This window comes from Panthera onca, chromosome A1, assembly GCF_046562875.1.
Source record: "Panthera onca isolate mPanOnc1 chromosome A1, mPanOnc1 haplotype 2, whole genome shotgun sequence".
In the NCBI taxonomy this organism is placed as follows: domain Eukaryota; kingdom Metazoa; phylum Chordata; class Mammalia; order Carnivora; family Felidae; genus Panthera; species Panthera onca.
In genome coordinates, this window is record NC_138339.1 from 147,689,965 (window position 1) to 147,750,971 (window position 61,007).

Below are 61,007 nucleotides of genomic sequence, written 5' to 3' on the forward strand. Positions count from 1 at the left end.
TTACCTGTACCAGTTGTAAAATGATCTTGGTCTCATTGACAATATTCCTTCTCTGGTTATGTGATTTATTCAGTGTTTATTGGACACCTGCTATATGACAGGGACTGTTCCAGGCTCTACAGAAGAGAGAAGTGGAAAAGGTGTAGGCCTGTGTTCACTCTGCTTTCCCTCTAGTTGGGGAGAGGGCACAGCTTCCCACACATAAATGATTGGAATACAACATAAAATCAACCCTGGCCTCATGTCATGTCTCTGCCTACAATTTTAGGAAACTGCTCTTTGTACCAAATTCTTTTTTTTTTTTTAAGTTTTTATTTATTTAGTTTGAAAGATGGAGAGAGAACAAATGGGAAGGGCAGAGAGAGAGAGGGGGACAGAGGATCTGAAGCAGGCTCTGTGCTGATAGCAGAAAGCCCAATGTGGGGCTTGAATTCACGAACCGAACTGTGAGATCATGACCTGAGGCAAAGTAGGGCGATAAACTGACTGAGCCACCCCGGCGCCCCTCTACCAAATTCTGAAAGGTATGAAATGGCAGGTCGTATATGAGCATCAGTTATGGGAAGTCTGTATTGTGCTCACATAACTTGGCTCAAAAGTGATTTGTCTATATGCAAAGACCTAGGAAAGAACAAAAATGGTCTGACATCTTACTTGGCAAATATAACAAGAAACAAAGTCAGGGATGTGCCTATATATCACTCATATCTCGCATTTAAGAATTATAAGGGCCCAAACCAGTAGTTTCTGACTGTCAACATGGTATGTCTGAAGTTTCTAGCAAATAAAAGATGGCCTGATTTGAAAATGGGTCTGGCAAGACCCTGGTTGCCTCTGCATGGCTCACACGTGAAAAGTTCTAGATAACCAGACTTATTAGGAGTTAGAGTTCATCAACTCGACAAAAACCATCTCTCCTCTGACAAAAGGTAAATATGACAAAAGGTCAGTGTCTGGAACAAGCTCGTCTGCTAAAGGCTGATTGACATTGTGAAAGACAAAGTCCATGTGAAGCTTAGCTTCTGGCCTCAAGCACAGGGCAACGAGATGCTACAGGCAGGACAGTGACAATCTTTATGAGGTTGCAATACCCAGGGAAAGGCTTCAGCTCATAAGAGACAGTACCAGGCTCTCGTGGAAGGCTCCCTAGGCTGGCATAGCCTTGGAGTAGACACTTTGAAGCACAAAGTTGGAGGGAGATGACTCCATGACGCTGGAAAACATCTCATTGCAATGGCTGTGGAATCAATGCCCTGGGGAGAGCAGTGTCTGGGGAAATGCGCTGAAAAGAGGGATGTGCCTCTCTTTCAACATTCACAGAGCTGAAGGCCAACTTTTCTCTGCAAGTTGTTTCAATTGCTTGCAAAGAGCTGGCCCCTAGCGGCTAATTAGTACTGGATGGAAGTTGCCTGTGAGGAATGGGTGGTGTCTGTTGGGAGTCCCAGCTGCAGAGAGGAGGCCCTGGAGGGTGAATTCCCAGACATAGTCCTGATTTCCTGACTGCACCCGGGGAGGCCTCTGCCAGCCTGGTCCTGCTCTGTTCTTGTGGGATTGGGCACTAGAGACCCCCAGGATGCTGAGCATTAATTTATGATCAGTTCCTGTCCTGTGAGTGCTTCATGTGCAGGAAACCACAACCAGAAATGACTCACCAATTCTCACCACAGAGCCTGCAGCAAATCTCAACACACATGTTTGTTTCTTCAGTTCGGCTCATTATAAGTTATAATTACAAGTAGGAGCCCAAAACCTTCTTTGTATCCACTCATGTGCCCAATTCAGGATACCTTGATTTTTTAATTTTTTAATTTTTTTCCTCTGATTTTTTCTATTGCGGTAAAATACACATAACCTAAAATTTACCATGTTAACCATTTTTAAGTATACAGTTCAGTGGAATTAAATACATTCATTATGCTGTGCAGTCATCACCACTGTCCATCTCCGTAATGCTTTTAACTTTGTTAAACTGAAACTCTGTACCCATTAAACACTAACTCCCCATTTCCCCTAGCCCTGGTAGTCACCATTCTACTTTCTGTCTCTATGATTTTGATTTCTCTAAGTCTTTCATAAAAGTGAGATCATATAGTACTTGTCTTTTTGTGACTGGCTTCCTAGCCTAATGTCCTCAAGGTTCATCCATGTTGTAGCATGTGTCAGAATGTTCTTCCTTTTTAAGTCTGAATGATATTCCATTGCGTACACACACACACACACACACACACACACACACACACAGATATATACATATATATGTAATATTTTGCCTATCCATTCATCTTTTGGTGGACGCTTGCATTGCTTCCACAATTTAGCTGAATAATCCTGCTGTGAACACAAGTGTACAAGTATCTCTCTGAGTCCTTGTTTTCAAATCTTTGGGGTAAATACCCAGAAGTAGAATTCCTGAATGATATGGTAATTCTGTTTTTAATTTTTTGAAGAATCATCACACTGTTTTCTATAGTGGCTGCACCATTTTACCTTTCCATCAACAGTGCACAAATGCTCCATTTTTCTCCATATTCTTTTTTTTAATGTTTATTTTTGAGAGAGAGAGAGCATAAGCAGGGGAGGGGCAGAGAGAAAGACACAGAATCTGAAGCAGACTCCAGGCTCTAAGCTGTCAGCACAGACCCTGATGTGGGGCTCAAACCCACGAATCGTGAGATCATCACCTGAGCTGAAGTCAGATGCTTAACTCACTGAGCCACCCAGGCAGCCCTCTCCATATTCAATGTGTTTAAAAATTTTTTTTTTGCATCATCATAGCCATCCTAATGGGTGTAAAGTGGTATCTTGTAATTTTTGTTTCCTTGATGATTAGTGATGTTGAGAATTTTTTCAGGTGCTTATTAACCATTTGTACATGTTCTTTGTGTTGCAGGACTTTTTTTTTTTTTACCTCAATACCTGGGATCCGGTGTCTCACAGCTTCAAAGAATGAAGAGGTGGACACAAAATGAGCAGCAGGCAAAAGTTTAGAATATAAGATCAGAAAGTAAGAATAGTATGAAACCTCTCTTTACAGAGAGGGGACATTCGAAGATGAATGCCCGAAGACTATAAGCAAGCGTCCTTGTTTTATAAGATTCTGGTCACCCCCCACCTTCTCTTCCCCTTCGTTCCTTCTCAGGTCCTATCCTTCTTGGATAGATAGCTCTAGGTGCTGGATTGTCCATTCCTGATTGGCTCATTTTCATTGTATGAGGAGTGGTCTAGGCCATACCAGTCCTCGTGGGCTATACATTTTATGGTTACTTACTTTTAGTTAAGTTTTTAGTCAGATTCCTGAGGGAAACCTGAGAGGGAGGAGGTGGGGTCTGTTACATTCTTAAGAGGAACCTTACACCTGAGAGGGTTTGCTGTGGTCAGACACTCCCAGCACTGTTCCAGAATAGGTGTTTTTCCCCACCCAGGTATCTGAGGTCTGAACCTTTTCCTCTGTGCCTACTGAATCCTATCTCCTCCTATCATATTTGGAGAAATATCTATTCAAGTCGTCTGCCCATTTTTGAATGGAATTGTGGGGCTGGTTTTCTCCCAGGGCTTGCAGGGGAGCAGCTGGTGTGTGTATGTGGGGGCTGTTTCTCCCCTACCCCATAGTCCTCAGAGCCAGTCCTCAGTCCTTTGCACCTAACATGAATTCAAACTGTCCTCGTCTCATCCTGGCCCTTTCACATAGCAGTTCTGTTTCCTCCTCTAGGACCAGGGGTGGAATAGCTTATGAAGCCAACCTGTAGGTTCTAGGATGGCACTCCCCGGTGCTGAACATCACCTGCCCTGCCCCCCCTGCCATGTCTCTGGGCTTCATGCTGGGGTGCTGGGCAGCAGGAGGGAAGCCAGCTGCTGGTGATCGCTGTTGTGGGCAGCCATATATAAAGTCACATGCAGATGGCCTACCTCACTCTTTCCAGGAGTTGAAAGGATCTGATGATAATGGTGTTTATTGATGTGCATTGAGTAGGCTGGAATTGGTCTGTATTGCTAGCCCAGCTTCTGTTGATAAAGGTGCAGTGTTGTGATTTATAGTAAGAAATATATATTTGGGGGTGCCTGGGTGGATTGCTCAGTCGGTTAATCATCCAATTCTTGGTTTCTGCTGCGGTCATGATCTCACAGTACATGGGATTGAGCCCTATGTCAGGCTGTGTGTAGACAGAGCAGAGCCTGCTTGGGATTCTCTCTAGACCTCTCTCTCTGTCTCTGTCTCTCTCAAAATAAAGAAATAAACTTAAAAATATATATACTGTCTATATTTGGTCTTTATTCCTATTCCTGGCATAGAGCTCTTAAAACCCTTGGAATTTCCTATGAGGAGGGAGCTATTAAGATGCCTTTTGTTAAGCTAACAAGGTGACTTTGGGAAAGCATTTAAGGATGGGGTGGTGGTTACCATTACTATGTAATGAAGCCACCCTAAAAACCCAAAGGGAGGGGCGCCTGGGTGGCTCAGTCGGTTGGGCGTCCGACTTCAGCTCAGGTCATGATCTCACAGTCCGTGAGTTTGAGCCCCGCGTTGTGCTCTGTGCTGACCACTCAGAGCCTGGAGCCTGTTTCAGATTCTGTGTCTCCCTCTCTCTCTGACCCTCCCCCGTTCATGCTCTGTCTCTCTCTGTCTCAAAAATAAATAAACGTAAAAAAACCGGTTAAAGTCTTCTAAAAAAAAAAAACCCAAAGGGATGAGTTTTGGAGAGCTCCCAGGTTGGTGAACACGTGGAGGTATGGGGAGAGTGGCCTACTCAGAGAGTGGCCCCATACCCTGCCCCCTGCATCTGTCAACCCAAATAAAGAGGTGAACTGAGACAAGCTCGAATCACCAGAAATTGAGTTCATTCAGGATAGTGGAGGACTTGGAATTCAGGAAATGCAAGCTGCAGGTAAGTCTGTTGAGGGTTTGGGGTGGACCATATTTATGGGAAAGGCGTACAAAGAAGGGGAATCCAGTCAGAGTCCAACCGGTAAGTTCACCCGCTTGAGGACAGGCAGACATTCTTGGAGACTGATATGCATCAGTCAAGGAGATCAGTTTCAGTCTTCTGTTAATCAGGCGTTTATGGGAAATCAGTCTCTCAGTTAAACGTTGTCATCCTGAGGACACGTGTGTGAGATTCTCCATGTCATAGTGATGAAATTTGAAGTGGGGTTTGTGAGCAAACGGCTAAGAAAAAATTCTTGAGATATCTTTGGTGCAAAAAACAGATTAAAAAGTTTTTTTAAATGTTTATTTATATTTTGAGAGAGAGAAACAGAGTGTGAGGTGGGGGAGGGGCAGAGAGAGAGGGAGACACAGATTCCAAAGCAGGCTCCAGGCACTGAGCTGTCAGCACAGAGCCCGATGTGGGGTTCGAACTCATGAGCCACGAGATCATGACTTGAGCCAAAGTCAGACGCTCAACTGACTGAGCCACCCAGGTGCTCTCCTAAAAGATTTTATTAAAGCACAGGAACAGGCCCTGTGGGCAGGAAGAGCTACACTTGGGATTGTGAGGAGCAACTTATTATATACTTTTAAGTTTGTGGAGGGAGCGGGGATAGAGATAAAGTTAGTTTCCGAGGAATTTCTGGATGCCGAATGCAGGGTCTCACAGGATTTAGCCACTGTCAAGATAAGGTTGCTTTTAGTTTTTAAGGAAGTATAAGTATCAAGATGTTAAGGCAACCACAGACCATCTTGGGGAGTGTTAGGTGCTGCAGGTCTCTGACATCTATCAATGGGCTGCAAGCTGTAAGGGAATTTAATTTAAACTACATTTTTCTTGGCTTTGTTTCCCTCACCAGTGGCCTCCTGTTTCCTTTTAATTTTTTAAGTGTATTTATTTATTTTTGAGAGAGAGAACACAAGTGACAGAGGGACAGAGAGAGAGGGAGGATTCACAGAATCTGAAGCAAGCTTCAGGCTCTGAACTGCCAGCACAGAGCCCCATGTGGGGCTTGAACTCACAAACTGCGAGATCATGACCTGAGCTGAAGTCAGACTGTCAACTGAGTGAGCCACCCAGGTGCCCTGCCTCCTGTTTCCTTTTAGACTGACATGCTTTCACATAGCTCTTCCATATTTGGCAGTTCCTGAGTCCTAACCCATCACAATAAACTGGTAACCTACTAAGTAAAATGTGTCTCTCAGTTCTGTGAGCCACTCTGGCAAATTAACAGAACCTGAGGAGGGCGTCATTGGAACCTCCCATTTAAAGCAGTCAGTTAGAAGGTAACAACCTGGATTCATTGCTGGTGTCTGAAGCAGTCTTGTAGGACTGGGCCCTTAACTGGTGGGATCTGATGCTACCTCCAGGGAGAAAGTGTCAGAATCGAGTTGAATTGTAGAACATCCAGCCGGTGTCGGAGAATTGCTTAGTTTAGGGATAAAACCGCACACTGGAATTGGGTTCAGAGTTTGTAAAGGGGCAGGCCCATTCCACTCTGGCTTGGCTAAGTTGCCCATCACCTCTGTTAAGGTAGGTGGCTTGTCAGTTATTTCCTGAGCAATTTTGACATGTTATGTCGTGAACACTGTGTAAACCCAGTGAAGAGCATAGATTGGCCTCTGATTTGCAGAAGCCGTGAAAGAGGTGGTGGACATGGAAGTGATGGAAAGAGAGAGAACCTTGTATCTGCAGATGGTTCCGTGTCTCCCTCTGGCTCCCTCCAGCTGCATGTTCGTTACCATCTCACTGTGTTGTCCTCCCCATGTCTCCTCGGCCTTCTGTGTTGCCTCAGTTTTCTGTCTTTATAGTTTTAATTAAAAAAGTTTTTTTTAATGTTTATTTATTTTTGAGAGAGAGAGAGAGAGGGACAGAGCATAAGTTGGGAGAGGGGCAGACAGAGAGGGAGACAGAATCTGAAGCAGGCTTCAAGCTTTGAGCTGTTAGCACAGAGCCCGACAGGGGCTCGAACTCACGAGCCATGAGATCATGACCTGAGCTGAAGTCAGACGCTTAACTGACTGAGCCACCCAGGTGCCCCATTTATAGTATTAATTTAATTTGATATGTGTACCTGTTGATTTAATATATATATTAAGTATATACTTAATACATATATTCTTCTAATATTTAACATATTTAATTAAATATTAATTATTTAAATATATCAATTTATTCAATAAAATTAATTGTATTTATTATTTACATAAGTGAATTATTGTATACTATATAATAATTTACTGTTTTTATATTTATAAATATTGTCTTTATTATGACATAAAATATTTGTATTTTATATTTTAATGTAATTATTATACAATATATTATATAACATATAATATATAAATACACAACTTATTTATTATTAAAATATAATAAATACATAAACAATTAATATTAATTATGCATATATAAATTCCCCTAACATTTGTTAGAAGCATAGCTGAATGGTGAAGACCATACATTCTAACCTTATACTCCCAGGGTTCATTCAACTCCCATCTTCTCCAGTTATTGTATATATTATAGTGGGTAGCTCTTTTTTTAATTTTTAAAAAGTGTTTATTTATTTTTGAGAGAGAGACACAGAACATGAGTGGGGAGAGACAGAGAGAGAGGGAGACACAGAATCAGAAGCATGCTCCAGGCTCCAAGCTGTCAGCACAGAGCCCAACGCGGAACTCAAACTCATGAACCGTGATATCATGACCTGAGCTGGAGTCAAATGCTTAACCAACTGAACCACCCAGGTGCCCCACAGTGGGTACCTCTTAATTACTGAATTTCTTTGTGTTTCAGTTTACTCCTCTGTAACATGGAGATGACAATACTTCCCGCTGGTAGTAGTTGTAAGGATTAAGTGTTTTAATGTATATATAGGAACTTAGAACTGTCCCTGGCATGTAAGTTCTCTGTGTTTGTTGTTTTCTTTACATGTACAGTATCCCATCTCCAGGTATAATCTATATTACAATTTTTATTATTTTCACTATTTTCTCTATCTTAATGAAAAGGATGTGCCCTAGGATGACAGTTCAGTTTGCATGTTAACAGAGGGGAGAGGGAAACATGTTACCACAGGCCCCCATTCTCCTAGAGTAGGAAGGTGGAGGAGAAAAAAGGAACAACAAATCTGGTACCCAGCACTTAGAAGAGGCTTCCAAGTCCAACCAACATGGTAAAAATTTTGGAACATAATTAGAGTATGTGATCAGTTCTCTGTAAAAGACAGTTCAAAACTTCTGGTAGATTGATTACTCATTTTCTGGTGCAGGTGCCATTTCTGAGGTATGGGAAAGGCAGAGGGAGGTTTCACAATTGACCTTGAAGGAGTTCAAGAGTGAGTCTACCCAGAATGTACCACACTTTGGCATATAGACTATTGTGAACTGAACATAACTGAGACCCTATGGGCTCAAGAGAAAATTTTGTCCCTCTCTTAACTATTTAGAAGAATCCAAATTGGGGTCTTTGCCCGAATTAGAGTTATTATAGGAGATAAATTTTATCTGAATAAACTGCCTATATGACAGGGAAAAAATCTAATTACCAAACATCTGTTCTTTTTATTGCCCTGTGAATTATTCTTCTCCCCTTTGAAGTCCCGGGCTCCTATTCCGTTCTTAGCTCAGGATGACATATATACCTCATTTTTCCTTTCTGCTTTAGAACCTCTCATGTAAGTGGAATTCTTGTACATGTGAAATTGAATTTTATTTTCTCCTGTTCATCTGTTTCATGCCAATTTAATTCTTATGCCAGCTGCAAGAACCTTTGAAAGTATAGATAAAATATTTTAAAAAGAGCTCATCATCCTTGAAAAGAAGATATGTACAGTGGGCATGGATTTATAATGAAATGGTCAGAACCAATATAAACAGAAGTGCCACAACATGAAAATTAAAGAATAAGTTTAATAATTTTGAAATGCTTTTACTGAAACCCCCACACGCAATATCTTAACCATTAATCCAATGCCACTTTTTTGTTCCCGAAAATTAATATCTGGCATAATATTCAGTCATGAAGTCTCTCCTATTATATGGTCCCAGTATTTGAATACATTCAGGTGTCTTGTATTACATTCCCCAGCCAATTAGTATCAAAGTTCAGAGACGTCTTTGATTCTCAGCTTCCCAGAATACATCCCAGGAGTAATTCCCAAAAGTATGCCAGATTAAATGCTTACATATTTCTACTATTGCCATACTCTGTGCCTCCCTCTGTTATGAGTGTTTAAGCCCCTCATGGACTCTGTCTTATTACTGCACAGACTCCCTTCCCTGAGTGTTCTCCAGGCTGGAAAACTCGTTGGGATGGGAGCCCATCCATCGTTGGGATGGGAGCTCCATGTTCCATGCCCAGTGGGGGAGATTCCCAACATGTCAGGTAGGGGTCTGGAGAAAAACCCACCTATTTTTCTCCAATTTCCACAAAGTCACTATGGCCTAAGAGTTATCCACAGCTGTGGGAGTGACTTTCTTTGAGGACAAAATTCTTTGAGGAAAATATAATACAAAAAAATTATGATTTTCAGGGGGGAAAAGATGTATCAGTATAGAAATATGGTATCTGTGATGTAATGGGGAGAAGGGATTAAAAATAATCTTGAACTATTTCCCCATGGTTTCAAAAGTGATTTTGGCTTTATCTTGTCCTCCTAACACTATCTTCCTAGAAAGTAATTGGGTGATGAAAAATGTGCATTGTCACTTGTATTACCAAGCAGCATAGTTTTTGTTTTGTTTTGTTTTTGTAATAGATACACCCTGAATGGCAAACCACAGCTAGCCTGTGAACTACAACATGAACTACAAACACATGCTATGGAGCAGAGACCTTAGCTTCTCTGTGATGTAGCTTTTCTAACTGAATGCGTCTCTTGGGGAATCCTAGAAACAGCACCCCTGATTGTTTCAAGAAGTGATTCCCTATATGCTATGTTGGGTACACCCATGCATTGGATCTCATCCCTCACAAAGGCATGCACCACTCTGGGTGGGGTGGGGTGGAGTGTGAAAGCTCTCATTCGAGATGCACCCAGTGTGGGCGTACAGTGTTGTACACAGTCTAATGAACCTGGCACCAGGTTATGGTCTCTGAGTGTGATTGTCAGACTAGACTAAAACACTGCTGCACTAGACAGAATTGGTCAAGGCATAGCTGTCAACAGCGTGAAGGGGAAGTCAGTTATTACAAGATTAGAAAAAGTAGGTTACTTAGAAACTACAGTGCCCTAGCTGGCTGGAGGAATTTAGCACTCTTCAGGACTGGCCTAGATATTCATGACGGTCCCAAGTGTAGATGAGAAATGGAACAAGAGATCTCTGAGCTGAACAGGAAGAAAGCATCATGATAGCTGGAAGTCTCCCACAGTCCCGTCCACTACTCAAATAAAGGGCCCTTTCACAGGCTTAGAATAATTTTCCATGTTGTATTTATTTTGATTTGGTGATCAGGGAATCAAAGTCTTAACAGGCTCTTATCCCAATGCTGTCTCCACCCACTTAGCTTTTGGGATTATTCTTAACATATATATCTTAGTCCTAAACCTAGTATTTTACTTACTGGGAAAAAAACTAAATGCATCTAATGTTACTCTATATCAGGAACAAGTAAAGGATTCCTACATTCTCTGATTCTATTTAACATTGTACTGGAGGCACTAGCCAATGCATTAGAGCAGATAAATCAATTGGAGATATAAGAACAAATTTAAAAAGAAGCAAAACTTATCTTTATTTGCACATCATGTGGTAATATACATAGACAGCCTCAGATAATCAATGATAAAACTGACTTTATTAAATATCAGTAAAGTAGGAGAATATTAAAAAAATCAATGGTATTCATATACAGTCTCTAGCTAAAGGAAATAATAGGAGAGAAAAACCCCCATTTATAATAGCAACAAAGAATATTAAATAGGAATAAAGTTAACAAGAAATGTATCATATCTATATGAAAAAAATATTAAAACATTCCTACAAAACACAAAAGTACACTTGGACTAATGGAATAGAATAACTCCATATTATAAATATTTTAGTTAAGTTATATATTTAATGAAATATCAATAAAACATCAAATGGCTTTTTAATGAACTTGGTAAGCTGATGGTGGTGTCTATATGAAAAAACACCAATGCAACAATAACCAAAAGTAAAAAAAAAGCTTCAGGGAGGGGGGGACTAGTCCTACCAGATACTGGAATGTACCACAAAGCCTCTACAAACATACATGGTACTGGTGGAAGAACAGGCCCACAGACCAGTGGAGTGGAGTAGAAAGCCCAGAAAGAGACTCAAGTACATGGAGAAATTTGATATAAGTAGGGCAGAAGATGGATTTTTAAATAAATGGTTTTGGAACAATGGCTAGTCATTTGGGAAAAAATAAAATAAAATCCACACCTGACACCATAAACAAGAACAACTACCAAATTGGTCAAGGATCTAAATGTAAGGGACAAACCATGCAAGAACTATAAGAGAACATGCATGAAATTTTCATTAACTCTTGCCCAGGGAAAGCCTTTTGAACTATGCCTCAAGATCCAGAGGCAATTTAAAAAGACTGATAAATTTGACTACCCCTAAATTTACAAAACATTGCAAGACAAAAATCACCATAAACAACACAGAAGACAAATGGCAAACCAGGAAAAAAATATTTGCAACATATATCCCAGATAAAAGGCTAATATCCCTAATATGTGAAAATTGTAGAATATTGGGCTAAAATTCCAATTATAAAAGTAGGAAACATGTTATAAGCAGACAATTCACTCACACACATACACAGATATAAAATGGCTCTTCTCTATATGCAAAGAGATGTGATTTCACTCATAATTAGAAATGTAGATTAAAGACAGAACTATTTCCAGTGATGACAAAGGGGTGACGTGGCCACATATACCTGTGTGTAGATAACTATTATAAAAACTGGATATAATAAAAACATAATTGTTAAAGGTACTTAAAAGTGTGCAGAGGCAAACACTGTCTCAAAAGCTTCTAAAAACAAAACAAAACAAAACAAAACAATCCTACAATTGGAAGAGGTAATGATGATGAATTTGCTGATTTCTGTTTGGACAGCATTCCCAAGCCCCATGGCCATGGCTAAGGAAGCAGAATGGGAATTGTAGCCCTACCAGCCTAGAGGTTCCAGAGATCAGAGTTCAGGGATGAAAAGTAGCCAGAAATTTAAATGGGGGAAACCTAGAAGTGAGCAAACCACAGAGGAGTGAGAACCAAATTCTAAATATAAACCCTGCCCCAATTCATGGGTAGCTGCTAAACTGAAATAATTATGGGAGACCCCAGGGCACATGACCAAACAAACAAAAAACATTGTGTTGGTGAAAGACGTATATTTTACAGGCTCACCAAGCTCAGAAAACTCCAAGTAGGATAAATATGAAGAAAACCATACACAAGCACATCACAGATGGACTCTTGACAACCAAAGAAAATAAAATCTTGAAAGTAGAAGAAAAATGACATGCATCTCACGCAGGGGCACAACAGTTTGAATTTCTACCGACCTCCGTTGGAAACCATGGAGTCCAAAAGATGGAAAGGAACAGTCTAGACTGCCAATACAATTCTACATCCAGCAAAAATACCTGCCATGGATGAAGGTAGGAAAAATACTATTTCAGGCAAAAGGAAACAAAGAGCGTTAGTTGTGAGTAGATGTGCACTACAAGAAATACCAAAGAAAGTTCTTTACACTGAAGAGAAACGCTACCAGAGGTGACATCCAATCATCAGGAGGGGATGAGGAGCATCAGATATGATAAATGTGTGGGTAAATATAAAAGAATACATTTTCACTTAATTATTTTAAAATATACATGGTTGTGGGTGCCTGGGTGGCTCAGTCAGGTGAGTATTGGACTTGATTTTGGCTCAGGACATGATCTCATGGTACTGGGGATTGAGTTCCGGGTCTGTGGTGGTTTCTGTTCTATGTCATTCATACACTTGTATTTAGGACTGCCATTTTACTTAAATGGCTGCTTGGGATTCTTTCTCTTTCTCTCTGACGCTTCTCTGCTTGCTCTCTCTCAAAAATAAACATTTAAAATATACATGGCTGTTTAAAGTAAAAATTACTTGTTTCATAGGGATTGTAATACACGAATGTATAATTCATATGACCGCTATAGATTAAAGGGTGATGGGAAGAGGTAAGTAAATTTGCCCGGTTCCAGTCTCTACATTGTATGTGAAGTGGTACACTATTAACTTTAAATAGATTGTAAAGGGCTGTGTGAGTGGCTCAGTCAATTGAACATCCAACTCTTGATTTTGGCTCAGGTCATGATCCCAGGGTCATGGGATCAAGTCCTGCATTGGTCAACTCAGCATGGAGCCTGCTTCAGATTCTCTCTCTGTCTGTCTCTCTCTCTCCCTCTGTCTGACCCTCTCCCCTGCTTGGGCTCTCTAAAATAAAAAAAATTAAAAAATTAAAAATAATAAATAGATTGTAAAAATTGAAGGATGTGTATTTTAACCCCAGGGAATGTTAAAAAACAATGCAAAGATCTATATGTGAAAGGCTGAGAATTAAGTTCGAGTGGAATTCTAAAAATTATTCAAGTTATACAAAAGAAAAGAGGAAAGTAGGAGCAGAGGGAAAATAAAGGAAACTGAAGAGCAACCACAGCAGAAAGTACGCCATGGTAAAATGGCAGTCCTAAATGCAAGTGTGTGAATATTGAAGGTTAATGGGCTAATTCAGGGCTAATCCAAGACAAACTTTTTCTTAAAGGGTTTTCTCCTTATTCAAATGACTAGGACAGGGGTGCCTGGGTGGCTCAGTTGGTTAACTTTGTCTCAGTTGTGTCTAACTTTGGCTCAGGTTATAATCTCATGGTTTGTGAGTTTGAGCCCCACGTCAGGCTCTGTGCTGACAGCTCAGAGCCTGGAGCCTGCTTCAGATTCTGTGTGTGTCTCTCTCTCTGCCCCTACCCTGCTTTCACTCTGTCTCTCTCAAAAATAAATGAAACATTTAAAAAATAAAAAAAATAATTAAAAAAATGACTAGGACATCATGTATAGTGTTGAACAGAAGTAAGTTTTTCATAGATGCCCTGCATCAGGTCCAGAAAGTTCTCATCTAATCCTGGATTCCCAAGAGTTTCTATAAGCAGTGAATGTTGATGCATGCTTTTCTTGGATCTTTCGGCCTGAAGGTATAGCTTGAATTCCACTGAACGTTTTATGTTCAGCAATCTTGCTTTCTCATCATAGCCTTCCTTGGTCATGAAAGTATTAGTCTTTTTTTATATACTGGAATTAGTTCATTAATATTTCATAAAGTGTTTTTGCATCTGCTTGCAGAGAACTTATTTTTCTACCATTGTCATCGGGTTTTGGTTTGGGGGTTGTACTATCCTCGTAAAACAAGTTGGGAGCTATTCCCACCTCCTCTGTTTCCTAAAATCATTTGTAAAATTTTACCTCTTCCTCCTGTGTTTGACAGATATCATGTGATGAAATGTCTCTTCAGATATCTGCATATTTTCTAAATTGAAATTTTACTTTTTTTTAAACTGTTGAATATGTTATTATTTTTTTTTTTTTTTGAGAGAGAGAGGGCACAAGTTTTCAAGGGGCACAGAGAGAGAGAGAGAGAGAGAGAGAGGGAGAGAGGGAATCCCACGAGGGGGAGACACATACACACGCACACACACACACACAGGGCTCACCCGAAGTGAGGCTTGTGTTCACCTGAAGCAGGGCTCGAGCTCACCCAGCATGGGACTCGAACTCACAAACCCTGAGATCATGACCTGAGCCAAAGTCAGATGCTTAACGACGGAGCCACCCAGGTGCCCCTACTGTTGAGTCTTTAGATATTCTAGGTAGTGGTCTGTTGTCAGATAGGTATTTTGCAAATATTTTCTCTGAACCTGTAGTTTGTCCTTAGAAATAATAAAGTGGGGGTGAGTCACTCTCCATAAATGGAGGCCCATTGAATAGCCATAGTAATTAAGACAGAGCAGTATGTGCAAAGGGACAGATATATAGGTCAGTGGAACACAAATATACCTACCTGACTTTGCCCAAAGGTACAAAAGCAATTCAACTTAGAAAGGGTAGCCTTTTCAACAAATGGTGTTTGAGTAACTGGACATCCCTAGGGGAAGAAAATGAACCACTGCACTTTACTCAGTAGCGAACTCAAAACAGATAAGACTTAATATAACCACAAGAAAACATAAAATGGTTAGGGAAAAGCACAGGATAAAACCGTTGGTATCTAAGGCTATGCAAAGAGTTCTGGTTTTGGCACGAAAGCACAGATCATAAAACATGGATACACTAGACCTCATCACCATTAACACCGTTCTTCTGCAGAAACCCATGTGAAGAGATGAAAAGCCTTCCCTGCTGAATTCTTACCAACATTCAAAGAGGAATTGAGGCCAATGCTTTTCAAACTAACAAGAAAAAGAAGAGGGGGGAACACTCACCAACTCATTTTATGAGGCCAATGTGACCCCAATACCAAACCCTAAGACATCACAAGAAAGGAAAACGAGAGACCAGCATGTCTAATACATACGGGTGCAAACACCCTCAGCAACACACTGGCAAACCAACCCACCAACACATAAAAAGAATTATACACCACGACCCAGTGGGATTTATCCCAGGAATACAAGAGTGTGTGCCCTTTGTGTGCTAATAAGCAGAAATTGAGAGCCCCTGCAGACTGATTAGGTGTTTAACAGTCTTTAATTAATTGGATGAACTGTTTGAGAGTGTGGGGGAAGCCATAAACAAATATTAGTCTTCTTTCTCCTTTTCCATTAAACACTGGGCCACCGGACTCCAGGAATGGAACGCCTTATATTCCACTGGGTTGGGGGATGAATTGTGACAGCAGCAAAGCAAACAACCACACCAGAGCTTGTGCCTAGAACGACACCTTTTGTGGGGTTCCAAGGTCTCCAAGGTGGATGCCCTATAGGTAGCTCGCAACTCATGAGTGCCTTTCAAGGGAATTCTCCCTCTGCTCAAGAGGACAGGCTGAAATGTGTAGGAAATAGCAACTCAGTTCACCCTCCCACTTATCAGTGCCACCTGGTCAATGTCTCATGATGCCGGGAGGTACATCATACCTACATAGCTAATCAATCCAAAAACAAGAGGTGCCTTCCTGGGAGCATTCTGGATGCTAGATGATTAACACAGCTCTGCCGGGAACTCAGGGAGGACTCAGAGTTTGAATTTCAAAAATTTTTAATGTTTATTTATCTTTGAAAGGGGGGAGGGGCAGATAGAGAGAGAGGGAGACACAGAATCTGAAGCAGGCTCCAGGCTCTGAGCTGTCAGCACAGAGGCCAACGAGGGGCTCGAACTCCCAAAGAGCAAGACCATGTCCTGAGCCAAAGCCTGACGCTTAATTGAGCCACCAAGGTGCCCCTTGAATTTCAAAATTAAGATGGGGGCCCCACGGCAACACGTGGCAGATGTATAAATAGTTGTGCCAAGCCCTAGCACGTGTGAGCAGGTGTAGGTACCTTCCTCAGCTGAACTGGTTAGTAAGCTGGAGCAATCTAGTGGCATGTCATTTCAGTCTGAGACCAAACCACCCTGCTTGCTGTGCTGATTGAAAGTGTAGGTTTTATGATTATTCAGGTATGGTGAGGCAGACAAATCAGAAGATGACAGTCATTGAAAACGTAGATGGTGAGCATGATGTCAGAATAGGAAACCCTCCTTCTGCCACAGATCTAATAGCACAAGGATCAGATGCCTTCGTGAGAATTCCGGAAGCCAGTTGGGAGGTTCCTGCACCCCAGGCCAGCAGGAAACCAGGTAGGAAAATTCATTGCAGTCACTGGGTGTGGCATGATTGGGAGGAAGCTCTCAACTCCTGCCTTCTCCCAGGAGAGGGAAAGGAGTGGAATGTATGTCCAATGTTCTGAATATTTTGGGTGCAGCTAGACTGGCTTCTATCTCGCCTGAATCTAAGTGCGGATTGGATTGGGATTCCAGGTTGGGAGTGAGCAACCATTGGTATGGAGTTAACAGGGTGTGCAGTGCCATAGACAGACACTAGATGGAGCTCCAGTCCCAAGGCTCACCATAGCAACGGGGAGCCCGCAGTATCGCGGACGGACACCAGACGGAGCTCTTGAGTAGAAGCTGGCAAACAAATTCAATTACATGACATACCTAGGAAAGGCTTGAGAGGGCTCTGGAATCTCTAGCTGGGCTGGTTGGAGAAGGCACTCACAGCATGAAACCATACCATAAAGACTGGGAGAGAGATCTGATTTTTCAAATGCTTAGTCTGCCCTCCCACCACCCCCAAAACAGGGAAACCTGGCCTCTCCAATGGAACAAATTAAATCTCCAGAAACCAACCCCAAAGAAATGGAAACACATGAGTTACCAGACAGGGAAGTCAAAATAGTTGTCCTAAGGATGCTCAGTGAATGAAGAGAGAGCACAGATAGACAACTAAACAAAATTAGGAAAATTGTCTGTATAGGTCAAATTGTTCGACAAAATATTTGCAGAGTACTTTGAGTTTTTAGGAAAGAAAGTGAAGGCTAGGGTTGCCTGCAAATGTTAGGATTTGAAGGTTCAAGTCCCTGCCACAGACACATTCATCTATCCACTCTTCAAGACATTTAACAAATGTTTACTGAGTCCCTACTGTGTGCCAGGCATTATGCTAGATGGTGGATATACAGCACAGACTAATTACCATTCCTGACCGCTCTCTGAAGTCCATGTCTCTAATCTAGTTTTATGTTAGAAATCTTGGCTAGCAAGTTTATTAACATTTATAGGAGTAAGGAAAGGAATGTGCTACAAATCCTTTCCCATGATCCACTTCACCTGACACAGTACAAGTCATGGGGAGGTTGCTCAAAAAGCATTTATTGAATGGAAATTATTGTAATATGGAGACCACCTGAATGGGCCACTTATTTTGCTTGGATGATTTGACTGCTTGGTTAGAGTGTAGGTTAGATTTGCTTGCTCCCACAGGATGTATAGTGTCCACATACATAAAAAAATAAAGTGTGACCTAAAATTGCAGATAGTCCCAATGATCCATCCACTGGTGTTCAGTAAGTGGGAACTGGTTGATGGCCTCCCTAACAACTGAAAATGATATTTCTGGTCACAGCTCTCCTCCCATTTTTAAATGGTGAGTTTATTTTAAACATATCTTTCAGTTTTGAGGCACTTGGGTGGCTCAGTTGGTTTAAGTGTCTGACTTTGGCTCAGGTCATGATCTCGTGGTTCGTGGGTTTGAGCCCGTGTCGGGCTCTGTGCTGAGATTTTGGAGCCTGGAGCCTGCTTCAGAGTCTGTGTCTCCCTCTCTCTCTGCCCCTCACCCACTTGCACTCTGTCTCTCTGTCTCTCTCAAAAATAAATAAACATTAAAAAATCTAATCATATCCTTCAGTTTTCCCCCATCCTGACATTTTCCTATTGATTGCACCACAATTGTGCTTTTATTTATTATTTTTAAAATAGTCATTTATTTATTTATTTTGAGAGAGAAAGAGAACAAGCAAGCTGGGGAGGGACAGAGAGAGGGAGACAGAGAATCCCAGGCAGCCTCCATGCTACCAGCACTGAGTCCTGTGTGGGACTTGATCTCACAAACCGTGCGATCATGACTTGAGCTGAAATCAAGAGTCTGACGCTTAACCAACTGGACCACCCAGAAGCCCCACAATAGAGCTTTTATATTATGCATTAGTATTTCTGTGCCCATTATGAGAGGGAACCCTTTAGATTAAAAGTAGCTGAAGGGATATGTGATCCCCACAGGCAAGATGTGAAAATAAAACATATTTATGAGACAGTGGAAAATTTGATCATTGACTTGACAATTGAGGAAATGAAGGAGTTACTGTCCATTTCTTTTAGGTGTGACATGGTATTGTGGCCATGTTTCTTTTTTTTTAATGTTTATTTATTTTTGAGGCATAGAGAGAGCATGAGCAGGGGAGGGGCAGAGACAGAGGGAGACACAGAATCTGAAGCAGGCTCCAGGCTCTGAGCTGCCAGCACAGAGCCCGGCGCGAGGCTCGAACTCGTCAACAACGAGATCATGACCTGAGCTGAAGTCAGACCCTCAACCTACTGAGCCACCCAGGCACCCCTATGTTTCTTTTTAAATAGAATCTTCTTGTTTAAAATAAATATTGAAAGGGGTCCCTGGGTGTCTCGGTTAAGCCTCCAACTTCAGCTCAGGTCATGATCTTGCAGTTCGTGAGTTTGAGCCCCACATTGGGCTCTGTGCTGACAGCTCAGAGCCTGGAATCTGCTTTGGATTCTGTCTCCCTCTCTCTGTGCTCCTCCCTCGCTTGTGCTCTCTTTCTGCCTCTCAAAAATAAATAAACACTAAACAATTTTTAAAAAATAAATATTGAAATACTTTAAGAAGCCAATAAATAAAACACTGATAAACTCAACTGCATAAAAAATAAGATATTTATGTTTAGGAAAAACTACCCATATGTAGAGTTAAAAGACAACAGACTGAGAAAAAATATTTTCAGTTAATTTTTCAAAAAACTGCTGCTCTCTAAATATCAAGAAAATTAAGAAAAAGACTAACCTAAAGAAAAAGGGATGAAGACTTGATCAGAAAGATAGGTATAAATGGCCCTCTAACATACAAAAAGAAGCCGATGATAATATAAATGGAAATTAACACTGCCCAGGGGTATTCTGGGAAGATGGCAGCAGTGGCATAGCTTTTGAATTGTTCCAATTTCCCACCTAAAAACAGAACAGCTAGAAAGTAAAACCAAACAGGGGCACCTGGGTTTTTCAGTCGGTTAAGCGTCTCTTTATCTCAGCACAGATCATGATCTCACAGTTCAAGGGATTGAGCCCCATGAGGGGCTCTGTGCTGATAGTGAGGAGCCTGCTTGGGATTCTCTCTCTCCCTCTCTCTCTGCACCTCCCCCCTCAAAACAAACAAACAAACAAACAAACAAACAAACAAACTTAAAAAAAGGTAAAGCCAAACAGACATGGACACCATTTACAATCAAATTCTGTGACAAGGGAACACACAACCTCATCAACCAATGGGATCCTATAAACATTCACAGAATACTTCAACCAACAACAGCAGAATAGACATTCTTTTCAAATGCCCACAGAACACACAGACCATCTCCTGGGCCATAAAACAAACCTCAACATATTTAAAGAATTGAATCATATTTACAGTGTGTTCTCTAACCTCTGTGGAATCAAACTAGAAATCAGTAACAGACAACATAAAAATCTCCAGCGGGGTGCCTGTGTGGCTCAGTTGGTTAAGCATCCAACATCGGCTCAGGTCATGATCTCACAGTCCGTGAGTTCGTGCCCCGCGTCAGGCTCTGTGCTGACAGCTCAGAGCCTGGAGCCTGCTTCAGATTCTGTGTGTCTCTCTCTCTGCCCCTCTCCTGCTCGCACTCTGACTCTGTCTCAAAAACAAATAAAAATTAAAAAATATATATCCAGCTCTGGGAAATTCAAAAACACATTTGTAAATAAACCACAGGTCAAAGAATAAGTCTCAAGGGAAGTAGAAATTACATGAAATAAAAATAAAATACAACATATCAACATTTGTGAAGCACAGCTACAGCAGTGGTGAAAAGGAAATTTGTGGCACTAAAGCACTCATTAAGAAAAGGAAAATTCTCCAAGTGATCATCTATCACTTCAAGAATCTAGAATAAGAAGAGCAGATGGAACCCAAAGGAAGCAGAAGGAAAAGATAATGATAAGAGCAGAAACAAAATTAAAAACAAACAAAAAAACCCCCAATAAAGTCCATGTAATAAAAAACTGATTCTTTCAAAGATCAATAAAATAGCAAAGCTGATTAAGAAAAAAGGGACAATTATCCATTGCAGGAATAAAACAAGGGTATCAGTACAGATTACAGAGACATCAGAAGGATAATAAGGGAATACTCTGGACAATTCTATCCACATAAAACTTGACAATTTACAAGAAATGGACCAATTCCTTAAACCCCCCCCCCCCAAAAAAAAAACCAAATCTCCAGATTATCATGAATCACCCAATATTATAATTTTAAAATAAAAAAAAATAATTATAAAGACAAAGAAATGACCAGGCTCAGATGGTTTCACTGGAGAATTCTGTGAAGCATTTCAAGAGTTAACAGCAATTCTACACAGTATCTTCTATGAAATAAAAGAGGAGGGAATACTTGCCATTAACAAATTATTGCTGGGGTGCCTGGGCGGCTCAGTCAGTTAAATGTCCAATTCTTGATTTCGGCTCAGGTCATGATCTCATGGTTTGTGGGATCGACAGCACAGAGCCTGCTTGGGATTCTCTCTCCCTCTCTTTCTCTGCCCCTCCCTGCTCGTGCACACTCAACTCTCAAAACAAACAAACAAACAAACAAACAAACAAACCATTGCTATATAAAAATCAGTGATGTGTAAAAAGAATTACATGATGAACAAGTGATGTATTCCAGGGATGCACAGCTGGTTCAGTGTTTGAAAATCAAAGAAGATTAAAGAATTAGTTCACAGGATTTCACAATTCATTATAAATTGGTAGTAATTCAAGACCATGTAGTACAGACCGAGTGATAGGCCTGTAGATCAATGGAACAGTATACAGAGAACATTAATAGACCCATATAAGTATGGCCACTTAATTTTTGACAATACTGTAAGAGAAATGACAAGATCTTCAAAAAATGGTGCTGAAGCAACTGACATCCATAGGTATGCACAAAAATAGGGCCCCTGACCCAAATCTCACACCCAATTAAAATTTAACTCAAATGCATCGTGGACTTAAATGTAGAATGTAAAACTATAAAACTTTCAGAAAAATAAAGGAGAAAATACTCAGCTGAGATCTAGGGCTAGGAAAGGCTGTTTTTATATTTGACACCAAAAGCACCACTCATTAGAAAATTCGTAAATTGGACCTTGTCAAAATTAAAAAAAAAAAACTTTTGCTCTATGAAAGCTGATTTGAAAAGGATGAAGAGACAAGCCACAAAGAGGGAGAAAATATTTGCATAAGGCATATTCCAAAGAAGACTAGTATCTAGCATACATAAAGAACTCTTATTTCCTAAGAGTGAAAGCAAACAATCCAGTTAAAAAATGGGGAATAAGCATGAACTGACATATCATTGAAGAGGATATACACATGGCAAATCAGCACGTGAAAAGATGTCCAATATCATTAGCTGGTTGGGACTGCAAGTTGAAACCACTACTATTTTTTTGAGCCATCACTACTTTGTGATGATGTACAGAAGAAACCTATGGGTAGAGATCAGACCCATCATGCTAGTCTACTCAAGTCACACTATCATGGTCTGGGACAACTGATGCCACTCACTAATGGGCTATCAGAAGCACTAAAACATAAATAGGGACAGCACAAAATGCTGGCAAGGATGCAGAGAAAGGGATTCACTCATACATTGCTGGTGGGAATATAAAATGATACAGCCACCTGGAGAAGAGTTGGGGAGTTTTTCTTTTTTTTAAAGAACCATACACTTAGATGTTGCATTCCTAGGTATTTATCCCCCAAGAAGACTTGTGTCTACATAAAAGCCTGTAACTGAACGTTTATAGCTACATGTTTTATTCATAATGGCCCTAAACTGGAAGCAACTGGATGTCCTTCAATGTGCAGATGGTTGAACTTTGGTACATCCATGCAGTGGAGCACTGCTCAGCAATAAAAAGGAACAAACTATTGATACATGCAAAAATCTCAATGAATCTTGAGATTATGGCTAGTGAAAAAAGCCAATCCTCAAAAGGTTACATGTGTATGATTCCATATATATAATATTCCTGAAATAACAAACATAGAAGTGGAGATGCCAGGAGTTAAGGAAGCAGCGTGTGTGAGAGGCTCACGTGTGTGGCCATAAAAGGGCAACACGAAGCATCCTAATGAAGATCCCGTATCCTGTCTGTGACAAGGTCAACATCCCAGTTAGGATATTGTACTTTGGTTTTCTGAGATGGTACCATTGGGGAAACCTTGATAAAGGGTGGGAGGGATCTCTCTGGGACCTCTCTCTATTATCTGCCACAACTGTAACTACAATGATCTCAAAGCTTCCCTTAAAAAAATGGAACACAAGAAATGCAGGGAAATAAATTTCATGTACACAGTGGTTATGCCATGTGTGTGTTTCTGATATCCTCAAACTGTCTCCTGAAGTAAGAAACATCAGCCTCCATCATAATGGGAGGAGCTTGAGGCTCAGAAACAAACCAAAGTTCTGTGGTCACACGGCTAGGAAATGAAGGCAGAATCGAGCAGTTCTGAGAATCCCAGGTGTCCCTCATGGAAAAGGAGACTCCATGCTGGAAACATGATGGAAAAGAACTTGGAGGGGATCACTGGGATGTCAAGCTCCCTTCCTGCCCCTTGGCTTCTATAATTCCAGGTCCCTTCCAAGCCCCAAGCACAAGGCAGAAAGGGACAAGGTACACAGTCATGCATTTATTTTGACATTTTATTTTCATTACATTGGTCTGGGAAAGGAAGGAGTCATGAATGTATAGTGTTGCACTATTCCATTGTCTTTCAAAGTAAAATTGGAATCTAGTTTCTAACTCTCTTTAATTTGGGGCTCCTCTGACGCTGATTCAGATCCAGTCACTGCTGCCATACGTGCTGGGAGAAAGGCAGGGAGAAAGGCAGGACATAGGCATGGACTTGACTGTAAAGGTTCATGTTCCAGGGCTCCCATGTGGGTACCTGAGGATCCTCCCACAAGACACATGTATGAGGGGCACAGCACCCCTAATAGGGATCAGGGATGGCAAAGGCATTAGGCTGGTACTCAGGGGCTGAAGGTCAGCTACATCTGCACAGTCAGAACCAGAAAGAGAGAAAGACTCATGGAAAAGTAGAGGACATCACACACCCTCTCCCTGAATCTTTGCTTATGACCTGGCCACACCTGGGGGCCATGTCCACTCTGAACAAGTCCAGGAGAAAAGTCCCTTAGCCCACGCTTTAGGCATATTATTGAGGAACAAATAGGAGAGAGAAGCAGGTGGACACTCAGAGCATCAAGTCTTTTGTCCTGTGTGCAGAGGGAACCTGTGGGCAGGGGCCGGTCCCATCATTCTGTCCTCCTCAGGACAGTGTGACAGCTGAGCCAGCTGATGCCATTCACTAAGGGACCTTGAAGATGCATATAGAAGAGACAAACCTGAGAAGACAGTGTTCTCCCTTCTGTGTCCCACAGTACTGTGAAGGGCAGGACAAAGATTGCCTCCGTGGACTCTGGTTGGTCTCACAAATAATCCAGTCTAAACCCTGCATATGTAGGAACATCTGCAGACCTTGTCACCAGCTCTTATCTGTGCATCCATGCTAGAGACATTGGGCTATCACTTTTGATGCAATGTGATTCTTCATCAACTTTTCTTCACTTTTGAGAGACTCCCATTCTTGTAAGAAACTCTGAATCTCATAGTCAACTCTAAGGCCTGGAAAGGAGAGAGGAATGTGGATGTGCTTTGGCACAACTTGCATGCACACTGGAAGGTTCCTCAGAGACTTTCCCTCTACAGTGACAGGCCCATTCAGTTATGGGGGATATAAAACCTTAACTGAGAAGCTCAGGGATTTAGCATCAACCTGTATGCTAATGCCCACACCATGCACTCGAGACAGCTCAGGAAGCTTCTGAGAGTCCGGATGCTGTTCCATTTCCATAAATTATATTTCAGAGAATATTGGCAGGGCTTTGATGGTTCACTTACTGTCTGGGAGGGCTCTGCTCGGGGGGGGGGGCTCACATCCCACCCCTAGTGGGGCCACTCACTGCCTGTGGGGAGGGGCGGGTGGTCCCAGGACATCAAGATGCCCTGTCATCCTTGGAGCTGCCTCCATCTGGTGTCTGGGGTGAGTACGTCAGGCTCAGGAAGATAGAGGAGGTGGCATAGAAAGTTTTCTCTAAACATACATAGGAGTGAGAACATTGTACCTGAGGGATTTCCCACTCTCTGAGTTTTCCCTTCCTTTACTTCCCAAGACAGAGGATCAGAAGGATCTGTAGACAGAGGATCTGTGCTATCAGCACAGAGTCCGATGCAGGTCTTGAACTCACAAACCATGAGATCTTGACCTGAGCTGAAGTCAGATGCTTAGCTGACTGAACCACCCAGGTGCCCCACTTCCCAGGATTTTCTAGTAATGTCAGTCTGAAGTCACTTTCTAATTAAAAATAAAATAAAAGATGAATATTTATATGGGAGATCATTACTTATATGTGATCAATTCAATAATTAGCTGATTACAAAATTAAAAATGAAAATCATTCTCAACTCCTAAGAACTGATCTAGAAAAAATATATTCTACAATAAAGAAGAATATCAGTTGCTAACTATTAACCAAGAAATTATTTCAAAATAGAGCAAAGGGGCACCTGGGTGGCTCAGTCAACTAAACATCTGACTTTAGCTCAGGTCATGATCTCGCGGTTTGTGAGTTCAAGCCCCATGTAGGGCTCTCTGCTGTCAGTGCAGAGCTCATATTGGATCCTCCCTCCTCTCTCTCTCTGTCCTTCCCTTGCATTAAAAAAAAAAAAAAAAAAAAAAAAAAAAAAAAAAAAAGAGTGGTCCTTTTTGTCACCCTTGCATTGAACAAGTAAAAAGCCAGAGGGAGTCCTGAGCTGACAGTTTTTACACAATGGACAACACAAGCATAGGACAGTGGTCTGAAAGCAGAAAACAAGTTCTGTAACAGCCCAGCTCAGAACCTGCAGAGTTTCCAGACCTCAGAGCAAGGAGAGGGAATCCCAACAGAATCTGGACATCCTAAGTTGAGAACTTGGCATGAAGATTGCTGGAAATCACAGTGGCAAGTACAGGACAAGGAAGCTGCATAGGGAGAGGAAGAGACAGACACACACACACACACACACACACACACACACACACACATAGAGAAAGGAAAGAGAGGGAGAGAGAGGGCATGAGCTCTGGAGATCTATAGGGAAGTCCCCCATCCAAGAACAGATGAGCCCATGAGTGGAAGGGAAATGCCTGGGCTCGGTAAGAACCATGAAAGGGAGCAGGCTGGAAAATCCCTGGGGTTGCTCAGGGCTTGGGAAAATCTGTGCCCCCAGCAGCCAGAGTGGAAAGACCCCTTAACCCAAGGGGATTCAAACAGAGTGCTCAGAAGGGTATTGCCTCAGCTGTGGGGCCAAATTATCCACAGACTGAAGCCTGTCCTGGTCCCAACAAAGATTTCAGAACAATCCTTAAAAGGATCACACCATTTTGCAGTACTTTCACTGCATCCCAGAACAAAGCCCAACATTAGTTAAAGAAACACAGAATATCCAGCACCCCAAAATGCACAGTGCAAGGCATCTCCTACCTAGAATTACCGGCCACGCAACAGAACAGAAATACAAATCACCACGAGCAGAGCATCCATCAGTAGACTCAGAAATGATACAGATGGTTGCATTAGTAGAGAAAGAATATATATGAAACAGGCATGAGAACGGAGAATGTGTCAAGCGCAGAGAGGAAGCAGGAGCATTAGGAGATAGTAGGAAGGTATGGAAGTTCTAAATGGAATTCTAGAGATGAAACACCAAAGCAGATACACGATCCCTTTAAAAACAGGAATTTGAGAGAGAGACCATCAAGCAGGGAACACCAAGCACAGAACAACTGTTAAGGTCATGGACTCAGAAGCTGCAGTGCTGGGTTCTCACTCCCAGCTCAGAAATCACAACTGTGGGTCGCTGCTCAAGGTGGTTACAGTGCCATGCCTCAGTGTCCTTCTTTGTCGAATGGAGACAGCAGTAGCACCTTCCTTCCATCTGCTTCGCAATGAGGATTAAATGAACTAATATTTGTAAAGAGGGGGGATAAATGTGCAGGACAGGCAATTTAATGCTTGTGACAGAAAATGAGGTCAAGCAATCCAGCTCTCCTCCCAGAAACACACAGGACCCAGGTCCCTTCCCAGCTTACCTCCAGTTTTGTTCCTGAGTTCTTCCATTTGTTTTGCTGCAGCCACAGGGCCTCATCCTGGGCAGGCCGACAACCAGCCCTTACTCTTATTCCCTGCTTGAATCAGGAGAGCAGGAAGCCTCCTAATATAGAAATGGACTTGCTTCTGGCGCAGTCTGAACCCATGGAGGTCCCACCACTCCTAAAGGTCCTGGATGTGATCGAGTCAGATCCAGCCAACACACTCTTTTCAGGCTGACTGAAGATAAGCTAATTTAGTACTTGTATTACATCTGCAAAAACTCCTAATTGGATCACCTAGACTGGAGTTTGATTGAATAACTGGGACCAGGTTAGAGATCAAGGGGGTGGTGATTCCAAGGATCTCTGGGCCCCACGTCCCCAAATGCAAAATGAGAGGCTGTGACATTCCTACAGATGAGCCACCCTCCCCTCCATGAGTTGGCATAGGAGTCAGGGAAGTCCTTTGGGTTTGGCACAAGGACTCTGTGTGACTTTGGAGGGTTGGGGGAGAACGGATTATTGAGACGGTATGGGACCTGCTTTGCAGGACTTAGGTTGAAAGAAGAGTTTCTGGATGCGAGGAGAGAGGGAGTCAGAGCTTTCCTCTTCTAGGAGAATGAACTTGAGATTTGAACATGCCACAGGAGGGGAGAGGTGAGGGGAGCTTGCAGATGGACATGTGATGGTGGAGAGAACACAAGATGATCCATACCATGGGAAGGGGAGCCTGGGTGACTCAGTCAGTTAAGCGTCTGACTCTTGATTTCAGCTCAGCTCATGATCTCACGGTCGTGAGGTTGAAACACCTGTTGGGCTCTACACTGACAGCATAGAGCCTGCTTGGGACTCACTCTCTCTCTCTCTCTCTCTCTCTCTCTCTCTCTCTCTGCCCGTCCCCTCAAAATAAATAAATAAACTTAAAAAAATCACATTCCTGGGGTGCCTGGCTGGCTCAGTCAGCAAAGCATGTGACTCTAGATCTTGGGGTTCTGAGATCGAGCCCCACATTGGGTGTAGAGAGTACATAAAAATAAATAGATAAAACGGGGTGCCTGGGTGGCTCAGTTGGTTAAACATCCGACTTCAGCTCAGGTCACGATCTCACAGTCCGTGAGTTCGAGCCCCGTGTCGGGCTCTGGGCTGAGCCTGCTTCCAATTCTGTGTCTCCCTCTCTCTCTGCCCCTCCTCCGTTCATGCTCTGTCTCTCTCTGTCTCAAAAATAAATAAACGTTAAAAATAAAAAATAAATAGATAAAACTTAAAAAAAAAACCTACATTTTTCTTCATTTCCACAGATTTCAGACCTCCATTTCCAGATGCCATATGCCCAGGGAATCCCCTAATGGGACACTGCTTCCCACTCCAGGCCTGTCCTATACACTCCACCCTGATTGCCTAAGGGACCACGTTAGACAAAAACCTGACCATGTCACCCTGCTCCCCCCCCCCCCCAATAAAAACCAGGTTTCCCTCTCCAGGTCAGTGCCCTTGTTATACAGCAGGCAAATAAATACAAGCTTCAGGACACCTTTCACCTCCGTGCCCAGTGGGGCTCCACGCAGGGCACCCACACCCAGCTTCACCCTCAACGTAACCCCTGTTCAGGGCCTCTCCCTTTGTGTAAATGGTGGCTGCTTCCAGGCTGTTTCCAAAGCAGAAATGCAGAAACAGTTCCTAGATTGTTTTTATCACCATAACGACAGCTCTTCTGAAGCAAAAATTATTGATGTCCTATCTTCTAAATATACATATGTGCCATTAACTGTCTTGTTTTTTCCCATTTAGGAATTAAAATAGTCCAGGCGCTAAGGGGATTTCCATGGACAAGAGACTGAAGGGGGATCCAGCTTATATTTCCCTCAGTGTGCAGCTACTGTGTTCTGTGGCTTTTCAGGAAATGCTTCACTCCGTGTCCACTTGACAGCTTCAGGTCAGGCTGAATTTCCTCCCGATATCTTGGTTGCAGCTACACATCTCTCAATCCCTGAATTTTTTTGAGCACAATTTTGCTGTGAGGCCTTTGTTCCTCCTGGGTGGGGTGCTCATGGCCCATCGCCCACCAGTGCCATTCATCCAGCTGGTCCTTCCTGTCACCAGATTCATCACCTGATGTCTCCTCACACGTAAGTACTGGTATTCTGTCTTCCACCTCCCCCAACGCCTGGGACAGTTCAACTTAACTTCCTGGCCAGCTCTAGCTCTGCCCCTGGTCTATAAACTCAGCAAAATCATCCATCCTGGCTGTAAGGGAATTCAGCTTTCAAAAAGCTTCCCAGGCCTGACTCAACCATGGAATCAGCTGGAAGGCATTTGAAAGGTCAGTCCCTGTGGTTAGAGCTTAATCATCCTGGGCTGGGTCCGGGCGCGGAGAGCTGTCTGGGAGATTGTCAAGGCACCACCTGGGCTGAGATCTGCTGCCCCCCCCAGAGGAACATGGTGCACTCGGCCATGAGCTGCACCTGAGAGCAGGGCGTCTGTGGTCCTTCCCACCTCCTGGTGTACCAGCGAGGGAGAGACTCTAGTAAGGTCTCAGGTGGTTCTCATGCACAAGGGGGCGGAGTAGCTCCTCTTAAAAAGGGTTGGATGGGCGGGTGCTTTGCTTTTCGTCTGAAGAGGGGGTGGGTGGTTCTCCGAAGCTCTCTGGGGCTGAAGACTCAGGCCTGATCTAAGGGATTTTTCTGAAGTTTCAGACTTTCAGGAGGGGTTTCTGGCTTTCCAAAGAAATGATTTCACACAACTTTAGGGCTGCTTTTCTTTCCAAGGATAAAGAAGCACAGGTGTTGAATCTTAAATCTCTTCAGCCTTAGGGAAAATCTAACTTAAGGAAAATTGTTTCACCCTTTCATTACAAAATGTTGAGTTATGAAAGTCTTTGGATGAATTTCTTGAAACAGGAAGGGAAACAGGGAAAATACTGGGAGGAAAAGTAGTTGAGGTTAACAAGAGGGTAAGGTAGTCTTGAGTGCTGGCTTGTAGGGAAAGGCTTTCACCAAGAAGGATGGAGAGCAGGGGTGATGGCGTGAGGCAGTGGTGGCTTCTGCTGTACCAGGGAAGTGATTACCAAGCATCTTAACTTCAAAGATAAAATGGGGTCTCATCAGGCCTCTGAGTGACAGGGAAAGCTGAAGAAAAATTCCCAGACAGGAAACTAAAGGGAGGTTCAGTATCCTGCTACTAAGGGAGGCCAAGCAAATGAGAAAAATGTTGGAGAGAACTTATGGTAATTCTTACTGGAACGGCATCTAGAAAAGGTGAAGCAGGTGAGGGAGAAGCTGGAGGAGGAGATGAAGGTTGTGGAGAAAATACAGTGGTTCCCACTGTTCAGGGAAATCCAGCCTTCTCAAGCCGAAGACCATCAGTGGGATTGGAGATAAGAGGGGATTTCAACAGGGGCCTCTCCATAAGCAGGCGGCAAATCTTCCCACCCTGGCCCATAACTTTTCTCCTTAAAGGTCAACAGGAATCTCATAAAAGGAAGTGCATCTCATTACGATCTAGAACTGCTTTTTTCTATCTTTAAGGGAAGGAGGGGGACTTGTAAGCTGATAGTCAACAATTAAAATATTTTTTCATCAATACCAACATGAAATCCAGTTTAGGAAAACAAGGTCACAGCCAAAACTTGGGAGTTCTAGGGAATCTGGAAGGAATAGAGAGGGACTCAGGTAAAAGTGATTGGGGTTTCAACAGATAAGTAGTGATAGCCATGTGCTTGGGTGGAAACAGTTGTCAACAAGGGGTTGGAGAGCAAGGGGGGGAAAAAGAGGAAAACAAGGGTTTGTATGGAATCCACTGGGTGTCTGCCGAGTTCTGGGCTGGAATGAGAAGGGCTGCATCTGAAGCTAACGGGGTCAAGGAAGGGCATTGGTAACAATTACTGATGACATCAAGGTTTTAAGAAACACAAGTCAAGAGAAGGGAGGTGTGCAGAGAATTTGACTCTTACCCAAACCATAAGCGGAGCAGTAGATGGAAGGGGGAGGGGGGAAGAAGGGGAGAGTGGAGGGCTAAGGGGGTCATTGACAAGGTGGAGGGGACCTAGAGGCCCTCGGGCAGGAACTGGCCTCCACCCACAGTGAGCACTAGGTACCAAGCCCTGGTTTTCCACAGAAGTACAGAGCCCCAGCATTCCCACTGGCTCTGTGATTTTTGGGTGCATCCTGAATTATCTGGGGGTCCTGGTGTACTCCATGGGGAGGGGAGGGGAGGGGCGGGGGTTTAAGTCTTCCCTGTGATTGAGGCAGGCTCATGCAGCGTTCAGCCCTTGATTCACTGAAGGACTGGGATATTGATAACCCCTGCCAAATCTCTTTGCACCCTAGCATCTGCTCAGATAACTGGGAGAAGGTGTGCCTGGCCTCAATTAGGGCAGTGATTCTAAAGGATTCTGGGCCTTAGACCCTCAGCTGCAGACTAAGTTGTCTTCACAAATGCACACACCTGACTTCAGAATAGTTTTTTTCTCTTAACCTCCCTGCGAGCTCCAGTCAAAAAGGACCAAGCCCCAGACTCCATAAAACTATGGAATTACCTGGGTTCCTTTCACTCTTGAATTAAAATAATTCTGGTGTGAAGGGTCTTTGCCATGGACCACAGCAATAGCATCCTCAGTGGCAACCCTTCTCCCCTGGTGTTCGATGTTCAGATGAAACCTCCTTACAGGGGTTAACTGGATAAAGGAGATAGCTCCAGGGTGGGGAGGGGCTTGGTGGTGCTACAGTCCCTGGCAAGTGTGTCTGTGCCCACACGGGTCTGTGACTGATATGGTGGGTTGTCCACGTCCATGGGTCCTAGCTGTATTCCTCTGCCTGGGATTTCAGAGAACAAATAATGGTTCTGAACCAAACTTGCCTCCAGCTGCAAACATTCTAGTCCACCCAGGGGTGAGATCATGGGGCTTGATAGCTGACCCATGGGCTGACCAAGTTCTCACAAAGCTTGTGTTCTCCATGGGAAAGCAATATTATGCCAAGCCCTGCTGTACTAATTAACATGGCCTTATTTTAGTTCTTAGTAGGAAAGTGAAAGATAAGATGGTATGTAAGTGATCGGAATTATTCAAGAGAAAGATGGACAAGTTTTGGATTTACAGAGGAAAAGGAACAGTTTCATAAAGTTGGCCCAGGAAATGTGGATAAACAGCTTTGAGACCTAAGATAGTTTACATTGTAAGCCATTTGGTCCTATTCGCAAAGAAGCTCTGAAATATGAGGCATCAGCTATAGCCTCCCAAGGGGTAAATGAGGCCCAAGAACACTAAAGGGATTCTGTTCAAGCATCCAGAAATATGGAGGGCAAGATACTCTCCTATTGCCTCCTCCGTCTGTGAGCTTTCCTTGAGGGCAAATCATCCTCCAGCAAGGATATTCGGAGAGGAGAGTGAGGGGGTTACTGATCCCAAATCACTAAAAAGCTGAGCTCCCTCTCTGCTCCTTGGCTTTCTCCACTTTTTTTGGTGTCATTTAAGCCCTAGCCATATGGCCAAGCTAGATGGTCCTCTAGTTAATTCCACATCTGTTTTTTTTTTTTTTTTTTTTTCATTCCATTGGGTTTTGCCAAAAGGAGTCATAACATTCCCTGTCTCTGAAGTGGGAGTAGAACCCAGTTGAAGTTCTGGATGTGGATCCAAGTCAGAGGTGTTCTAGGTTGCTAGGTGCAGGGTCTGCTGGGAGAAAGGCAGGAGTCAAGCATGGAAATGCTATGGAAGGCTCAGGGCTCCCATCTATGTCTCCAGGATGCTCCATGTAGATCACAGGTGGGGAGGCCCATGGTAGCACCTCATGGGGAGCAATTTCCCCCATAGTGTCAGCAGCCACTTTATAGTAGAACATTTTGATATCCTAATAGCTAAATGCCCTATAGAGAATTTTCTTCACACTGATTCTCAAATGGCCCAGGCATTCAGGGTCACTCCCATGGACAGCAGCTGTAGCACCTTAATGGGGTCCCTGCTCTCAATGTCCTATATATGTAGGCCAAATGTCTTCCTAGGACCGTTCGGGGCAGACACTGTGCCAGGTTGACCCAGAATGAAGCTTCAGATCAGTAGGACAGGCACACCTACCTTCTCTCATCTCTGGACCACAGTGGTACAACTTTCTCTTGGGGACTTAGCTTTTCTGTGTGAAGTACTCCCTTCCCATTATCTCCCCCACCCCCACCCCCAGTGCTATTTATCAAGCTGGTTCCTGCTCCTCCCTCAGATTTTCAGTCCTCTGTGCACAAACACCTTCTCAGGTGCTGTCTGTTACTCAGTCTTGAAAACGGACTCATGTTGTACACGTGATGTAACTCCTTGGTCAAGTCTAGACCTTCCAGTGGTCTTTAAGCTCCGTGAAATCATGGATCATGTCTGTAAGCAAATTAGAATAGCTTCCCAACATTGATGCTTCAAAACTTAATAGGACCTGGAATGTTAAGTGGAATCACTTGGGGCGTTTGTCAAAGACCAATGCCAGTGATTTGGACTGAATTACTTTGGGCTGAGGCCCACCACTTCGTATTTGTAAAAAGTTCTTTAGTTTATTCCAACGAGCAGCCTGGTAGAGCTCTATTCCCATAGAGGAATAGCGTGCATTTTGCCATGAGCTGCAGCTGAGAGCGGGGGGGGGGGGGGGTCCTTAGTCTTCTCCCCATCCCCCCATCCCCCACCCCTCCTCACTGTGCTCCAGGGAGGTGGGGATTTTGTAATGGACTCATTCCTGGGCTGTAAATTAGAACTCGCTGACCTTTCATGGTGCTGAGGGGGCTCCCTTCAGGGATTCTCCAGTGACGATCCAGGTGGGGTCCAAAGTGTCAGCAGTTCCGAAGGTCCCAGGTGGTTCTAATGCACCATCAGGATGGGTAAATTTGCTCCAATAGGGTCCAAATGGTCAGGCTCTTCTGATTTTGCTCCCCCTCACCCCTTGAGAAATGAAAGCATTTTATGAGAACCCAGCAGCTTGAGGCAGAGGACTGGAGCCTGACCTAGAAACTCTTCCAGAGATTTCCTCCGGAGGGTTTGCAGATCAGATAATGGGTTTGTCAAATATTCTTAGGGCTATTTGTCCTGCAGAGGTGATGTGAGGAAATGCTGTTTCACCTTGAAAGCTTATGGAAACCCAACGCTGTAAGAAATTGTTTCTATTAAAAATGCTTCCTGTGTAGATAGGTTGAAACTCTTGGCTGAATGCTTGAATACAAGGAGCGTTGTGTTAGTATCGTACAGGCAAAAGTACTTGAAGTGAATGAACATACTTGGTTTTCCTAGAGGAAGGTCCATAAATGGCAAATTCTGGGTGAGCCAAGGGCAGATAGTTTCAGATGTGCAATGGAAGGGACTTGGAACTATTTATAGAGATAGTCACAGGTTCCTGAATGACAAAAGAGAAATAAAATTTTTGGATTGTCAGGGGGAAAAGAGTGGACCAGAGGGGGGGAAAAACAGGGGGAGGTTTGAGACCATTTAAGCCCAAGTGTGTGAGGAGTCTGACTGAAACTGGGGACAGGGGGCTCAAACACACAGGGATGATTTCTGTGCTGAGGAGGAGTCCCACACTGACCTTCCTACTATAGACCCTCCATCCCTGTGGTGTCCAGGGTGCCCCCAGGTGGCAGCTGTCACCTCCCACAGGTCTCAGGGGAAAGGGTGGGGACCAGGAGTTTGACTTTTGGGTCATCCAGTTCCTACCTTGGTCAGGACCTGGTGAATAACTCCTGACTCCTTAGATGCAACCAGGAATCTGAAGGCAGCAAGTTGTTTGTGGAGGCCTCTGGGTGAATGGGTAGGTAGGAGATAGGGTATCTAGCCTGCAATCTGTGCAAGTCCTCGCACACCCCTACTGCCCCATCCTGTGATCCAAGAAAAGGAAATTGAGCCCTGGTGTACCTGGGACTGCTTTTGTTTCCCCTACTGTGCCCTGAAGGAGACTCTTGGAAAAGCCTCCCAGGGTGAGCACATAGAGTCCAGTCTAACCAGTGTCTACCTCCACAGAGATGCCCTAGGGGTGGGGCCCCCAGACAGGGTGGCTGAACATAAGACCGAGAAGATGTACCTGCAGCCACCCCTGTCTCTGACTAATCTATGGGTGTATTGCCCACCCCCTGGTTCTAGCAGAGTCCCTCTGCCTGGGGTTTGACACCCAGAGGGTCTGAGTTCCTGGAATGCTCACTTTTGGATCTATGGTTGCTCACAAGCGCCCTCTAGTGACCATGCGGTTAGCTAAGTTCTCACAAAGTTCATGTTAGCAGGAAGACAGTTACTTGTCCAAGGACTGAATCCTAATTGTTTGGGTTAAACTTATTAGTAATAGGAAAGTGAACCGTTGGGTGTAATGATAGTTTTGAAGAGAGAGACTAGAGTAAGCTGGGATCTATAACGGGATGAAAGTTCATTTACACTTCTTGTGAGGCATGTGGAGAAATGTAAAGACCATGTGATCTCGACATACGTGCATGGGTGTACACATGACATGGAAATATTCTAAGACTATTACAGCACCTTCAGCTCAATATTGTAGAAGGATGATGCCAAGAACTTCCAAATGAAAGGACAAGGCTGTCCTCCTAGAAGACGCTGAAGGCAGGATATAAAGTGTTCTCTCTGATGTAAAAGTGCCCTTTGAAGGTCAATGAGCCTGTGAACACTAACAATGAGAATGCAGGAGAAGGGTGGCCAAACTCAAGGCCCTGGGAAGCTGAGACCACTCCCAGTTCTTTGGCTTCCTTGTCTCTCTTCTCCAATCCTGGCTACAGGGAGAAAGATCAAAGTTGTCCATTCCAAAGTTTATTCATGACCTCAACCTAGGGGAAGGAAGAGTTCATGCATACAGGGGACTGTGTTAATATCTTGTCTCCTCACTGGAGTTAGGATCAATGTTGTAGAGGATCTTGAAGTTTCCAGATCTGGTTCAGAGTTTGTAAAGGATCTATCTAGATCCTGTGGAGAGATGGGACCTTCTCTTGAGTAAGTTGAGGAGACGGGCTTGAAGGTGACAGGGGAAGGCTCAGGCCCTGCGTGCCTGGCCAGGTTCTGGAGGTCCTCATCACATATCACTTTCCTGGGCTGCCTGAGCCTCTTGGGCATCCTGGCCATGTTTAAAGTTCATATTCCAGAGCATATAGCAGTCAAGGTCAAACTTCCCTCAGCCAAAGCAGCCCCTGTAACCCCAGGGCCTATAGTCCAGGAATGTGACCCATTCTACTGGCTTTGGGAACTTGACAAAGGTTGCAAATTGGAATCCCCAGCTGGAATAGGTGACAGGTGGCAAACTTGCATGACCTTGTTTTCTTTCAACCTTGCAGTGAAGTGTTGATCTACAAAGCCTTCTGTCAGTAGTTCATCATTTGTCTACTGATGACCTTCTCGGTGTGACAGAGCTCTGGGATGCAGTGGGACTTCTGATGGCCAAATGGGAAGGATGGACCAGAGAGATTCCACTGCCTCCAGGGTTCGTGAGGTTCTGGATCCACTTGCCCAAGTCTCCCAGTGTCCTCTCCTCAACCGCCAGTCATGGTCACACCATGGATGGAGTCAGGGCCAACCAGGCCACTGTCCCAGTTGGTTCATCCAGGTTTGGGAGCCTTTGTTCTCTTATGCCATCATCCCACACCTGCACCTGAGCTAGGCTGTGTGTGGAATCCTGGGAGAAGATGTGCTGTGGTCTAGAGAGATTTCCAGGGTCACGTGGTAAACCATCTTTCAGTGAAACAATTCCCAAATCAGGCTGAAATTCCAGATCTGTAGATTTGACTAAAGCAGATATTTTGAAGGCGTTGTCAAAGTTTGTGTATATCTGTTGGCTCTGGCCAGCATTTTCTCTAATAGGTATGGAAAGCTCACCCTTGATTGGTCAAGTATGGATGGGCCAACTGAGATCTCTGGTGGTTTTAAAAACCATAAAGGAGACCTTCTGTCTCACCCGCCTGGTTGAGTCATTCCTATCCACAAAGCTGTGGTTAATTCAAGGACTTAAGCTTGGAGTGCCGGTCTTAAATCCCAGGTGCCCCTAAACTAGCTTGATTTGAGGGCCTTGGAGGTGTGCCTGATGACAATGTGGCCAGAGGTTGCAGAGCATCATTGAGCCCCATGCCTCTACCAAGAGATTGAAAGACTGGGGTATTTTCCAAATGCATACCCCTGATTTCAGAATTTTTTCCTAGCTGAGCGTTTCCATGCAAGTGGGAAGTGCAGAAACACCAGCCTATGTAGAACTCCTAACTTAGCTGATGGTTCTTCAGTCAGGAATTGAGATAGTTCTGGCATTAAAGGCTCTCCACATGGGTGTCAGTAGTACCATCCTCACTAGCAACCCTGCATGTCTTGTCCTTAGTGTTAGACCAGTCCTCCTTATACGAGTAACTGGACAGAGGGTCTTGTCTCTGTGGGGAAAGTCTCTGATCAGGGTGGTTGAGCACCAGTTCCCAAGGCTGTCATTGAGTGATCTGTGGTGTACTTCCCAGGGCGGCAGATCCTAGTGTGACCCTTAGCCTGGAATTTAACACCCAGATCAGAAGTTGTTAACCAACCCCAGATCTGGGTGCAAATGTTCTTTTCTGCCCCAGATTGAGAGGATGAGGTCATAGAGGGCACCCCATCAGGCAAACTGAGTTCTCACCAAGCTTCTATTCTCCGTGGTAAAGGAATTTTTGCACACAGTCTCCTCTGGATTGTTTGGTCTTATTTCAGGTATTGTTAGGAAAGAGAAATAAGGTGCGTGTGTACATAGATGTAGATGTTTGAAACTGAGCAATTGTTGAAGACCAAACTTGAGTCTACTCAAGGGGATGTGTTCATTTGAAGTTGTCCCAGAAAGTGTGGAGAAACAGGTCTAAAAAATACAGTACAAACACATATTAATATGAATATCTAGAAAACTATGCTAGGTACTTGTAATGCAAGAAGTGAGAAGTAGCAGCTGTACATTAAATGGAAGGAATGAGGCCCAGGAACCTGAAAGAACAGCCATCTGATCCCTCAGGCAGGAAAGGCTAAAGGCAGGATTCTAACTCTCTCCTCTATGATCTGAAAGTCCCTATGATGCGGAAGGAGTCTCCATGCAGGAAGAGCAATGGAGGAGAGGGAGAAGAATGATGGGTCCCAATGCCCAGGAAGCCGAGTTTTCTTCCTGCCCTTGGTCTCTGTCTGTGTTCTACCTGAGCCCCAGGGACAAGACAGAACTAGAGGTCTTCTCATTCCATTACACAGCAGCAGGCATGGCATCCCTTGTGTCAGGTGCAGTAGGCTTCAGTGTTCAAATTGTCTTAAACCTCAGTCATAAAAAGTGGCTCACTGCTTCTGGGGTGGGGTCCACTGGGGTGGAGACAGGAAATGGGTGTGGAGATCCCATGGACAGCTGAGAGGGCAAGGATCCCATCCAGGGACCTTAGGACATTCATGTAGATCACATGTTGGGGGGGGGGCATAGCATCTACTCATAGGGAACAATTCCTGAACTCCCTTCATCCCTCACTCACAGCTTCAACTTAAGCAGAAATCTGATATCCACCATCACATATAGGGGGCATAAACTAGATCTGTTTCCACACTAGAAATAAAAAATCCAGGAAGGTCTGTCTCAAGGTTAGCATCCATAGCATTCTGATGGGAATCTTTCTCTCACATTCCTGGTGTGCAGACCAAGCCTCTTGGTTATTCAGGACCGCCATTTGTCTTCCATGTTTGTCCACTTGATAGATCTGGCTGAATGAATTTCCTCAATTACCCATGCTCCAGCCACACTGATCTGCACCATCCTGAGTACATTGAACATCTTTTGTCTTGGGAGCCGTGCTCCTTCTGTTAGCTGCACATCACCCTCCATGGCTATTCACAAGCTTGCTCCTACCTCTGACTGAGGTGTCCGTTGTCTTGCACATAAATTTCTTCCAGCAGGTGACCCCTCTGTAGTCTGTTCTTGATCTCACCAAACACTTAGTAAATTCTACATAAGTCCTGGTCAGTGAGATGGTAGATCGTGTGTGCAACTGAATTCAGCTGCAGACTCCTTCCCAGTCCTGAAGGGACAGTGGATTCCTCTTTTCAAAAGTCAGTCCCTTTGGGGACTTCAGTACATTGAGGGTGAGGTCCAATAACTGACATTTTTGAAGCAGCTGGGTGATTTCAACATGCAGCCTGGGTGGAGATTTCCTCCCATAGAGGAATGGTATGTACCCTGTCATGAGCTGCACCTGAAAGCAGGGGCCTCCTTGGCTTCCCCACCTCACTGTGATCTGGGGCACTAGGATTTTAGTGAGTCACACTGAGGCTGTCAATTAGAACTGCCTGGAGGGGGTCTCCCAGTGCTGATGAGGTCCCTTCTTCAGGGAGTCTGATGTGACGATGCAGGTGGGGCCCAAGTAGCAGCAGTTCTGAAGGTCCCGGCTGGTTCTAATGAGCCCTCTGGGTGCAGTAGCTCAGTGTCAAAAAGGTCAGACTGTCTGGTTTTGCTTTACTTTCCTTGTTTTTTCTCTCTGAGAGACTGAATAGAACTTCATAAAGATCAGAGCAGCTCAGGGCAGAGGACGAGGGCCAGACCTGGAATTCTTCCTGAGACTGACTCTCTCAATTGGCATTACATTTGACGAAGTGACTTTTCAAATGTTTGTAGGGCTGTATGTCCTCAAGATGACATGTGAGCAAATGCTCCAATTCATCCTCAAAATTTATGGTAAGTCCTCACCGTAAGCTAAACACTTTCACCTAGTGTAAAACATTTCCAGCAAAAATATAGGAATTTCAGTTAAACGTATTTACACAGAACATATTTAAGTTCGTGGCTGAATACTTGAACACGACCGGGCACTGTGTTAGTATCTTACAGGCAAGGTACTAGACATGAATGAATCTAGGTTTTCTTCATGGGTCAGAACTGTGGATGCCTGGGTGAGCCCAGGACAGTGGCTGATGTGTGATAGAAGTGACTTGGAGGCATTTGGAGAGGAGTCACTGTATATTCCTGGATGACAAAAGGAACACTATATTAAGACTGTTGAGAAAAGAAACTGGAGCAAAGGGAGAAACTGAGGGATTTGCTGGTCCCTAAAACCCAAATGTGTGAGTAGAGGCTGAATGTAGGTGAGGTGGGCCTGTCAACAGGTGGCTCAGACACGGGGACACTCAGGGCAAGTTCTAGCCTGACCCTCTTCTAGAGGATCCCTGGTCCTCCCCTCTAGACCCTCAAGCCCTCTGCTGTCCCTGTGCCCCCTGGTGGTGGCTGGCATCTCCCTAAGGTCGCAGGAAAGGGTGGGGACAGGTGCCTCTTAGTGCTGGGTTATCTTGGTCCTACCTTGTTCAGAGCAGCATCATGTTCACTCCTGACTCCTTGATACCTCATGAAATCTGAGGGTAGGAAGATGTCTCTTGAGGCATCTGGGTGGATGGGGAGGTGGGTGGGGGTATCCACCTGGCAGCCTTTTTACAGTCATCACCAGTACCAGGAGAAGGGACCCCGGGTCCTGGTGTACCTGCAGCAGCTGCCTTCTGTGACCTGAAGAAGGGTCTTTGAAATGCCTCCTGGGGTGAACATGTAGAGTCTTGTCTAACCAGGTTCAGGCACCTTGTCTACCTCCACAAAGATGTCCCCAAGGGAGGGGCTCCCAGCCAAGGTGACTGCACTTAAACCCAGCTGATGTGCCTGCAGCCACCCCTGTCTGACTGATCTATGGGTGCATTGCCCACCCCCCTGGTCCTAGCAGAGTCCCTGCCTGGGTTTTGACACCTAAGATGGAGGGTTTGAGTTCCCTGGAATGTTCATTTTTTTGATCCATGGCCACTCATATGCTCCCTCTAGTGACCATGACGTCCTCTCAGTTCTCACCAAGTTTGTTTCTGAGCAGGAAGATCCTATTAGTCCAAGGACTGAATCCTAATGTTTTGGCTAAACTCATTAGTAATAGGAAAGTGAATTGTTGTGTGTAAAGATAGTTTTGAAGAGAAAGACTAGAGTTAACTGGGATCTAGAATAGGAGAATTCACTTACACCTTTCGTGAGGCATGTGGAGAAATGGATGTAAGACCATATGATCTCAGTGTGTACACGGATGTATACGTGACACAAATATTCTAAGGATGACTCTTGTAGCAACTGCAGCACAATGTTGTAGGAGGATGAGGCCCAGAACTTCTAAATGAAAGGTCAAGGTTGCCCTACTAGAAAATTCTGAAATCAGGATTGAAAAGCTATTCTCTATGTACAAGTTGTTTCTTGAAGATCAATGGGCCTGTGAGTACTAAGAATAAATGGTCACAATTCTCCCTCTGCTATCTCAACCTCAAGGCCCCTGGAAGCTGAGCCCCTCCCAGCTCTTGGTTTCTCTGTCTCTCTGCTCCAATCCTGACTACACGGAGAAAGATAAAAGTTGTCTGTTCCCATTTCAAGGTTTATTTATGACCTTGACCTTGGGGAAGGAGTTCATTTGTATAGGGGGCTGTGCTAAATTGAGTTGGGAATCAATGTTCAGAGGATCTTAAAATCTCCAGATCTGGTTCAGAGTTTATGAAGGATCTATCTAGATCCTGTGGTGAGATGGATCTTTTTTTGGGTGAAGTTGAGATGGGCTTGAAGGTGACAGGGGAAGACTCAGGCCCTGAGTGCCTGGCCAGGTTCTGGAGGTCCTTATCACACATTACTTCCTGGGCCACTTGAGCCTCTCAGGCATCCTGCTCACGTTTAAAGTTCATATTCTATAAGGAGTCCAGGTCAGACTGCCCTCAGCCAAAGCAACCCCTGTAACCCAGGAACTGTAGTCAATGAATGTGACCCATCCTCCTGGCTTTGGGAACTGGCAAAGGCAGCTGGTTCCATGTTGGAATCCCTAGCCTGAAAAGGTGACAGATGGCAGACTCACATGACTGTTTCCTTTCAACCTTTCAGTGAGGTGTTGAACTACCAATAATGAAGGTTTTGTAGATCATTTGTCAACTGATGGCCTTCTGGGATGTAGTGGAATTTCTGATGGCCAAATGGGAAGGATGGACCAGAGATTCCACCTGCCTCCAGGGTTCTTGACGTTCTGGGTCCACTTGCCCAAGTCTCCCAGTGTCAGCTCCTCAACTGCCAGTCATGGTGTGTATGTGTGTGGGGGTGTCCATGCTGCTCCTCACTTTCCACGAGGCTGCTTGTGTGGGGTTGAGTTCAGAGGTCCTTGGAAGTAGCTGTGACTTTCAGTGTCTCTCTCTCAGCTGGGACTGTGCTGAGCGGAGGGCTGTGTCCTGGTGGATTCCAAGAGCTGCCTATGGATGGAGTCAGGGCCAACAAGGCCACTGTCCCAGTTGGTTCATCCAGGTTTGGAAGCCTTTGTTCTCCTATGCCATCATCCCACACCTGCACCTGAGCTGAGTTGTGTGTGGAATCCTGGGAGAAGTTGTGCTGTGGTCTAGAGAGAAGCTGGGGTTTCTGGAGTCACATGGTCAAAGGTTGGGGAATTTTCACAAATACACACCCATGATCTCAGAATTTTTTCCTTGCTGAGGGGTTCCGTGCAAGTGGGAAGTACAGAAACCCCAGTCTGTGTAGAACTCTTAAATTAGCTGATGGTTCTTCACTCTAGAACTGAAATAGTTCTGACATTAAAGATTCTTCTCATGGGCACCAGCAGTAGCATCTTCACTGTCAACCCTGTGTGTCTTGTCCTTGGTGTTAAATTAACCCTCTTTATATGGGTAACTGTACATAGGAGCTTGTCCCTGGGTGGAGGGAGGTCTCTGATTAGGGTGGTGGTTTTTCCAATTCTGGTCAGATGTTCCTGTACCCATGGCTGTCATTAACTGATGTGTAGTAAACTGCCCAGGGCAGCAGATCCTAATGTGACCCTCAGCCTGGGATTTAACATGCAGGTCAGAAGTTGTCAACTAACCCCAGCTCTGGGCTCAAATGTTCATTTCTGCCCCAGCGATGGGATGATGGGTGTCTTCTATGACCCATAAGACAACTGAGTTCTCACCAAGCCTATATTATCCATGGGAAAGATATCTTTTTCGAATACCCCAATCTAGTGTTTGGTCTTTCTTTAGGCATTGTTAGGAAGGTGAAATAAGGTGGATGTATATAGATGGATGTTTACCTGACATAATTAATACTTTGAGTCTACTCAAGAGATGGAATCATCCAGTGAACTTTTTCAAGGAAATGTGGAGAAAAAGGTCTAAAAGATAAGGTATAAATAAACCTGTTATATTAAAACTTATAAACTACACTATGTAGTTCTGAAGTGAGAGAGGGGAGCTGTACATTAAATGGAGGGAGTGACGCCCAGGAACCTGAAGGAATAGCCATCTGATCCCTCAGGAAAGGCTAACATCAGGATTCTTACTTCCTCCTCTGGGACTTGAAGCCACCATGATGGGGAAGGAGTCTCCATGCAGGTAGGGCAATGGAGGAGAGGGAGAAGAATGATGGGTCCCAAGGCCCAGGAAGCTGAGTTTTCTCCATGCTCTGAGGTCTGTGTTCTAAGTCCCAAGCACAAGACAGAAATAGATGTCCTTTTATTCATTCACACAGCTTTTCATGCCATTGGATATGGAGACTAGAAGTGGCCATGGTATCCCTTGTGTCAGGTGCAGTAGGCTTTGATGTTCAAATTATCTTAAAGTTCAGTCCTAAGCAATGGCTCACTGTCTGGGGTGGAATCTGCTGAAGAGGAGACAGGAAATGGGTGTGGAGATACCATGGGCATCTGAGGGTATAGGGATCCCATCAGGGATCTTAGGATGTTCATGTAAGTCACATGGGGGGGGCCCACACCATCTTCTCATAGGGAACAATTCCTGAATTCCCTTCATAGCTCACTCACAGCTTCAACTTAAGAGAAATCACCATCACTCATACAGGGTGTGAACTAGATCTGTTTTCACACTAGAAGAAAAAAGTCCAGGCATGGAAAGTCACTCAAGGTCAACAGCCACAGCATTCTGATAGGGATCTTTCTCTCCCTGTCCCTGGTATGCAGACCAAGCCTCTTTCTTAGGCTATTCAGGACAGGAATTTTTTTCATATCTGTCCACTCGATCAAGCTGAATTTCCTCCATCATCTGTTTCAGCCACACTGAGAACATCAAACATCCATACCGCACCATGCTGAGAATATCAAACATCCTTAGGTCTTGGGAGCTGTGCTCCTTCTGTGTTAGTTGCATGTCCCTCTCCAGGGCTTTTCATCAAGCTGGCCTCCTACTCCTGTCTGAGGTGTCTGTTGTCTTGTGCATAAAGACTTTCCAGAGTGCACTCATCATAAGTACTGTCCCTTAGTCTGTCCTTGACCTCAGCCAACACTTAGTCAATTTCAGTGTAAGTCCTTGGTCAAGTCCCCTTCCCCACTCGCTGTCTGAGGTCAGTCAGAGCAGGGATCATGTGTGTGAGTGAATTCACCTGCAGACTCCTTCCTAGTCCTGAGGTGACAGTGGATTCCTCTTTTCAAAGGTCAGTCCCAGTGTTGGAGACTTCAGTACCTGAGGGTGAGGTCCAGGAACTGACGTTTTTGAAGTGTCTGGGTGATTTCAGCATGCAGCCTGGGTGGAGATTTCCTCCTGTCAAGGAATAGCAAGTATCCTGTCATGAGCCATATGAGAGCGGGAGCCTCCTTGACTTCCCCACCTCACTGTGCTGCAGGGGCTGGGATTTTAGTGAGTCACACTGAGACTATAGATTAGAACTACCTGAAGAGGGTTTCCCAGTGCTAATGAGGTCCCTTCTTCAGGGATTCTGATGTGATGATCCAGGCAGGACCCAAGTAGTAGCAGTTCTGAAGGTCCTGGGTGGTTCTAGTATGTGCTCTGAGTGCAGCAGCTCAGCCCCAGGAGGGTCCACTAGTCTGGGTTCTTTTAATTTCCTTGTTTTTTCTCCTGGGAGACTCAAGAGCTTTATAAATATCAGAGCAGCTCAGGGAAGAGGACGAGGGCCAGACCTGGAATTCTTCCTGAGACGGACTCTGCATTTGATGAAGTGACTTTTTAAAAGTTTGTAGGGCTGTCTTGATCACGTGAGGAAATGCCATTGTTCAGCCTTAAAGCTTATGGCAAATCCTCACTGTGAGAGAAATGGTTTTACTTCTTAGTGTACAATATTTTTAGCAAAAATATAAGAACTTCAGTTAAATACTTCCTGTGTAAACTTAAGTTCTTGGCTGAATACTTGAATACAAGGGTCACTGCGTCCATATCCTACAAAGTACTAGATTTGAATGAACATGGTAGGTTTTCCTAGAGGAGGGTCTTCATGGGTCAGAACTGTGGGTGCCTGGGGGAGCCAAGGACAGTGGCTGAAGTGCCATGGTCATGACTTGGAGGCATTTGGAGAGGGAGTCACTATGTATTCCTGGATGACAGGAGGAACATTATATTGTAAGACTGTCGGGAAAAGAAATTGGAGCAGAGAGGAACTGAGGGATTTGCCGGTCACTTAAATCCAAGTGCTTGGGCAGAGGCTTGAGTGTAGGTAAGGGGTGGGGCTGTGGACAGGAGACTCAGACATCAGGACCAAGTCTGTGCTGAGGGGAGCCCCATCCTGAACCTCTGCAAGGAGTCTTCTCTCTCCCACTGTAGACCCTCGAGCCCTTTGGTGTCCCCTGTGCCCCCTGGTGATGCTGGTCTCTCCCTCAAGTCTGCAGGTAAAAGGTGAGGACCAAGTGGCCCTGACTGCTGGGTCATCCAGGTGTGAGCCTGGGTCAGACCAACATCATGTGTTCACTCCTGACCAACAGATGCTTCATGAAATCTGAGGGCAGGAAGTTGTCTCTTGAGGCCTCTGGATGGATGGGTAGGTGGGTGGGGGTATCCACCTGGCAGCCTTCTTAATCACTCCCAGTACCAAGAGAAGGGCCCCCAGGTTCTAGTTCTATAGTAGCTGCCTCCTGTGCCCTGAAGGAGGGTCTTTGAGAGGCCTCCCAGGGTGAGCACAGAGCCTGGTCTAACTATGTTCAGGCACCAGTGTCTACTTCCCCAGACCTGCCCCAGGGGGAGGGGCTCTGAGACAGGTTGACTGCACCAAAAATCCAGCCGATGTGCCTATAGCCACCCCTGTCTCTAATCTATGCGTGCATTGTCTCGCAATGGTCCTAGCGGAGTTCCTCTGCCTGGGTTTTGACACCCGAGACCAAGGATCTGGTTCCTTGGAATGTTCATTTTTGGATCCAGGGTTGCTCACAAGCATCCTTTAGTGGCCTTGAGGCCAACTCCATTCTGCAAAGTTCATCTTCTGAGCAGGAAGACAATATTTGTCTAAGGGCTGAATCCTAATTTTTTAAGACCAAACTTTCATTTGAGAGGTCCTTGAAATGTTAGTTTCCTGGATGGGGTTACAGAAGCTTCCATTCATGCCACCACAGCAAGAATCAAGAATTCTGAAAGTTGAAGCAATTTACCTTTTTGGATACATAACTTATTAAAGCATGTCAGAAAGTGCAGAAATAGAGGCATTCAACAGAGCAAAATCAAGCAATGGGCTGACTGTCCTAACAGAGTAGAGAAACTTTCTAGCTAGAGCTCAGTCCCAGGAATGAGATCTGCCTCAGCCAGAGAGAGGTCCAGACATGGGTTATGATGGATTCTTATTACAACTAGTCAAAGGCAAGCTCAAAAAAACCAAGGTTCATATTTCCCCATGAGTGCAATTGGCTCTTGGACCAACAAAGAGAACTTTGGTGACTTCTCACATGTAGGCTGAGCAAGAACCCAGTGACAGGCCTTAGCTAGTGATTCTGACTCCAGGCTGACCTCTCTGGGCCTGTGCTCTGAGATCCTAGGCAGGATGGCCTGGAACTGCTCTTGTACCAGTATCTCCACATCTCCTTTGTGTGAATATCAGGTCTCAGCCACTGTCTAGCAAACTCCTAGAGATGTCTGAGGACCTCCCTGGGCCCAGATGTGTCCTCAGAGCAGAATTTCCTGAACTTCTGCCTGGAAGCTGCAGCATTGGGCGGATTCCTCTGTGGAATGGTCTCAAGGTCTTTGGTAGAGACTTCATCAAGACTCTGCTGGAAGGCTCTTGGGGAACCTGGACTTGGGGAGATGATATTAGCACAATTTCTAACTCTTCTGCCATCATCTCATCTCATGGTGACCTTATTTTCATTCTGGACTTCTATTTGTGTCTCTAGGTACCCTTCAGTCTTCATTCTGGGACTTTGGCAAAGGATGTCTCAGACTCCTGTGCAGGTGCCACATTGGAGGGCAGGGGACAATGGGAGTGGGGGCACCTCACAACCAGACTCGAAGCCCAAAATCAATTCTGAGATAGACAGACACACACACACACGACTCCTAATGGTTTTGACTGAAGTTAATGACAGGAAAGTGAAGTGTCTTGTGTAATGATTGTTTTGAAGAAAAAGACCAGAGTAAGCTGGGATTTCTATCAGGAGGAAATTTCATTGATGCGTCTTGAGAGGCATGTAGAGAAACGGATGTAAGACCTTGGTGACCTCGGCATACATGGATGTTTACATAATACAAAAATATTTGATTGAAGCAGCTGCAGCTCAGTGTCCTAGGAGGCTGAGGCCCCAGAACTTCTAAATGAAAGGTCAAGGCTGTGCTCCTACAAAATGCTGAAGGCAGGATCGAAAGGTTGTCCTCTCTGATATACAAGTTGTTCCTTGAAGGTCAATGAGCCTGTGAGCACTTAGAATGAGTGGCCACACTTCTCCCCCTGCTATCTCAATCTCAAGGCCTCAGGAAGCTGAGCCCCCTCCCTGTTCCTTAGCTTCCCTGTCTCTCGCCTCCTATCCTGGCTACAGGGGGAAAGTTCAAGGTTATTTGTTTCCATTTCAAAGCTTATTCATGACCTTGGCTTTGTTGAAAGAAGGATTCATGGGTATGGTGAACCATACTAATACCTTGTCTCCCCAGTGGAGTCTGGATCAATGTTCCAGAGAATGTCAAATCCTTCAGATCTGGTTCAGAGGGAGGGGAATTTGGGTCCTGCTCCCTAGGTGAGCTGAGACTTTCTCTTGGGTAAAGTTGAAGAGACAGGCTTGAAGGTGACAAGGGGAGACTCAGGCCCTGGGTGCCTAGCTGGGTCCTGGAGGTCCTCACCACACCTCTCTACTGGGCCACTTGAGCCTCCCAGGGGCCCTGGTCATGTTGAAAGTTTAGGTTCCTGAGCCATGTAGCAGTCAAGGTCAGACTGCCCTCAGCCAGAGCAGCCTCTGCATCCACCAGGCCTGCAGTTCATGAATGTGACCCACCCCACTGGCTTTAGGGTCTTGGCAATGGCAGCTGGTTCCAAAGTTGGAATCCCACGTGAATATATGGCAGGCAATAGACTCTCATGACCTTGTTTTCCACTTGACCCTCAGGTGTGTCCTGTCCAACCTTCTCTCAGGCAGTGTTCATGGAATAGACTGCTGCTGGCCTTCCTGGTGTGATAGAGCTCTGGGAGGTACTGGGATTTCTGAGGTTGGACCTTGAACATGGGTGAAAGAGAGTTCACTTGCCTCTTTGCCTTCCTCAGGTTCTGGGTCCACTTGCTACATCTGCAAGCCCAAGTCACCCAGTGTCTGCTCATCAGCCCCCAGTAGCCCTGGGGGAAATTTCCAGGTTCCTCTACACTTTCCCCAGGAGGGCTGCTTGTGTGAGGCTGAGCCTGAGGTCCCAGAGTGTAGAGCCATCAGCCTCCCTTCCCCTCTGCTGAGAGCTGTCTCTGGATCTCAAGGATGTTTTCTGGTGGATTTCCAGTGCTGCCTGTAGATGGAGTCAAGCCCTACTCGGCTACTGTCCTTCTTGATTGTCTCTAGGATTGAGGCCTTTGTTCTCTGCCAGTCCTTTCACACCTGTACCTGAGCTGGTCTTTCCCAGGAAAACTGGGAGATGATGTACTGTGAACCCAAGAGAAGATGGAAGTTTCCAGTCACATGTTAAAACTTCTTTCAATGAAAGCTTTCACACTGAGGATTGAACGTTCTACATCTATAGACTGGTCTTCAGAAGGATACAGTTTGGAAGTGTCCTCAAAGCTCCTTTATAGCCACTTCCTTGGCCAAGAGGTGTCCTACTTTTCTCTGATGGATAGAAATCTCACCCAGGATTGGCCTAGCATGGGTGACCCCATTGAGATGTGTGTGGCTGTTTTGATGAAAATGTCCTGTGGGCTTCATCACCTTCTTGGGGCAGTGCCTCTTCTAGAAGATCCTGCAGTATTTCTTGTTCAGGAGGTGCCACCTGAGTGGGGAAGTAGGGTACCAGTCTGTCCATATGGTCTCAGTTGCAGATCCCATTTGGCATCTGCCTAGCCCCAGTGAGTGCTCCTTGGCCAGTTATATCATTCTGGGTTATCTTACCCACCCTCCTTTTGTTCTAGAGAAAGGTGGGATGAGCAGTGCCTCTGATCTTGGTCATCAGGGGAACACAGGACTGTGGCCAGCCTGCAGTAGGCTGCATTCTTTATGATGTCATAAGGTACAGAAGCCTGCATGCTTCATGTCATATGGTACAGAATTGTCCCTGGGGTCCTGTGGCAGATGAGGGGAAAAAGAGAGCAGCAGGTGGGTGGGTGTCTGCATCAGGAGAGCCCACTCAGAATGACCCCATGTTACATGGAGCAACCTCAGGGATGCAGTGCCTGGATCCTTAGGGGTGCCTGGGGATGCTGCCTCTGTACAACCTTTGCAGGAGAGCCTCAGAGGGCATGTCTGGGTACCAGGAGCCCAGGGGCATCTGCTCCAGCCCAGTGGGCCCAGCTTTCCTGGAGCTTGACTCATGGGCAAAGGCCACTCACCGAGCCTAGGTCTGAGCTCCCATGTTAACCCAGGTACATGGAGCACTTTTCTGGCTGTAGCTAACCAACAGATCACCTTAGGTATTTGGATCTCTTCAGAAAGTGTCCTTTGGGGAGCAGGACTTAAGTGCAGACAAATGTGAGAAAGATGATAGATTCTAAGTCAGCCAAGTGCCTGATTCCATGTTGTCCCTTAGCCTGTGTCTACTCTAGACTCCCCCTCCCCCTGCCCCAGGATCCAGGTAGGAAGAGAAATCCTCTTACTGTATTTCAAATTGTATTTTCTGCTACTGGGTTTGGGGATGGGGAGTATTAGAGACACATGACTGTGATTTTTTTTTTTTCTTAGGTCCCTTTTCCAATGGTAAGTCCTTAATCAGATTCAAGGTAGTGGAGGTTCCTAGTAGTGCTCCTCTGTGCAGGAGCATATGATGGAGAGAGAGAGTGACAGGATGATGGGTGCCAGGTCCACAGGATACAGAACTGCCTCCTTGTCTCCTGCCCTCCCTGTACTTTAGCACCCTCTCTAGCCCCTGCTATAGGCTGGGCCTTGAGGTGATCCAGTTCTACTTCAATTCTTCATTCATTGGTTTTAGAAAAGGCAGGGAGTCTTAGAATCTCTATGTCTAAATTAGACCCTGGATCCCAATGAAATTTAAGTCCAGGATCTGAATTGTAGTCAGGGAAGATGAAATGTCTGCTGGGATTTGGGAGCTATTGGGAGAGAGGCAGGAAAAGGCATGGTCATGACCATGTAGGGCTCAGGGATCAGGCCTTCCTGTGGGACCTGAGTATGTTCCACATAGATGACATCTGGGGTTACCCACATCACTCCACAAATGGAAGGTGGATAGTGGTCTAGTATTGGAGCTGGGAGGCAGCTGCACAGCTCTTAAAGGCTTCACCCACTTGATCCCTGAATCCTTGTCTAGGGCCTGGCCACTTTGATGGGCCATGTCTACTCTGAACAAGTCCAGGGAAAAGTCCTTCAAGGGCAATGGTTTATAGGAAGGTTAACGCACACAAATGAAGCTAAGTTATTAAACACAAAAAACCTTTTGGGCACATTCACCAATCACCCCCCTAGCAGCCTTCTGGGAATTGTGGAGAAAGCAGCGGGAATGTATCCTCGTGTAAAAGAGTTTGAACTTAAAACCAGACATGTACATCTTACATTTGTGGCTCCAACTGCATCAGCTTCCATCATCATCTTCATATACAAATCTTTCTTAATGTGTCTTTTTGGAAGAGCAGGAGACCAAGCACAAGCCAGGGACAATGGGAGAGAGAGGGAGACACAGATTCCGAAGCAGGCTCCAGGCTCTAAGCTGTCAGCCCTGAGCCTGATGTGGGGCTTGAACCCACGAACCGTGAGGTCATGACATGAGCCTAAGTTGGATGCTCAACTGAGTCACCCAAGTGCCCCTACCCTCTTCTTTAGTCCTGTTCTCCAGGTGACCAGCTCAGCCTTGTCTGTGCTTCCTGTGGTTCTCTATCCTCCAGGCATCTTGGTGCAAAATGGCCTGCAGCCCTGGGCAAAGCTCTGGTCCTCTACTGGCTGTATTTCCCTCTGGGCATCAAAGTCCCAGTGAACTAAGGGGCCCTCCCTGTGCCCTGCAGCATCTGCTCTAATCCACACTCTCCATCACTGTCCACAGCCCCGTCGTCTTTCCTGTCTGGGTACCATGATGCTAAGTGTTCATCATGCCATAGAAATCTCCCAGCTGCCTCTTTTCCTCTGGTTCCAGAATCTTCGTTCTGTTGGTAGAACCTGGCCAGGAGCTTGCTGTGTATAATCTGAAATGAGCCCATGTGTGGGAGGGTAGGGAAAGACTGAAGAATGAGCAGGTGACTCCAGATGGTGGGGGGGCAGGTTTAATATGCAATGGAACAGAGATGAGTAGCCTGTCTCAGGTGGTCCCAAGATGAGTAGACTTCCTGCACAGGACCACCAAATCTTAAAGGCTTACACAGAGGCCTTAACTGGGGTCAGGCATGCATACCATCCTGATCATCTCCATACCTCTCACTGTCTCAAGGGTATGTCCTTGGAACAGACCTGCAGTGGGGACAGTAGGCAGGATGACCATGCTAAGGACATAGGTGGCATGAGGAGGCTTGGCTGCCCGGCCGCTGGAGGGTCAATGGGGGCCACTCTTCTTGATTCTCTCCTCTGAGACCTTCCCAGCCAGCAGGCCCAGGGAACTTGTTTTGGGTGAGCTGATAATCCTCCATGTAGACCAAGGATCTTTGACCCCCATCATGGTCTCCTTGTCCACTTTGTGCCTCTCAAAGGAGCTGTACCACTAACTTCCTCTTCTCTCTCTTGGTCCAGGTCTGGGTCTAGTCTAGCTCTCGTTCTTGACATGTGTCCCATTGCAGTTCTGACATAGAGGTCATGAAGTGCACATTATCTGTAATGACTTCTAAAATAATGTGTCAGCCTCTTTATCCCTCATCTTGAATTTTTCCTTTTGGCTTGATCATGGTTCAGGGCTAATGGGATCCAAGTGACCAATTAATGACATGGTCACCTGTGTGCAGTGCAGACCAGCTCTCCATGGTGGGGGTGTCTGCCTTTGGGGAATGTCTGAGAGCAATCCTCACTTCTCAGAGCACTATATAGACCAAGGGGCCCCATGGGACCAGCTCATTCCTGTCCTGGACCTGGCTCCCCATGTGGTGAACACAGGGGCTCAGAAGGGTTTTAAATTCCATCTTCTATTCAGGATCCTCATCTTTCTGTAGTTACATCTGGATTTTCCATCAGATTTTCCAGTTCTTTGCCTTGGCTGGAAATCATGACTCAAACCATCTGAAGAAAAGCAAACACAATCTTTGCATAAAATTGTGAAATAAAGTGAAATCAGTCTAAGTCATGGTACCAAACCTGAGCACAGACCAATGTCCATGTTAAAGGGACCCAGTCCTCCAACCCCAACAAGAAAAATCCCCTATGCTTCTGTGTGTCTAAAATCAGCAGGAGGGCGCTAGGGTGGCTCAGTCGGTTGAGTGTCTGACTTCAACTCAGGTCATGATCTCATGGTGTGTGGGTTTGAGCCCCATGTCGGGCTCTGTGCTGATGGCTCAGAGCCTGGAGCCTGCTTCACATTCTGTGGCTCCCTCTCTCGCTCCCTCTCTCGCTCCCTCTCTCGCTCCCTCTCTCGCTCCCTCTCTCGCTCCCTCTCTCGCTCCCTCTCTCGCTCCCTCTCTCGCTCCCTCTCTCGCTCCCTCTCTCGCTCCCTCTCTCGCTCCCTCTCTCGCTCCCTCTCTCGCTCCCTCTCTCGCTCCCTCTCTCAAAAATAAACATTAAAAAATAAAAACAAAAGCCTCAGGCACACTACCCACTAGAAGCCAACGGTGGGAAATGACAGTGGGTAGAATCCGTAGGGAAGGACTTAAAAGCCTCTCTGGTAAACAGACTGTTGTGGTCAAGCATGTAGGGAAAGCATGAGTACAGGAGGTAGGACAAGAACATCAGGACCTAAATGGAATGGTGGAAATGCAGAATAGTGAGGGAGCCCACAGACCAGAGCAGACACACAGTCCCCTTAACATTAGGAATGTTGCAGGACCAGCCTGTTGCAGGGAGTATGGCTGGAGTCGCAAAAGATGAGTCTGCAAACAAAGTGCAGTTAAGTAAAGGTCCTCATATGAGTTGGAATGAGGCCCCAGCTCCAGAATGAAGCTTCTTTTTATTAGGATAATTGCTAAAGACTATGTGCATAAAGTCAGCTAAGCAAGCGTGTTAATCAGTCTAATGGCTTAGCTTTTCAAGGTTGAATTTTGAGTTAATTGTTTCCTATACCACTAGGAAGGGTCAGGTGTGAAGGAGGATCCCGCCCTGGACAATGTTAATGGTTCTAGGCGTTCCTTACTAGCGAGCCACAGCTGTGTTCAGCTGTGTAAACATGTCCTAAGGCCTTGCACCTTATCCAGCCCTTCCCTTTTGAAGTCTTATCCTTTGATGCTTCTCTCCTACATCACCAGCCCAGGAAGGTTTCAGGAGCAGCATGTAGCAGCTTCGTGTGACTCTATTCCCAGCTTTGAGAAGTGCAGCTGGGTCAAGGAGGCTACCACACTGCTGTGCCATTGCATAATTGCACCATCCACCAGGCATGTCTTAAGGATCAAAAACCTCCGTATTTGTGAAATACAGAGAACAGAGCATGGCATGTAATTCTCAGTTGGGAAAATTCTTGTGTAATGAAACAAAAGACCATCTACTTCCCATCAACACACAGGAAGCTGCCTTCTTGAACATGCCTTTTTCCTTCCTGAGTTTCCCTGTGATCTATCTCCTTGCAGCAACTAGGCTGCCTCTGAACTCAGCTGGCATGTGCTTCACTGTCCAGCTGGAAGTTTGGGAGTCAGGAGGTCCCCAGTATAGAAACGTATTTGTTCTCCTCGGTGTCCGGCTGTCTCTGATGCAAATGGAGGTTTAGCCACTACTAAAGGGCTTGGATGTGATTTAGTAGACCCATTCTGTACACAGAACGGCCAGGCAGCTCACAGTAAGAGGATTCCCTCCAAAACCAGTGCCACACTCGGGGAGTGAGCCCTGGTCATCAGGACCTCCACTCCAGTGAGAAGGTCTAAGAGGAATCTCAGCAATCCTATGTGCCCTGATCTGGGATCATCTTATGTTCTCCTGAGTCCTGGCATCTTGCACTACAAAGGAGAACCATCTCCCCCAACTGAATGAGTCGGCCCAATCCCCAAAGCCTGGTTAATTGAAGGACTTATGACCTGGAGTGTATCTTTTAATCACAAGTGCCCTAAACTAGCATTTTATTTGGTCCCGGGGAGACGGTGTGCCTGATCACAATGTGGACAGAGATGGTGGAGCCTCATTGGGCCCCATGCCCCCACCTAGAGAATCAGTTTGGGACATTTTCAGAAATGTACACCCCTGATTACAGAATTCCTTTTTCCTTGCTGAGGGTTTCCAGGCTAGTGTGAAGTACAGAAACACCAGTCTGTACATAAATGTGAAATTAGCTGATGGTTCTTCACTCTGGAATTCAACTAGTTGTGGCATCAAGTTGGGCTTTTCCCATGGACACCAGCAGTAACATCCTCACTGGCAACCTTGCTTGTCTTGTCCTTGGTGTTCAGACCAACCCACCTAACACTGATAAATGGACACAGGAGCTTGTTTCTGGGGGGGGGGAGGGAAGGCCCCTGATCAGGGTGGTCGTGATCCAGTCGCGGTCAGATGTGCATGTACCCAAGGCTGTCAATGACTGACATGTGGTGCACTGCCCAGTGCAGCAATCCTAGTATGACCCTTGGCCTGGTTTTTAACAGGTCAGAAGTTCTCAGTCAACCCCAGCACCAGATGGAAATGTTCATTTCTGCCCCTAGGGTGAGGTGATGGGTGCCCTCTGTGACCCATCAGGCAACAGAATTCTCACTAAGCTAATATTTTCCATGGGAGATCAATTATCTGCAAATACCCTCATTCCTGTTGTGCCTTAACTAGTAATTGTTAGGAAGGTGAAATGAGTGGTGTATATATAAATGTATGTGTTCATACCTGACAGATTGTTCAAGACAAAACTTTGAATACATATCCTCTTGAGTAGATTCACTTGGATCAACATGTGTGAGGAAATGAGGAGAACGGGCCTTTTAAAATAGGAAAATTTAGAAAACTATGATAGGTACTTTGATTGGAATGTGAAAAAGTGTCTACTGGGGTGAGAATCAGCAGCTGCACAATAAATGGAAGGAATGAGGCCCAGGAACCGGACAGAACAACCATCTGGTCCCACAGGCAGGAAAGGCTGAAGGCAGGTTTCCAACTGTCCTTGATCTGAAAGCTGACATGATGGGGAAGGAGTCTCTGTGGAAGAAAAGCAATGGAAGAGAGGGAGGAGAATAATGGGTCCCACGGCACCAGGAGGCTGAGTTTTCTCCCTGCCCTTGGTCTCTGTTTCACCTGAGCCCCAGGCACAAGACAGAACTAGATGTCCTCTTACTCAACTATGCAGCTTTTCATTCCATTGGGTATGGGGACCAGAAGCCATGGCATCCTTTGTGTCAGGTGCAGTAGGCTTTGACCTTCAAGTTCAAGTTCAAGCAAGACTCTTCTTAGTCCTCAGTGGTGACTCCCTGCCTCTGGGGTGGGGTATGCTGAGGAAAGACCAGAATTGGGTGTGAGGATGCCATGGACAGCTGAGGCTATAGAAGTCCATTCAGGGATCTTAGGATGTTCATGTAGATCACATGTCAGGATTTACAGCATCTCCAGCAATTCCTGAGTTCCCTTTATCCTTCACTCAGTTTCAACTTAAGCAGAAATCTTGAAACCCACCATCACACATAAGGGGTGTGAACTAGACCTTCTTTTCACACTAGAAGTAAAAAGTCCAGGCATGGAAGATCACTTTCAAGGTCCTCATACATAGTGTTATGATGGGGAACTTTCTCTCACTGTCCCTCATGTGCAGACCAAGCCTCTCTTGTTAGGCTACTCAGGACAGTGATTTCTCTTTTCCATGTCTGTCTACTCGATAAGTTTTTGAATTTCCTTGATTATCTGTGCTCCTGCCACACTGATCTTCTGCACCATCCTGAGTACATTGAGCAGCATCCTTTTGTGAGCTAGGCTCCTTCTGTTTTACTCAACACAGTCACCCTCCAGGACCAGTCAGCAAGCTGACACCTACCCCTGACTGAGGTGTCTGTTGTCTTGTTCATAAAGGCCTCCCAGAGAGTGTACTCATCATAAGTACTGTCCTCTTAGTCTGTCCTTGACCTCAGCCAACACTTAGTATACTAATTCCAGTGTAAGTTCTTGGTCAAGTCCCCCTCGCCCCCCTGCTGTTCAAGGTCAGTGAGGTCATGGATTGTGTGTGCAAATGAATTCAGCTGCAGACCCCTTGCCAGTCCTGAGGCGGCAGTAGATTTCCTCTTTTCAAAGGTCACTTTCCGTGTTTGGCCCTCAGCCCAAATGTACAGAAGTCTCAAAGATTTAGATTTTTGAAGTCTGTGGGAAACTTCAGCATGCAGCCTGGGTAGAGCTCTACTCCTACAGAGGAATAGCATGTATGCTGTCATCAGCTGTACCTGAGACCAGGGGCCCCCTTGGCTTTCCTCACCTCACTGTGCTGGAGGGGCAGGGATTTTAGCAACTCACACTGAGGCTGTCAATTAGAACTACCTGGAGAGGGTTTCCCAAGTGCTGATGATAGTCCTTCAGTGAGTCTGATGTGATGATCCAGGCAGAGCCCAAATAGCCAGTTCTGAAGGACCCGTGTCCTTCTAATGTGAGCTCTGGGTGCAGAAGCTCAAACCCGAGAGTCCAAATATTTCAGGTTTTCTCCCTGGGAGAATGAAGAGAGCTTTATGAACATCAGCTCACAGAGTACAACAAGAGCCTGACCTACAATTCTTCCTGAGATGGACTCTGGAGGGATATTGCAGTTGAAGTAACTTTTCAAATGTTGGCAGGGCTGTCTGTCTTGAGAACATGTGAGGAAATGCTCTTGTTCCACCTTAAAGCTTATGGCAAATCCTCACTGTACCAGAAATGGTTTCTCTTAAGTGTAAAACCATCTGGAATGACAACTTGAAATGGACATATTTCTGTGTAAGTACGCTTAGATTCTTGGCTGAAAACTTGAATGCAAGGAGCACTGTGTTAGTATCTTACAGGCCAAGTACTTGAAGACAAGGAACACATTAGGTTTTCCTGGAGGAAGGGTTTCATGGGTCAGAACTGTGGGTGTCTAGGTGAGCCCAGGAGAGTGGCTGAAATGTGATCCAAATAACTTGGAGGCATTTTTGAAGATGGAGTATTGTAGATTCCTTAATGGCACAAGGAAAATTTCTATTTCAACCCAGACCTCAGGTCAGGGGGACAACTGAACAGGGAGAGAAAACCTGACTGGAAGAATGTTTGAGACCATTTTAACATCAGTGTATGATGAGAAGCTGACAAGTCACTAAGACCGGGACTGGGGACAGGGGGCTCAGACACACACAGTGACCATGACTGTGCTCAGGGCGAGCTCTCCCATTGAGGCAGTCTTGCCTCCCCCACTGTAGACCCTCCAGCACTTTGGTGTCCCAGGTATCCCTTGGTGGTGGCTGGCAAGTGTTAGGGAAGGTGTGGGAACCAGGTAGCCCTGAGTGCTGGGTCCTTCAAGTGTGAACCAGCCCTTGCTCCTCAAATGCTTCAGGAAATTTGTAGGCAATGAGTTGTGTCTGGAATCCTATGGCTTGTGGAGGGGTCCAGCCTACAGCCACAGTAGTTATGAGACCCATCTAACAGCCAAGATTGGGGCATCCAGATCCTGGTGCACCTGGAACTGATGCTTCCTTTCTGTGCCCTGGAGGAAGATCTTTGAATGGCTTGGCAGGGCAGGGACCTGGAGCCCAGGACTAGTTGGGTTGAGCTAGCAATGCCTTCACTTGCTCGGAGATGCTTCCAGGGGTAAGCTCAGAGACAGTGACTGGACTCCAATCCTTGCACATGTCTGAGCCCATGCTGACTGCTGGCTCACCTGTGGGGGGATTTCCTACTCCATGGGTCCTAACAGAGTCCCTCTGGGCTTTGACCCCCGAGACAAGGTCCAAGTCTTTGAAGATGTTCCTTTTTGGATGCTGGCCATTCACAGGTGTCCTCTAGTGATCACTAAGCCAGCTCAGTTCTCCTGCAGTTTATGTTGTGCATAGGAAGGGAATATTTGTCAAAATCACTAGGATTCAGTCTTTTGACTTTACTAGTGATGAACTGTTTAATAATGGCAGCTTTTCAAGAGAAAGGTTTGGGTAAGTTGGGATCTAAATTGGGAGAAAAAACTCATCCACTTTCCAGCAGAAATTGGAGAAACACGTGCAAGACACAGCGTGACCTCAACATATCCTATATACAGTTGTGCATACACAACACCGAAATAGTCCAATGAGACATTATTTGAGACCTCAGCTCAGTGTTAATGAGAGAATGAGGTACGGTACTAGTAAATGAATGGTGGTTGCTGCCCTGCTGGAAAATGCAGAAGGTGGGATGGAAGAGCTATCCTCTTGGAATGTACAAGTTACCCCTTGGAGGTCCATGAGCCTCTGAACACTAAGAATGAATGAGATAAAAACCAAAGAAGGGTGTCCATCTCAAGGCCCTAGGAAGCTGAGTCACTATCCAGCTCCTTGGCTTCCTATTCTCTGGCCAATCATGGCCACCAAGGAGAAGGAGATAAATGTTGTCTGTTACCATCTCAATTCTATTTCATGACATTGGCCTGGGGAAGGAAGGGATGCTTCCTGTAGCATCTATTTCATGGTTACAGGGGACTGTGCTAACACCTTGTCACCCCAATGGAATTGGGATCAGTATTCTGAGAATCACAAAGCCTCTAGAGCTGGTTCAGAGTTAATGGAGGTCTAGTCCTGCTCCTGGGGAGAGATGGGGGCATCTCTTGGTGAAGTTCAGGTGATGGTCTTGACGGTGACCAAGGAAGACTTGGGCCCTGGCTGCTTGGCTAGGTCCTGGAGGTCCTTGTCACACATCACTTCCTGTGCTCCCTGAGCCTCTAAGAGTCCCTGGTCATATTTAAAGTTCAGGCTCCTGAGTGAAGTAGCAGTCAAGGTGAGACTGCCCTCAGCCAGAGCAGCCCTTGTATCCACAGGAGATGTGACCGACCCCAGTGGCTTTGGGAACTTGGCAAAGGCAGCTGTTTTCAAAGTTGGAATCCCACATGAATACACTGCAGGTGACACAGATTCATGAGTTTTTTCCTGCTTTGCAATGAGGTGTTAATCTGCAAAGACTTCTTAGTCAGCATTTGGTCATTTGTCTGCTGATGGCCTTCTGGGTGTGTGACAGAGCTCTGAGATGTAGTGAGATTTCTGATGACAGATCTTGAAGATGGGCCAGAGAGATTCCACCTGAGTCCAGAGTTAGTGAGGTTCTGGATCCACTTGCCCAACTCTCCCAATGTTTGTTCCTCAACCCCCAGTCATGGTGTGGGAGGGGGTGTGTCCATGTTGTTCCTCATGTTCCATGGGGAGACTGCTTGTATGGGGCTACTTCCATAGATCCCAGGATGCAGCTAACTTTCAGCCTCCCTTCCTCTCAGCTGGAACTGTGTCCTGAGTTGAGGGATGTGTCCTGGTGGCTTCCAAGGGCTGCCTGTAGATAGTCAAGGCCAACCAGGCCCCTGTCCCAGACAGTTCATCCAGGTTTGGGACCTTTGTTTTCTTATTCCATTGTCACATGCCTGCACCTGAGTTGGGCTGTGAGGGGAATCCTGGGAGAGGGTGTGCTGTGGTCTAGGGAGGGTTTCCAGAGTCACATGGTCAACTATCTTTCAATGAAACAATTCTCAAACCAGATTGAAATTCCAGGTCTATAGACCTGACTAAAGAAGCACATATTGAAGGTGTTGTCAAAGTTTGTGTATATCCTCTGCTTCTGGCCAGAATTTTCTCTACTGGGGATAGATAGCTCACCCATGATCAAGTATGGATGAACCTGGTGATATCTCTGGTGGTTTTTAAAACTACAAAGGAGGAGAACTTCTCTCTTGCCCACCTGATTAAGTCAGCCCAATCCACAAGACTGGTTAATTCAAGGACATGGGACTTGGAGTGTGAATCTCTGTAATCACAGGGGCCCCTAAGCTAGTGTTTGATTTGGTCCCTGGGAGAGTGTGTGCCTGATCACAATGTGGGCAGAGATCGTGGAACATTGTTGGGCCCCATACCCCCAGCTAGAGAATGAAAGTTTAGGGCATTGCCATAAATGCATACCCCTGATTTCAGAATCATCTTTACCTTGATGAGGGTTCCAGGCTAGTGGGAAGTGCAGAAACACCAGCCTGTATAGAACTCTTAAACTAACTGATGGTTCTTCACTCTGGAATTGTAATAGTTCTGGTGTTAAGAGCTTTTCCCATGGGTACCATCAGTAGCATCCTTACTGGCAACCTTGGATGTCTTGTCCTTGGTGTTAGACCAGTCCTTATGTGGGTAACTGGACAACATACGGGCTTGCCTCTGGGGGGAAGCCTCTGATCAGGGTGGTTGTGTGCCAGTACCCAAGGCTGTCAGTCACTGATGAGCGGTGCGCTGCTCAGGGCACCAGATCCTAGTGTGACCCCCAGACTGGGATTTAACATGCAGGTCAGAAGTTGTTAATCAACCCTGCTCTGGATTTAAATATTCATTTCTGCCCCAGGGGTGAGATGATGGGTGCCCTCTATGACCCATCAGGCAACTGAATTCTCATCAAGCTTCTATTCTCTGTGGGAAAGGAATTTTTTGCACAGTTTCCTCCGGATTGTTTAGTATTACTTTAGGTATTGTTAGGAAAAAGAAATAAGGTGCATGTACATAAATGTAGATGT

At 45.2% G+C, this 61,007-nt stretch overlaps 1 long non-coding RNA gene across 2 annotated transcripts; it reads right to left on the reverse strand.

Moving 5' to 3' along the window:
• Positions 1-33,507: 33,507 nt before the first annotated feature.
• Positions 33,508-49,302, reverse strand: LOC132681689 (uncharacterized). Of its 2 annotated transcripts, none has more exons than XR_009611202.3 (3): positions 47,771-49,302; positions 44,308-44,465; positions 33,508-33,866 (listed from the first exon to the last, which is right to left on the reverse strand). It is a non-coding gene; the product is annotated as an uncharacterized LOC132681689 (long non-coding RNA). The 2 variants fall into 2 exon arrangements; XR_009611201.3 differs by lacking the exon at positions 33,508-33,866 and adding an exon at positions 41,367-43,569.
• Positions 49,303-61,007: the final 11,705 nt, after the last annotated feature.